Genomic DNA, 72,089 nt, shown 5'->3' on the forward strand with positions numbered 1-72,089 from the left:
TGTGTGTGCTTGCTTTATTATGCTTGTATTTGTTTGCTGATTGTGCTGTTTAGGCTAGCTTGCTTCCTGTGCAAGTTAGGATAGAGACCTCAACATAGGGATCATATGCATGACAACTTCTAGGCTCGATTCGTAGTCTCCCTAGTAGCTTGTTATCTCCCTTTGTCTCTGGTTAGGATAAAAGTTCGTTCCCTGTTTAGGGGAACTACGTCGCCCTGATCCTCATGCCAGATGAGGTACGTAGGCAGGAGATGAGCTGATCTCTCTGGGCGCCCTTTTTCTTTTTCAACCCCCTTTGTGTGTGTTGGAGTCTGACATAAGTCCAGCGATTGGCAGTTGGTTTCCTGTGTCTTGTTTGCTTGTTGGAGTCTGACGTAAGTCCAGCAATTGGCAGTCGGTTTCCTGTGTGTGTGTTTGTTGGTTCGGAGTCTGATGTAAGTCTAGCGATTGGCATTCGGTTTCCATGTTTGCCTGTTTGTGTGGAGTCTAACATAAGTCCAGCGATTGGCAGTCGGTTTCCTGTGTGGTCTTGTTTGGCGTGCGTTAGCCGAGCTACGAGTGCTCTGATTCTTCTCTGATTAGAGAAGATACGTATGCATAGGATGCGACATCCTAGCGAGCATGTTTCCCCCGTCCCCCGAACTACGTCGACTCTGATGTCTGTGTCTGACAGACTACGTAGGCCCAGGATGCGATATCCTGCCGAGTCCCGTTTCTTCCGTCTTTCTGTGTTTCCTTCCAGCCTTGTGCAGTGTTTGAGCAGTTTCTAGCAACCTTTCTTCTATCCTTTTTGAGCGTGGATCCCGTCGAGTACGACGGATGCGTAGGGGTGCTAATACCTTCCCTTCGCATAACCGACTCCCGATCCTTGCATCTCTGGTCGCGAGACCATGTCTTTTCCAGGTTTACTTCGAGCGTTTCCTTTCCCTCTTTTGGGATAAATAACGCACGGTGGCGGCTCTGTTGTTTCTTTTTCCCGCCGGTTTTTCGCGTAATGCGACAGCTGGCGACTCTGTTGGGGATCAAAGAGAAGTTGACCTCTTGCTGGTCCATCTTCCCTAAGCGAGTCACTCCTAGTGCTCTGTAGGATATTGTTGGTTGCTTTTACTGCTTTATTTATTGCATTTATGATTATGATTTATTTGTTTATGTTTGCATTTATGTTTGCATTTATGTTTGCATGCATCATACTTTCATTGTGCTGGCTGTCTGTTTCTCTGTGGGGTGGGAGTTACAAGAGGTAAAAGGCCCAATACCCAGGCTATGAGTGAACTCTAGGACACCTAGGAATAGAGTGATTCATGGGAAGCGGGTGGTATTGCGCCACTTAGCGGAACATGATATCACGAGCAGTTCAGACTCTAATGGGGTATTATCGGTGCATACATCGGGTGTGTACATGATGATATTCTTGAAAGGGTTGTTTATCCTGCGTGTCTCTTGACCTTACCCTGGCCTAGATGATACCCGTGAGTGGGGAGGGAATGAATCATTACAGGTACCGTTGGTGACTCTTGATCTGATGGTGACTATGGTTCAGTTGGACTTATGGATATCTATCTCTGACGCCGGAGTTCTGTCCGTGATATCTATCAGTGGGTTCCGTTTATTTCAGATCCCCGGGTTGAATTTGAAGATACTTGTTCAGAGGATCTGGTGGTCATCCGTTCAGTGGATCTTTTGTGATGATAGTGATATATTCCCCGGTTCCGTTTATTTCGGAACTTCCCAAGTTGGATTTATGGTTACTCGGGCCCTCAGATGATTGTGATCAGTTCAGAGACCGATCCAGTACAGTTGATCCTCAGATGACTTGGAAGATGGCACAGTGACCCTGCCTGCATGCATTTGCATCATTCCCATTTCGCATTCATCTGCATTTAACCCATGTCTATCCGTACTCAGGGTCCATTTTGATGGAGATTTCGGTTGAGAGACATCCAAATGTTAATGTTATTGTTGAAATATTATCCATCTCAATGAAACCAAAATCAAAGGACATAATATTCCTCATACGGATAGACATTGCATGTGTGAGTCATATTAACCTGTTTTCTGTTTTGTAGGTGTCAATATCTAACCAGTGCACATAGCTCTTCCGTTCAGATATCCAGCCAGACTCCACAAATCCAAGCTAATGGATCCACCCAACACCGACATTCTCGAATTGAAAGAGATGATAAGAGAGTTGTTCAAAGTCGTGCAAGGGCTCGCCTTGGGGCAGAAAGCAATTGCTGAGAGGTTGGAAAGGATTGAGAAATGGCTGATAACGGAGAAAGTTCAGGGGAAGGTTCCGTCATCCGTAGTAAAGAAACCCTCTGGCAATGGTCAGCTCAAGAAGGAGGTTGAATCAGGTGGTGTGCAGGCCAAAAAAGAACGCGGTAAGGATCGTTACCACCCTTATGCTGCCACTGTAACCACTCCTGTTGGTAATCCACCTGTACAACAGCAACAACCGCCACCTCAACAGAAAGCACAGAAAGCTAAGGGCCAAGTGAAGAAGGGGACGACGGATCGTCAGTTTGATAAGCCACCCGTGACTTATACCCTTCTGTTCAAGAGGTTGAGGGATCTTGGGTTAGTTCGGCCAAGGATATTGGTTCCTGTAGAACTGCATCGGAGGCCTGCAAACTACGATGAGAATGCCAGGTGCGAGTTCCATTCTGGGGCACCAGGACATAACATTGAGGGTTATAGAGCTTTTAAGCATGCCGTCCAAGATATGGTGGATTCTAAGGCCATCAGTTTGGCGTCAACACTGAAGGTTAACGCTAACCTTGTGCCAGGTCCCGTGGGGGTAAAGGTGATGTCAAAGGACAAGAGAGGAACAGAGGTGACTGAGGGGGATCAGTTAAAAACTTTAGTGTCTGTGGTCCCAAAACATCTGATGAAGAGAGGAGCTTTCCCTAGTGTTGATAACTGTTGTGCGGCTGTTGCCACAAATGGGTGTGTAGTGATGGGAGAAACGATCTAGAGAATGATGGAAGTAGAAATGGACGGTGAAAAATTTGAAACACCAAGTCAGGCAGTTGAAACCGTCAAGGTAGAGGATGCCATTCTAGCTGAGAAAGAGAAGAAACTGTCCATTTCTTCTTACAAACAGGCCATGGAAGTGGTGAAGAACGGAGAAGCCCTCGGCTAGGGAAGGATCATAGACATTGTGGTGAAAACAGATATGTTCGGGGTTGGCTATCAGCCAGACCAAGACTCGTCTAGACAAAACAGAGGACGTTGTCAACCGTTCACATTCGTCAGTGCCGGAATGCTGGATCCAGGTCACGCCTGTACAGTGGGTGAAGAGATTGACCGTGACCGCGAGCTTGAGTCGTGGATAAAGTCGTGCGTACCAGGGAACTGGAAGGCCTTAAAGATCATAACTGTCACTCATCATGAAGAGTAGTATTTCTGTTTTTCAATTTTGTTTGCATGAAAGCCATACGTTTTGCCCGAAACGTATTGGTCCATTGTAAGGGCCATCTCATGTGTTTCATTGTGCAACATTTTGCATCATTAATAAATGGATGTTTTTGTATTAAAAGCGATGTTCCCTGTTTTTCATTTATTTTTGTAGTTTAAAAATAAAAAATAAAAATGGCAATGTTTATTTTCATTTTTCTTTCCTTTTGATTTGTCTTGTTCCGACCTCAAAAGTGACTATCCTCCTGATCTCATTGATAACAATTCGGTTACACCTTTGTATGACTTTGACAATCCGATCTATCATGCCGAAGAAGAAGGCGAAGAAGATTGTGATCTGCTGGAATTAGCCAGGTTTTGAAATAAGAGGAGAAGGTGATTTAACCGCACGATGAGCGATTCAAGATTGTTATTCCAGGAACCGCCGAGGTCAGAAAGGAAGTGAAAGTTGGGGCCGCTTCAGGGGCTAATATAAAGAGCAGAATGGTAGCACTGTTAAAAGAGCATGTGGATACCTTCGCCTGGTCGTATCAGGATATGCCAGGGTCGGATACCGATGTCGTTGTGCACAAGCTACCATTGAGAGAAGACTGTTCTCTAGTGAAGCAGAACGTCGGTGCCACGTATCAGAGTGACTTTGTTTCATGATATGATTCATCATGAAATCGAATGCTATGTTGATGACATGATAAGCAAAGTCCCAAGCAGAAGAAGGGCATCCGGTAGACCGGGGCAAGTTGTTTGACTGGTTGAGACAACTCAGACTGAGGTTGAGTCCGAATCAGTGCACTTGTGGAGTGTTGTCCGGCAAACTACTGAGGCTTATTGTGAGCGGATAGGAGGAATCGAGGTTGATCCTGCTAAAAAAGGAAAAGAAAAAAGAAAGAAAAGTAAAAAGAGAAAGAAAAGAAAAAAGAAGGAAAAGCAAAAGGAAAAAACAATACCAGAAATGCCTGAACCGAAAAAAAGAGATCAAACGGTCAGGTGGATAATGGTTGCCAAGGGGCATTGAAAAATAACAAGAATAAGTTGCAGGAACCTCTGATTCTGATGCCTCCCGGTGGAGAGACGGTCATTAATTCTGTACTTGACAACCCTCGAGGGGTCTATGAGGTGTGTATTGAGACAGCATGACGAGTCTGGTCGAAAAGAGCATGCAATTTACCTTAGCAAAAAGTTTATCGACTGTGAAACAATACATTCACTGCTCAAGAAAACTTGTTGTACTTTGGCATAGGTTGCTCGCCGACTGAGACAGTATATGTTGGTTCATACCACTTTGTGGATTTCCAAGATGGACCTGATCAAGTAAACAAGTGAAAAGCTAGCATTAACCGGACGGGTTGCGAGAGGGAAAATGATTCTGACTGATTTGTGAATATTCATTATACCTCTCAGAAGGCAATCAAGGGGAGTGTATTGTCCGATTACCTCGCCCCGCAACCCATTGAGGATTATCAACCAAGGAAGTTTGAGTTCCCTGATGAGGACATCTCGAGGTGCTCAAATCGAAAGATTCTGAGGAACCGATCCCGGAGGAGGGGCCTGACCCTGAATCCGAACGGATTCTGATGTCTGATGGGGGGAGTTTAATGTGAATGAGTTAGTGCTGCTTTGGTTACGCCAAAGGGATCTCACGTTCCCTTCGTTGCCCGGTTAGCATTTGATTGCACCAACAATGGTGGCTGAGTACGAAGCTTGCATCCTGGGTATCGAACCTCGGTACGTGCATCTACTGGGGCAACGCCTTCCTCACAGGTGTATGAGAAGGAATCGGTGCTACCATTTGAGGTCCAGGTTTCATCATGGAGAGTCCTGGTGGATGTAAAATTGGAAAAGGCTGAGTGGATAAGGACTCAGTATGAAAGGAGCCCGATGGAGGAAAAGAGGCTGGCAGTTATTTGTCATGAGCAGTTGTACCCAGTGAATGAAGCGTGTTGTTGACCGAAAAGTGCGACCTCGTGCGTACCACGTGGGAGAGCTGGTATTGAAAAGGATCCCTCCTCCTCAAGATGATCGTGGGGCAAGTGGATATACGGTTATGAATGTCCATCCGCGGTCAAGAAGGTTTTCTCTGGCAGAGCTGTGTTGTCAATGACCACGGATGACGAAGATTTTCCATCCCTTGTGAATGCGGACGCAGTTAGAAGATACTTCGTAAAAGAGACCCGCTGGACGAAAAGAACAAAATAGTTCAGGCAAAAAAGGGCATCTCGGCGAACCAAAAAAAAGATGAATGAAAAAGTTTTGGGCAAAATTAGGGATAAAAGAAAAAAAAAACTGTACACCCGGCAAGTCGAAAACCCCACAAGGGCGACTTGGGCAAAAAAGGGTATCCCGGTGGACTGAAAACCTGAAAGGGCGGTCCAGGAAAAAGAGGGACTGAAACGAACAACTGCGTCCAGCATGATCGTTTGTGCTTGGGATATGACTTGGATAATCTCCGACAGAGATCGATCGGAAGCGTCTTGTTCAGAAGACAGAAAGTGCGGAAAGTCTTGAGGACATATGTGGTGTAACCGAGTTGAAACCCGATGAGATCACAGTTTCACATTGCCATTAGGATAGATTTTTCCTTTTGTGCGTGATCACCTCTTTTCAGGGATTGCTTCCTGTGTGTTGCTCGGTTCTGAGCCACCTTTTTTTTCAGTCAATAAATGCATGTTCAGTCAAATAATTTTGTTTTTGTCTTCATTACCGCTTTGATTGCGAAAACATCCGTTTATTTTTTATAAGAATATTTGCATTTTGAAACATAGAGGTCCCTTCCAATGCATGCTTATAAGATTGGAATCTGGAAATCTTATTCGGAAGTTTGAGTGACCTAGGTGTTGAAATGTTGGCACGCCTGGGGCACGCTTTTATCTAACGATCTCTTGTGCAGGTACTGTTAGATATCTTCATTCACTCGCAGTTTGTGATGGATAACCTTTTGACAAAAGATCCCTGCAGAGTCCAATCAGGGGCAAGGGATAGAAGAACGGTGAAAAGACGGCGAAAGAAGGACGACGATCCTAGAGGGTAATCAAGAAGACTCTTCAAAGTCTGAAGATTAAAGTAGCCCGGATCTGAGGAGAACAATTGTCTCGAAGCAAAGAAAAGACGAGAATACTAGGTGATGAATCAGAAAAGACCCGATTAATCGGGGAGTCCTCAAGAGAGGAAAGTTGACACGGTGGTTGGATGGTGAAGGCCAGTGTTCGTCGAATCGAAGGGTGTTCCGTGTCAAATAAGCCATATCTCCCCAGCGGATTTGGGAGTGTTATCTCCACAGCAGATTCGAGATCGGTGTCTCCCCAACAAGCCTGAAGGTTGCCATATCCCCAGTGGAAGTGTCGGTGGGTAGATTGTTCCTAAGGGTTGAGGGAGTTTCCCCAGCAGGCTTGAGAGTGGTCGTTTCCCCAAGCAAGTCTGAAAGCTATTAGAACTGTTTTCCCCGACAGAGGCGTCTTTGGATAGTGTGTCCCTCAGTAGCAGGTTCAAAGGCTATTCTATCCCCAACAGGTTTAAGGATTTTTAGTTCCCCAGCAGGCCTGAGAGTTGGTATGTCCCCAGCTAGTCTGAAGACTGTTGGTCCCCACTGAGACTGAAGGTTGTTGTATCCCAAGCGGGTGTCTATGAGTAGTCTGTTCCTCAGCAGTCGGGTCTGAAGTACTGTAATCCTCAGCATGGTCGTGAATGCCTTTCCCCGACAAGGTTGTGAATATTCTCCCCAGCAATTTGGAAGCGGGTAGTTCTCCCAGCAGAGGTTGGCATTGATGGTTTTCCCCAGCGAAGTCCCCGAGTGGATCAGGTTAGGTGAAAATTATCCCCAGTAGAGGTGAGCATTGGTTGTTTCCCCTAGCGGAGTCCCCGAGTTGATTGGATTCAGTGAGAGTTGTCCCCGGTGGGATTTACCCTTTCTCCAGCAGCAATGCTATTCACCAGCACGGTTGAGAAGTTGGTGTGTCCCCCAGACAGAGTTTCCCCAGAGTTGACTTGGTTTCCTCTGCCGTCCCCAGAGTATCAGATCAGCAAAGCACCCCCAGTAGTGCGTCTCCCCACAGAGTTGGAGAATCTAATCAGATTGTGTGCTCAGCAGGAGCGATCAGTCGCTCCCCAGCGGGAGTTTTCTTCATTTGCATCTTGCATGTAGTAAACATTGCACCCTCAAATCGCGTAGCATTTCCATTCAACATGGAGCATTACGCCATAGAAAAATTCAAACATATGCATTCATGTGTTAAACCTAATTGGACCATATCCCCAGCAGAGGCATATCATTGTTCAACATCTGTACGGCACATTTGCTACAGTTGCTCTTGACAGACAGCGTTCAGGATTGATATCCCCAGAGAGGTTTATTTCCTCATCCATCAGTGAAAGGAAGGTGTGACTCCCCAGTGTAGTCCCCAGCAAGTGATTGGCCTTGTCTCGACATATGTAGATGTCATCCTTGCGGTACCCGAGGTGTCGTGTTGATCCTCGTGTGGGTCTTGTTTTGGGGTCCGCAGACATCATCTTTCGATGTTCGTAACATCCTCTATCTCCTTTCTCCCATTCATCCGTCGATGTCTGGTCACCTCTCCGTTGGTGTCGGTAAACGTCGAGCTTCTGCCGTTCGTCCGTTGACGTCTGGTCGAGTCTTCCCATTCCTCCGTTGATGTCTGGTCACCTCTCTGTTGGTGTCGGTAAACGTCGAGCTTCTCCCGTTCGTCCGTTGGCGTCTGGTCGAGTCTTCCCATTCATCCGTTGATGTCTGGTCACCTCTCCGTTGGTATCGATAAACGTTGAGTTTTTCCTATTCGTCCGTTGAGTTTGGTTGTATCTTTTTCTTCCAATTCATCCGTTGATGTCTGGTCACCTCTCCGTTGGTATCGATAAACGTTGAGTTTTTCCTATTCGTCCATTGACGTCTAGTTGTATCCTTTCCCATTCATCCGTTGATGTCTGGTCACCTCTCCGTTGGTATGGATAAACGTTGAGTTTTTCCTATTCGTCCGTTGACGTCTAGTTGTATCCTTTCCCATTCATTTGTTGATGTTTGGTCACCTCTCCGTTGGTATCGATAAACGTTGAGTTTTCCTATTCGTCCGTTGACGTCTAGTTGTACCTTTCTCCCATTCATCTATTGATGTCTGGTCACCTCTCCGTTGGTATCGATAAATGTCGAGCTTCTCTCGTTCGTCCGTTGACGTCTGGTCGAGTCTTCCCATTCATCCGTTGATGTCTGGTCACCTCCCCGTTGGTGTCGATAAACGTCGAGCTTCTCCCGTTCGTCCATTGACGTATGGCTTGAGTCTTCCCAGTTCATCCGTTGATGTCTGGTCACCTCTCTGTTGGTGTCGATAAACGTCGAGCTTCTCCCGTTCGTCCGTTGACGTATGGTTTGAGTATTCCCAGTTCATTCGTTAATGTCTGGTCACCTCTCCGTTGGTGTCGATAAACGTCGAGCTTCTCCCGTTCGTCCGTTGACGTCTAGTTGTATACCTTTCTCCCAGTCATTCGTTGGTGTCTGGTCACCTCTCCGTTGGTATCGATAAACGTCGAGTTTTTCCCATTCGTCCGTTGACGTCTGGATGTATCCTTTTCCATTCATCTTTCGATGTCTGGACGTGGTTCCTTCCTTTGATAAAAATCAAAATCCCTAGTGGAGTCGTTGATAAACGCCTTGTCTGATCCATTGACAAATATCAGATCCCAGTGGAGGTTGCCGTTGGTGAACTTTCTTTTCTTGGATCCCCACAGAGTGCAAATTTCTACGGTTCTTTGGTATTCAATCCATGTGTACCTTGAAGGTCTGACAGTCGTTGCTCTTATCCGTTCAGGTTCCCAGTTGATTGAATAGGGGCAGCTGTAGAACCTCAAATTTGCACCTCCCATTTGTATATACATTTCATTTTTAGGTCATTAGCATTGCATAGCATGTTGCATTTCATCAGTCAAAACTGATCAGGAAGATCCATCTGTGCAAGAGAGCAAGGGTTTTTCCATGAGATAAAGGCCCTATGGTTGTTCCGTTGAGCTTATGTGAATCAAGGACCATTTTGAAGCAATTTGGTCAAGGTTTGAGGCTCCAAACTCATCAGTGCATGATCAAGTCATCTGAGGCCCATAAAAGTCAACTGCAAGTCAACTGCAGATCAATTGAGGGTTAGGAGATGGAGAAATGGATTGAGACACTTCATTCATGTCCCAAAGAAGGTTATTCGACATGTTCAACATCTACCTTGAAGATTTTTGAAGCCAGATCAAAAGTTTCCCAAAATGGAAAGTGACCTGTAATTTCAAGTTTCCAAAAATGGCAAGTTTTTAGACCAACTTCAACTCAACTTTCCAACATCAAAGAAGCTTCAAATGAAATTTTTTCCAACATGAAAGTTGAAGATCTTTCTCTCCCATTTCCAAAAAGTCCAAGATCATGAGCATCTGATGAATGGTTGAGGAGTTATGATCAAATCATTGCCAAGTGTGCATGGAACTTCAAAATGCCATATCTTTTGAACCAAAACTCCAAATTGAGTGGCTCTTTTTGCAAAATTCTTCTCATGACATAAACTTTCCAAAACATTCATCACATTGCATGAAAATTCATCATATGATCATATGCATATTCATGTCCATTTTGGAGGGAAAATCATGAATTCAAAATTGGTGCATCATATGGACTTTTTAACCATTCCAACATGTTCATAGCATGGTTTTAAGTGAAAATGCATGGCCATTGTTACTTTTCACGTGCATGTTGCATGCATGGGGTGAAAAAAACAAATTTTGCATAACACCTATTTTCTCATTAAAAAATAATTAGCCAAGCCTAAGCATGATTAGAAAATGGATTAACATGTCATATAAATAGTTAATTATAACAGAATTTTCAGAATTTGACATTTCTAGATCTAGATCCAAAATTTCCCTCCAAAAATTCTCTTCTTCCAAATTCAAAAATTCTTCAAAGAACACTTGATTTTTATTGCATATTTGTGTTCTTGGATCATTATTCAGTATAGATCAAGCCATTGATTGTGAAATTTGGTGAAGAATTGAGTATATGAAGATCATGAACATGATGATGGAGATTCAAATTTAATCAAGATCTAGTTCATCTCAAGCTTCAATTTCAACTTCAGAGGTCATTACAAGGTTGATAGAAGGGATTTGGATGCTTTTGGACACTTGAATCCACCACTGCCATTGTTGAAGCTTCAAGAAGGTGCAAAATTCGAACCTCTTAATTCATGATTTTATGCACATAATCTTGTAGAGTTTTTCATGGTGAGAATTCTGATATAAAGAACTTGAAAAACGGACAAATATTGAAGAAGATATGATGAATTAAAGTCTTGATGCATAAACATGTTTTCATTCGATCTGCATGATTTATGGTGAATTAGAGGAAAATAATTGTAGATTCGATTTTCTTAGATCAAGACGAGTCGATTGGTGTATCCACTTTCAAATTCTGGAAAAAAATATGAGTGGCACTGTTCATCACCACCGTCTCCACGAAAGAGACGGTTGTTTCCACCGCTTGGGACTGCCAGCCACCGTCTGTGAATAGTACGTTAGGGCTTCCTGTAATTATACTGTAGCGTGGCTTCCTTGGTCCAGCGGTTAGTGCAAGCGCCATTCACCATGAAGACCAGGGTTCGATACCTTGAGCGAGTGTTTCTTTTTTTTATTTTCACTTACTATTAGCCTAAAACGACGTAGTTTTGTAGCGCACCTGGAACATGCTTCGAATCTGGCCTGTGACAATTCCACATTTTATTAATTCATTTTCATTATTTCATGTTTTTTCAATTTTTATTTCATTTTTTCCATGATCTTTAAAAAATCATAACTAATTGAATAATGATTCAAATAATGCCAGGTTTTTTTCTACATGATCCTTAAGATGTCTAAAATTTTATAATGTTGATTTCATGATTTTATCATTTCTGGAAATTAAATGGTGCTAGACTCTTTGAACATGTGTGCTTTTGGACCTTGCTTCATTCATCCTATCATAAAATGCTCAAAAATGATCCAATTGCCATGAAATTTTGTGTGCTAATTCTCAACATGTGGTGTGATTTTTTAGGCTTGGTTGTGCATTTTTAGCCTTTTTCATTTCTGTTTTAGGCACATGCTAATATGGTGTGACAATGTGTGTCACATAATTTGATGTTGACTTTCTCCAATTTCATTGCCTAGCCAATTGAGCTTCTCTGTTTATGATTTTTGGCATGATGATTATGTTAGACATGTTGATTGCTCATGATTTTTTCCAGAATTGTTTGAGTCATTTCTGTTTTGATGTGGAATTTTTATTCATGATGATCACTTGTGAGCTTTTAATTTGCCGTTGCTTTCTCTTGCACATGAAATGAACATGCTTAATGATTTTGATTTGGTCCTTTTTAGGACATGTTCATGATTGAATAAACATGCTTTGTGTTGAGTTTTAGCTTCTGTTTTGAATTTTTTCCCCACTTTTGACCCTAGGCTTTGACCTAGGGGTTTGAACTCACATTTGAGTTGTGCATTTCAGGTTCAAACTTCTAGTCTTGATGGATGATGTTGATCTCATAAATTGAGATGCAAATTGATGTGTTCCACTAATATTTGTTGTTTTGTAGGTTCTTTCAATGATGAAGCAATTTGAGTTGCTTGCCTCTTAGGCCTTGTACTGCTGTTTGTTTGTCTGTGAATAGTTTGTCTGAATGCTATACTGATTGTTTGGTTGTTTACACAGGTAGTTTAGCCGCGTTAACTCATTATTTGAGTTGCTTTGCTTGCTTGTGGTTGGCATACCACTTAGGTAAATTCCTACTCTTCATGTAGTCTGGAAGACCTGTCATGTTACTTTGGCAGGCACCTGTCTGAAGCCCTCCTTAAGAGGCAATGCTTGTGGTTGTTTAATTTTGTGCCAAGCAGATAAAGTCCTCTCAAGAGGCAATTGGCAGATAAAAGGGATGTGCAATCCATCCCCTTCTATTTAGTTGTGTCGTTCACTTTGCTCACACACCATGTGTTGATGCATCTTGAATAAGAACCCAAGATCTTGTTGTGTCAGTCATGTGGAGAAGAGTTCCTACATTCTGAACTCCCACACTTTCTATTTTGATTCAAGCTCTCCCCAGGCCAGGGATAAGAGTTGTGAGGTCTTACCCTCACTTCCCATTTCATCTGCTTCACCCTAACTCTCAATGTTAGGGTTAAGAGTTAACCACACCCCATTCCAGTTGGCTTGTTTGTTGAGGTTGACATGACCCCTTGACTAAAGCCCAGCCTTGTGTGAGCCATTTGTTTGCATATAGTGTGTGTGCTTGCTTTATTGTGCTTGTATTTGTTTGTTGATTGTGCTGTTTAGGCTAGCTTGCTTCCTGTGCAAGTTAGGATAGAGACCTCAACATAGGGATCATATGCATGACAACTTCTAGGCTCGAGTCGTAGTCTCCCTAGTAGCTTGTTATCTCCCTTTGTCTCTGGTTAGGATAGAAGTTCGTTCCCTGTTTAGGGGAACTACGTCGCCCCGATCCTCATGCCAGATGAGGTACGTAGGCAGGAGATGAGCTGATCTCTCCGGGCGCCCTTTTTCTTTTTCAACCCCCTTTGTGTGTGTTGGAGTCTGACATAAGTCCAGCGATTGGCAGTTGGTTTCCTGTGTCTTGTTTGCTTGTTGGAGTCTGACATAAGTCCAGCGATTGGCAGTCGGTTTCCTGTGTGTGTGTTTGTCGGTTCGGAGTCTGATGTAAGTCCAGCGATTGGCATTCGGTTTCCATGTTTGCCTGTTTGTGTGGAGTCTGACGTAAGTCCAGCGATTGGCAGTCGGTTTCCTGTGTGGTCTTGTTTGGCGTGCGTTAGCCGAGCTACGAGTGCTCTGATTCTTCTCTGATTAGAGAAGATACGTATACATAGGATGCGACATCCTAGCGAGCACGTTTCCCCCGTCCCCCGAACTACGTCGACTCTGATGTCTGTGTCTGACAGACTACGTAGGCCCAGGATGCGATATCCTGCCGAGTCCCGTTTCTTCCGTCTTTCTGTGTTTCCTTCCAGCCTTGTGCAGTGTTTGAGCAGTTTTTAGCAACCTTTCTTCTATCCTTTTCGAGCGTGGATCCCGTCGAGTACGACGGATGCGTAGGGGTGCTAATACCTTCCCTTCGCATAACCGACTCCCGATCCTTGCATCTCTGGTCGCGAGACCATGTCTTTACCAAGTTTACTTCGAGCGTTTCCTTTCCCTCTTTTGGGATAAATAACGCACGGTGGCGGCTCTGTTGTTTCTTTTTCCCGCCGGTTTTTCGCGTAATGCGACACCTATAAGGCAAGACTGGTTGCAAAAGGATATAAACAAGTTCATGGGGTTGACTATGATGAAACCTTTTCACCAGTTGCAATGCTTAAATCTGTTCGGATTTTACTTGCTATCACTGCATATCATGATTATGAAATATGGCAGATGGATGTCAAAACTGCTTTCCTTAATGGGAATCTTCTTGAGGATGTGTACATGACACATCCTGAAGGATTTGACATACCAGAAGAAGCCCAAAAGATATGTAAGTTACAAAGATCAATCTATGGATTGAAGCAAGCTTCCAGAAGCTAGAATCTTCGTTTTGATGAAACAGTAAAACAATATAGATTCATCAAGAACAAAGATGAGCCTTTTGCCTACAAGAAGGTTAGTGGGAGCATAATCGTTTTCCTTGTATTATATGTAGATGACATATTACTCATTGGAAACGATGTCCCTACCCTACAACAAGTAAACTCTTGGTTGGGGAAATGCTTTTCTCTGAAGGACCTAGGTGAAGCAACCTATATATTCGAAATCAGAATCTATAGAGATAGATCACAAAAATTGCTTGGCCTAAGTCAAAGTACATACATAGACAAAGTGTTGAGACGCTTTAATATGCATGATTCCAAGAAAGGATTCATACCTATGCAACATGGTCTGTGTCTATCAAAAACACAATTCCCTTCAACTAAGGAAGAAAGGGATCGCATGAATAAGATTCCATATGCATCTGCAATAGGATCTATCATGTAGGCCATGTTATGTACTCGACCAGATATCTCGTATGCTTTAAGTGCAACGAGTAGGTACCAATATGATCCTGGTGATGCTCATTGGGTAGCTCTCAAGAATATCTTAAGTATTTGAGAAGGACTAAGGACTCATTCTTGATATATGGAGGTCAGGAAGAGTTGGCTGTAATTGGATACACCGATGCTAGCTTCAAGACAGATAAGGATGACTTTAGATCACAATCTGGTTATGTGTTTTGCTTAAACGGTGGCGCTATGAGCTGGAAAAGTTCAAAGCAAGATACAATTGCTGATTCTACAACCGAGGCCGAGTATATTGATACCTCAAGTGCAACAAAGGAAGTTTTTTGGATCAAAAAGTTCATTAGTGAACTTGGCATAGTTCCTAGCATTGTGGATCCCATTGGTCTCTATTGTGATAACAATGGTGCTATCGCACAAGCTAAGGAGCCTAGATCTCACCATCGATCCAAACACATACTTAGGCGTTATCACCTCATTCGAGAGATAATAGATAGAGGAGATGTGAAAATATGCAGAGTACCTACACTTGACAATATTGCGGACCCACTGACAAAGCCTCTTGCGCAGCAGAAGCATGATGGTCATACTAGATCTATGGGCAAAAACACAATCCCCTTCAACTAAGGAAGAAAGGGATCGCATGAATAAGATTCCATATGCATCTACAATAGGATCTATCATGTAGGCCATGTTATGTACTCGACCAGATATTTCGTATGCTTTAAGTGCAACGAGTAGGTACCAATCTGATCCTGGTGATGCTCATTGGGTAGCTGTCAAGAATATCTTAAGTATTTGAGAAGGACTAAGGACTCATTCTTGATATATGGAGGTCAGGAAGAGTTGGCTGTAATTGGATACACCGATGCTTGCTTCAAGACAGATAAGGATGACTTTAGATCATAATCTGGTTATGTGTTTTGCTTAAACGGTGGCGCTGTGAGCTGGAAAAGTTCAAAGCAAGATACAGTTGTTGATTCTACAACTGAGGCCGAGTATATTGATGCCTCAAGTGCAACAAAGGAAGTTTTTTGGATCAAAAAGTTCATTAGTGAACTTGGCATAGTTCCTAGCATTGTGGATCCCATTGGTCTCTATTGTGATAACAATGGTGCTATCGCAAAAGCTAAGGAGCCTAGATCTCACCAACGATCCAAACACATACTTAGGCGTTATCACCTCATTCGAGAGATAATAGATAGAGGAGATGTGAAAATATGCAGAGTACCTACACTTGACAATATTGCGGACCCACTGACAAAGCCTCTTGCGCAGCAGAAGCATGATGGTCATACTAGATCTATGGGCAAAAACACAATCCCCTTCAACTAAGGAAGAAAGGGATCGCATGAATAAGATTCCATATGCATCTACAATAGGATCTATCATGTAGGCCATGTTATGTACTCGACCAGATATCTCGTATGCTTTAAGTGCAACGAGTAGGTACCAATCTGATCCTGGTGATGCTCATTGGGTAGCTGTCAAGAATATCTTAAGTATTTGAGAAGGACTAAGGACTCATTCTTGATATATGGAGGTCAGGAAGAGTTGGCTGTAATTGGATACACCGATGCTTGCTTCAAGACAGATAAGGATGACTTTAGATCATAATCTGGTTATGTGTTTTGCTTAAACGGTGGCGCTGTGAGCTGGAAAAGTTCAAAGCAAGATACAGTTGTTGATTCTACAACTGAGGCCGAGTATATTGATGCCTCAAGTGCAACAAAGGAAGTTTTTTGGATCAAAAAGTTCATTAGTGAACTTGGCATAGTTCCTAGCATTGTGGATCCCATTGGTCTCTATTGTGATAACAATGGTGCTATCGCAAAAGCTAAGGAGCCTAGATCTCACCAACGATCCAAACACATACTTAGGCGTTATCACCTCATTCGAGAGATAATAGATAGAGGAGATGTGAAAATATGCAGAGTACCTACACTTGACAATATTGCGGACCCACTGACAAAGCCTCTTGCGCAGCAGAAGCATGATGGTCATACTAGATCTATGGGCAAAAACATAATCCCCTTCAACTAAGGAAGAAAGGGATCGCATGAATAAGATTCCATATGCATCTACAATAGGATCTATCATGTAGGCCATGTTATGTACTCGACCAGATATCTCGTATGCTTTAAGTGCAACGAGTAGGTACCAATCTGATCCTGGTGATGCTCATTGGGTAGCTGTCAAGAATATCTTAAGTATTTGAGAAGGACTAAGGACTCATTCTTGATATATGGAGGTCAGGAAGAGTTGGCTGTAATTGGATACACCGATGCTAGCTTCAAGACAGATAAGGATGACTTTAGATCACAATCTGGTTATGTGTTTTGCTTAAACGGTGGCGCTATGAGCTGGAAAAGTTCAAAGCAAGATACAATTGCTGATTCTACAACCGAGGCCGAGTATATTGATACCTCAAGTGCAACAAAGGAAGTTTTTTGGATCAAAAAGTTCAATAGTGAACTTGGCATAGTTCCTAGCATTGTGGATCCCATTGGTCTCTATTGTGATAACAATGGTGCTATCGCACAAGCTAAGGAGCCTAGATCTCACCATCGATCCAAACACATACTTAGGCGTTATCACCTCATTCGAGAGATAATAGATAGAGGAGATGTGAAAATATGCAGAGTACCTACACTTAACAATATTGCGGACCCACTGACAAATCCTCTTGCGCAGCAGAAGCATGATGGTCATACTAGATCTATGGGCAAAAACACAATCCCCTTCAACTAAGGAAGAAAGGGATCGCATGAATAAGATTCCATATGCATCTACAATAGGATCTATCATGTAGGCCATGTTATGTACTCGACCAGATATCTCGTATGCTTTAAGTGCAACGAGTAGGTACCAATCTGATCCTGGTGATGCTCATTGGGTAGCTGTCAAGAATATCTTAAGTATTTGAGAAGGACTAAGGACTCATTCTTGATATATGGAGGTCAGGAAGAGTTGGCTGTAATTGGATACACCGATGCTTGCTTCAAGACAGATAAGGATGACTTTAGATCATAATCTGGTTATGTGTTTTGCTTAAACGGTGGCGCTGTGAGCTGGAAAAGTTCAAAGCAAGATACAGTTGTTGATTCTACAACTGAGGCCGAGTATATTGATGCCTCAAGTGCAACAAAGGAAGTTTTTTGGATCAAAAAGTTCATTAGTGAACTTGGCATAGTTCCTAGCATTGTGGATCCCATTGGTCTCTATTGTGATAACAATGGTGCTATCGCAAAAGCTAAGGAGCCTAGATCTCACCAACGATCCAAACACATACTTAGCCGTTATCACCTCATTCGAGAGATAATAGATAGAGGAGATGTGAAAATATGCAGAGTACCTACACTTGACAATATTGCAGACCCACTGACAAAGCCTCTTGCGCAGCAGAAGCATGATGGTCATACTAGATCTATGGGCATTAGGGGTATGCCTGATTGCCTCTAGTGCTAGTGGGAGATTGTTGGTGTAAGCCCTAGAGGCCAATACTTTTGGTACTTGTATCGAATTATTTATTAATAATAAAAGGCTTTTTCTTTATTATGTTTGTCTAATAAAGTCCCTAGAATAGATAGTCCATTTAATGTATCAAGTGTGACTTTATCATGAGATCACATTAAACATAAGGACACTATTCCTAAAGTATCCATAATCGAGCTTTATTGTGAAGTGGGATAACATTAAAGCATTAAGACTATTATGTATATAGACTGATGATCACATCTCATAGATCATGGATAAGGAGTTATCAAGTCTTAAACATAGGTATGAATATTAAGAGTAATATTTATACTGGATTGACCCGCTATGAGAATAATATATAGAATGTTATGCAAAGTGTCATAAGTTATTTTCATGGTTAAATATTAAATTGGACAAGGATGACACGGTCTATGCCTTGTGCTCAATATAGACATAAGGGCAAAAGGGTAATTATACTGTTAAGTATTATCACATAAGGATTTGTCAGATCACATGACATTTTCGTGTCCTGGGTAGTAGTGATGTGTTGCTAGATACCGCTCACTGTTTATTATGTTAAATATGTGATTTAATATAATTGCCAATGCCGCGAAAACCTACAAGGTCACACACAAAGGACGAATTGATGAGAGATAGAGTAACTAAGGAACACCGTAAGGTACGGTGCACTTAAGTGAATTGTAGAACATCGTAAGGTACGGTGTACTTAAGTAGAATACGAAATATGGTAAGGTACCACGCGCTTAAGTGATATTGGCGTATTATAAGATATGGGCCACATACACTTGAATGGGCTTTTTAGCTTGTAGCCCACACAAGTGATTCTATAAATAGAACCCTTGTGTAGAAGCATTTGTGCAGTTGCAATTTCATTTCTCTCTCTCTCTCACTCAAAGCCTTCATTCGTAGCAGCTAGCACTGAGATTGAAGGAATCCGTTTGTGTAGACTGAGTAGAGACGTTGTCATCGTTCAATGTTCGTGATCGCTCCGTAGATCTGCATCAAAGGTTACAATCGCCATAAGAGGTAATGATTCTATCACTGATCATGCCCATTCGTAAGGATCATTAAAAGGAGAAATTTTAAATTCCGCTGCGTTTTAGATCGCTCTTCTCCTTTAGAAAGGAGGATTGTTTGGGTTGCCTTCTGATTTCCTCATCAAGGAAGCTACTGACTTTTCTCAATATGGTAGTGTGGACTCTTTTGAAGCTATCTTTGTGTTTCTCATCTATGGACTAACTTTGTTCCCTAACATCGACGGTTTTGTTGATGTTAATGCCATTAGAATTTTCTTGATTGGGAATCATGTGCCAACTCCGTTAGGTGATATGTACTTCTCTTTGCATCGAAGGAATTCTAAAGGTGGTGGAATGATTGTCTTTTTGTATTCCTCTTTTGTACAAGTGGTTTATTTCGCACTTGCCCAAACATCTGCTTTTATGGAGAACAAACAATGTCTACGATGGTCTTAGAGACTTATGTCTCTCACTAATGATGATATAGTTTGGTATGATCCTTCTTTGAGCAGTTTGGAGATTATTGATTGTTGTGGTGAATTCTCTAATGTGCCTCTCATTGGTACACAAGGAGGAATTAACTACAACCATGCTTTGGCTCATCGTCAACTTGGGTTTCCCTTGAGAGATAAACATAATAACACTTTGTTAGAAGGCATTTTCTATCAAGAGGGTAAAGATCCCCAACATTCAAAGAAAAATATTGTGCATGCTTGGCATAATGTGCATAAGAAAGGAAGATCTGAGCTTGGTCTGCGCAATTGTGTAGCTTTGGAAGCTTACACTCTTTGGTTGAAGAAAAGAGCTTTGGAGTTGAAGATGCCTTATCCTTGTGAAAGACCTATGTCTATGGTTGCGGTTGAGCCTTTAACTCTCCCTAACTAGGATGTAGAGGAGTTGGAAGACGCGCTCACCAAGATGAAACAAGAGAAGGATATGTGGGAAGAGCGTTTCTATGCTTTGAGAAGAACACATGAGAAGTTGCCTCTGGAGTCTAAGGACAAAGACGCACTTATTGAGTTACTTGAAGACTGAGTGACAAAGAGACAGAGAGAGTCGAAGGTTTCATCTTCCTCTAGTATGCCTCAGCATTTCGTTGCTTGGAAGAAGATTATTGATCAGCTTGTCCCCGAGAAGACTCAGATGAAGGATTCTTTTGAGACCGAGATCTGACGCATTCGAAAGAAGTACGTGCCTACAGCCAGATCTTTTGACATTGTTGTTAGGGATCCTTAGGATGACTAGTCTCCTTTTCTCTTGTATTTTTCATTTGGTTTCTGAAATTGTACTCAGTGTATTCCTTCCAATTATATAAATAAAAGAGATTTTTATGGTCATATCAAATTCTTGCAATTATATATATATATATATATATATATATATATATATATATATATATATATATATATATATATATATATATGCAAATAATATAGTAAGTTCGTTGAAAATAAAAACAATCAAGCATTGCATTTCATGCATCATTTGCATAAGCAGGTTTCTCTTTCGCCAGATGTCTCATTGGTGTTTCTTCTGTGCTTCAGCCAAGCTGACTCATCGATAAAATACTCGCGTCAATCACTCCAGAATCATGGAACATCTTGAGCAAGAGAATAGAGACTTGAAAGAGGAGATCGCCCGCCTAACTACCATGATGGAGTCAGTGTTAGCTGCTCAGAGCCAGTCTTCTCCAACGCCTGCAACTCCTCCTCCTCAAAGGAATGTCATCTCAGAGGTGGCTACCTCTACTGTTCCTGCAACTGCTGCTCATTTTGCACCTCACATGCCTGCCGGAATCCCGTGGGAAATGCCTCCGAACTTCGTGCCTGAAGGCTTTGCGCCTACGTTTGCTTCTATGCCGACATCTAGCCCGGTCATGTCTTCGTCGCCGCCTGTTGTGCATACCCTGCCTCGTGTAGAAGACATTATCTTTCATTCTGAGTCATCTGAGGGCCCGGATGTGTATGAGAAGATGGATGAGGTGGAGGATCAATTCCTTGAGCTACGTAAGGAGTTGAAAACTTTGAGGGGTAAAGACTTGTTTGGCAATAGTGCTGCAGGACTGTGTTTGGTCCCAAATGTGAAGATTGTGGTGAAATTCAAAGTGCCTGACTTTGAAAAATACAAAGGGAATACCTGTCCACTCAGTCATTTGGTGATGTATGCCCGAAAGATGTCTACTCAAACGGATAATGATCAGTTATTGATCCATTATTTTCAAGACAGTCTGACAGGTTCCGCTCTGAGGTGGTACATGGGATTGGATAGTGCGAGCATCCGCACATTCAACGATTTGGGCGAAGCATTTGTAAAGCAGTATAACTACAATGTTGATATGGCTCTCGATAGAGATCAGTTGAGATCATTGTCTCAGAAGGACAAGGAGACATTCAAGGAGTATGCACAGAGATGGAGAGAGCTTGCTGCTCAGATCACCCCTCCTTTAGAGGAAAAGGAGATGACTAAGATTTTTCTGAAGACCCTGAGCTCATTTTATTATGAGGGGATGATTGCCAGTTCCCCCAATGACTTTACTGAAATGGTAAACATGGGGATGAGGCTAGAAGAAGGTGTCAGAGAAGGACGGTTGTCTAAATAGGAGGTGTCATCCAGCAAGAGGTATGGCAACAGTTTCAGTAAGAAGAAGGAAAGTGAAGCTAATGCAGTTTCCAGTGAGAGGCGAAGGAGGCCTCAGTTTGGAAGAAATAAACCACCCCGTCAACATCATCATCAAGTATCTTCAGTCATTCTTGTATTTTCAGCAAATCAATCAACGCCAATTCAGCAACAACAACGTCAACAACAACAACCACGACAACAAACAAACACCTACAACAACAACAACAACAATACCAACAATCATCAGCAATAAAAATTTGAGAGGAAGAAGGTCTCTTTCGACCCAATTCCGATGTCATATGCAGAACTATATCCCTCTTTGGTTCTCAAGGACCTATTACAACCAAGAAATCCTCTTCAAATCCCTGATACACTTCCCTGGTGGTACAAACCAAAACTCCATTGTGCTTTCCATCAAGGAGCTCCCGGGCATGATATAGAGAACGGTTACCCCCTCAAGTATGAAGTTCAAAAGCTGGTTAAGAGTGGAATGGTGTCCTTTGAGGACCGTGCGCCGAATGTTAAATTTAACCCACTGCCTGCCCATGGAAATTCATATGTTAATATGGTAGACGATTGTCCAGGGGAGTTCAAGGTATTCGATGTACGCTTCATTAGGAGGTCCTTGGTGAGGATGCACAAGGACATTTGCTTGGTTAGTGATTGTGAGCATGATCATGATGGTTGTGTAATCTGCAGTGTCAACCCTAGGGGTGGCATGATTGTAAAGAGGGACATCCAGCGGTTGATGGATGAAGGCATAATTCAAATTATCCAATCCCGTCACTTAGGTGATGATGTGAATGTCATTGTTCCCGTGTTTAAGAATCCTGAGAGAGTGGTTATTCAGTATGACAGCAACAACAGTAACAACGTCAGAAACAGATTGATATTGTCGTTGGTTATACAGTTGGCATGTCCAGTCCCATACGCATCCGATAAAGTTGTTCCTTATCAGTATAATGCAACTATGGTGAAAGATGGTCAAGAGGTTCCTTTGCCGACGACCAATTTTGTTGTAAGCATTGCTGATGTTACTAAGGTGACCCGCAGTGGTCGTGTGTTTAGGTCGGTCTTCCCAAAGAATGTAGAAGATTTGACTATCGGTAAGAAGGTGGAAGTGCCTGTTGTAGAATCAGTCAGTGCTCCAAGGTGTTAGTCTGGTGAATCCAACGGCTTGTGGCCTAATGACAATGATGAGGTACTCAGGCTGATTAAGAAGAGCGAGTTCAATATGGTGGAGCAGTTGCTCTAAACCCCCTCTAAGATCTCAGTACTATCTTTGTTGACGAATTCCGAAGTGCACAGAGAAGCACTGCAGAAAGTTCTTGAGCAAGCCTATGTGGAACATGATGTTACGGTGGATCGGTTCGATCATATTGTGGCTAACATCACTTCCTGCAATAATCTCAATTTCTGCGATGAAGAACTCCCCGAGGAGGATAGGAATCATAACTTGGCTTTGCATATCTCCATGAACTGCAAAGATGACGCTTTGTCAAATGTGATAGTTGACACCGAATCTTCGTTGAATGTGCTTCCAAAGTCAACATTGTCCAAGCTGTCATATCAAGGAGCACCTATGAGATATAGTGGCGTGATCGTCAAAGCTTTTGACTGTTCGCGCAAAACTGTGATTGACGAAGTGGACCTTCCGGTGAAGATAGGTCCGAGTGACTTCCATATTACTTTTCAAGTAATGGATATCCACCCGACCTATAGCTGTTTGTTGGGAAGACCATGGATTCACGAGGCGGGAGCTGTTACCTCCGTGTTGCATCAGAAGCTCAAGTTTGTTAAGAATGGAAAGCTAGTTATTGTTGGCGGGGAGAAGGCACTGTTAGTCAGCCACCTGTCATATTTCTCTTATGTTGAAGATGAGGATGAGGTTGGAACTCCGTTCCAAGCCTTATCTATTGCTATTGAAAAGAGAGTTGGGGCACCTATGTCCTCATTCAAAGATGTAAGGAAGATTGTTGAAGACAGAAATGTTGATCTGTGGGGGAAGATGGTAGAGGTCTCCGATAACAAGAACATAACTGGTTTAGGTTTCCAACAAAGCTCGTCAGTTGTCAGATCTGAATATACGTAACTCAGCTTCGGTAGCGGAGGGTTCATACATGGAAATGAACAACACTTAGCTACTGTGCTAGAGGATGGCAAAGAGGAAGACAACACCAATTTTGTGACGCATGAAAAGCTTGCAACAATTGTGTAGCGGGGTATTCGTTACCATTAGAGATATTGACTAAATCCAAGGTAAATCATACAAGTCGAGTCGCCACCGCACTTCTATTTATCCAAAGGAATGGTTAGAAAGCGAACAAAAACCTAAAAGTTGTATCGAATCAAAAACTAGTAAAAATGTCAGAGATCTGGGTAAGGGGGTTGGTTATGCAATGGGAAGGTGTTAGGCACCCAAAGCATCCTAGGTACTCCTAGGGAGCCCTTTTCACATTTGTTGTAAGGTTGTTGTTTTTTTTTGTGTGAAAATTTATTTGTGCAAACATGATTAAAGGGATGAGAAAAGAATATACAAATTTATTTACATTTTGTGTTTGAATGGATGAACCCATTGCCTACGTACCATCTTAAAAAAAGATTAGGATCAAAACCTCGTAGTTTGGGGTAAAAAAATTCAAAAAAAACGTTGGTGAATTGAATTGTCCAAAAACCTTAAGGTCTTTTGTTATCAAAGGGAGAAAACTCAACCTAAAACCACAAATCCACCATGTGAGGATAGCTTCAACATGCTAGTGAGGGGTTAACCCTATAATAAGCATGGAAGACTCATTGTCCATCACTAAGGATAAAGGTGAGTATTATATCTACCTCAAGGATAATTCAGACCTAATAGCTAATGGTTATAAAAAAAGGGTTTGATTAAGAAGGTGGCCATTGAAACCACAAAAAGTATTTGAATGGGTTATATTTACCAATTAAAAGTATTTACAAAAATATGATTAAAGTGGATTAAAAGGTTCAATTCAAAATAAGTGTTATGAAAAATAAGTTTTGAAAATCAAAAGCATAAGGCTTAGGTTTCTAATGTTGAAAACAAAAGTTATAGTTTGCACAAAAAGTTTTGGCTTGGGTTAGAATGGGGAAAAAAAAGAAGGGTTAAATTCGTAAACATACAAGAGATAAGGGAAAAGAAAATAAAACCACATTAGGAGTCCCCCTCTTGAGATCATATTGATGATCCAAGTAGCTCCCATCCTTTGGAATAAGCAGTCACAAATAAATATCTCAAGCCATTAAGCACAGGTAATCGGAATAAACCTCCAGGGGGTATCCCACAAATAAAGTGGAACACCAGGCCATCTCTGCAAGAGTCATGTGAGCCCTCACAAAAAAACTCAACAAACAGGTTAGAGAAACAAGATAGGGTAATCAAGAGTTGCTCCCAAATCAAAATGTAACCATATGAATCATGCCATTAAAATTCACAAAACAGCTCACAAAAAGCAACCAAGGGCAGGAGGCCTAAACCTCTTGTCAAACACATACATTAAAAGGGTATCAAAAAATTTCAGGTTGAAAGTATAAAGTAGTGGAAATAGGGCATACCTGATTGGGGAGGATTGATTGAAATTGAGTTGCACTCGTGAGGTTTGCAGAGCAATCTGAGGGTTTATATGAGAGGGAATTAGTTCTTTGCCGATGAGTTCCCTTCAGCCTCTGGAGGTTGCTCTGAACTCTGTTAGCTCTTCTCTCACTTTCTTTTTCCTGCCAGGGTAATAGGAATAACATGTCCTTTTGTTTCACTGAAACTCTGAATTTATAAGCTGGTTTTTGTGGACCTGTGGGCTCAAATGAGAGAGGCCCAAGTCCAAAAAAAAAAATTGTTATATTTATTTATTTATTTTATTTATTTTTTGGTTTTTCTCTTCTTTTTTTTTATTATTATTTTCTTTTTTTAGTAAACAAAAGTAAGAGAAACAATGATGTATAATTCAAGCATGCTTGGTGATCTCAAACCAATCACAAGGAGTCCCACCCAAAGGCAAAGGGAACCAAGATGCTCATGATCCTTGAGGCTATGCAAATGCAATATTATGATGCCATGAGGGATCTTAGGGTCAAAACTGGGGTCTTACAGATGCCCCTATTTAAGGTCATTCTAGCCGGAGAAGTGAAGGTTAAAATCTTCGTCTCGACGAGGTAGAATGGGCTTAAATAATAATAAAGAGACAAATTTTGGTCCCTAAGAGACCTCATGATGCAGATGTATGTATGCAAATAGTACGAACTCTGTGGAGATATGTGTTCACAAAGAAGAAAAGACATCTGGAGAAACTGACAATCCATATGAGAAATACACTCAATGGGACAGAGACTCTGGGGACTCTTATGGGGATAGGAGAGGGAATAAAATGCGTGAGCAGGTCACGACTCATCGCTTGGGGAACAGAATTCCAAAGGGAAAATATCCAATGGAAAGACCCGAGCTGACTCAAAGGTGCATGTATTGGGGAATATGCCAATACACCAAAAAGTATCCACAACGGATACTTCGGATAAAAATCCGGATGAAAACAATCCACTAAGGGACTTCGCTGGGGATTCCTAAAAGGACACTCCTGGGGAAGCAGCGGGACGAGGTATTACCGGTTACTGGGTAAGAAGCTCAAGGAGACATGTGATCTGATCGCCGGTATGAGGGTGAGATACAACATGCTCGGGAAGAATGAATATCTAAGACCGGTATAAGGGTGAGAGATATCAATCAACCAAATCATCTGAGAAAGACCTAAAAAGGTATATCTCAACTCAGGAAAACCTGACTCCACAGAGGACAAAAAGTCATAATAGGGAGCAGAGAGGAGGGAACACCAGGGATACCGGTTACTGGGCATATAATAGGTGACCAACCAAGGCGTGAATTGGGGAATATTCCCAAAACACTCATCATCCAAAAGAGGGCTAAAAGCAAACTCGATGATAGGATGGATATTCGACTCCCTAAAGGGGGTACGAATCTTACTCGACTGGGGAAGAACAAAAGCTTCGACCAAAGAGTGCATGAGATATACTATCTATTACCGTCAGAACGTAGATAATATACTCGCATGGACGATTATCCACAACCGGTTGTAGCACCTCAAATTTGCACCTACCTTTTTGTATATACATTTTCATTTTAGGTCATTAACATTAGCATTGTCCACTGCATAGCATTGCATTGTCCATTGCCCAAGTGCAAGTCATCAGTCAAGACTGGTCAGGAGATCCAGTTGTGCAAGCAAGCAAGTGCAATTCCTATTGAAGCAAAGCCCTAGGGTTGGTTCAATGAGTTAATATGATCTAAGGGTCATTTTGAAGTGGTTTGGCCAAAGGTTGGATGTTCAAGGATCATCAGTCAAGATGCAATTCATCTGAAACCCTAGAAAGTCAACCAAAGTCAACTGTGCATTCAACCATGGATTTGAAGGTGGGAGATGGTTAGAGAGGCCTCATTCATGTCCATACAAGTCTCATTTGACATTTCAAACATCAACAATGAAGAATTTGAGGTCAGATGAAAAGTTTCCAAAAATAGTAAGTGACCTGTAATTTGAAATTGCCAAAAATGGAAAGGTCTTCTCCTCAAGATTACATCATCAAGAAAGCTCCATATGAAATTTTGTCCAACATGAAAGTTGAAGATCTTGCTCTCACCTTTCCAAAAAGTCCAAGAACACGAATTTCTCATGTATGGTTGAAAAGATATGGATCAATCATGGTCAATATAATTTGAACTTCACAAGTGCATAACTTTTGAACCAAAAGGCCAAATGAGATGGTTCTTTTTGGAACATTTCTTTCTTAACATGCACTATTCAAATCATGCATCACAAGTCATGCATTCTCATCACAAAATTATTTGATTTTTCACTTGATTTTTTGGATGGAATTTTCAAACTTAAAAATAATGCATTGTCTACACATTTAAACACTTCCATTGCTTGCAAACAGAATTTTGAGTGGATTCAGGCCCAAATTCGTGTACTGTTCCATTCATACCATGCATAGAGGTGGAAATATCAATTTGCATAAACACTTGGTTTCACTAATTCCACTTGCCAAATGCCTAAACATGATTAAGAACTTGATTAACAGATGATATATAAGTGAAACCCTAACAGATTTCAGCATTAACAGCTCATAATTTTCAGATCTAAAACTTTTTTCCACTTTGCTCTCAAACTTTTTCTTCATTTTTTCTGCAAATTTCTTCGAAGGCATTGCTTGGTTCTTGACTAATCTATGATCCATAAGCATTTCTGAAGAAGATTGAAGCTAGAGTCCACCATTTTCGTGCATATTTTGGAACTGTGGAAGCTTAGCATCATTCATGGCAGTCGCGGATTTGAGCTACATCAAGGACAACTGAGCAACATTCCTTCATCCATTCATCTACCTGAGCATTGGAGAGCAACTGTTTCAACATCACAAGGCCTGAAAACTGCAAATCCGATTCTGCATCTCTTTGAAGGTACCTTAGTTGCTATAGTTCCTTTGTGAACTTGCTTTTGCTTTGCTTGGTTGCATAAGCATTGAGGTATAACATCTCTTCTTCATGTAGTCTGGAAGACCTGGCCTGTTATGTGGTCAGGCACCTGTCTGAAGTCCTCCTTAAGAGGCAATGTTTGTGATTGTTTATCTTTGTCCCCTGTACATATCAAAGACCTCCTAAGTGAAGAGGCATTGGCAGATACAAGAGATGTGTAGTCCATCTCCTGCTAATCAGTGAGTCATCCACTTTGCTCACACACCTTGTGTTGATGCATTGTGGATAACAACCCAAGATCTTTCGTTGTGTCAGTCATGTGGATAGAAGAGTTCCAACTTTCTGAACTCCCACACTTTCATTTGTCTGAAGCTCTCCCAGGCCAGGGATAAGAGCCGTGAGGCACACCCCTCACTTCCTATTTCATCTGCTTCACCCTAACTCTCAATGTTAGGGTTAAGAGCTAACATTACCCTGTTACAGTGGTTTGTTTGTCGAGGTTGATATGACCCCTCGACTAAAACCTAACCTTGATTGAGCCAACTGATTGCATATAGTGTGTGCTATTTGTGCTTGTGTGTTTGTGTTTTTTTAGTTTAGCTTGCTTCCTGTGCAAGTTAGGGTTAGTTTGGCTTGCTTCCTGTGCAAGTCATGTTTAGGTTAGCTTGCTTCCCGTGCAAGTTAGATAGCAACCTTAACTTAGGGATGATATGCATGATAACATCTAGGCTCGAGTCGTAGTCTCCCTAGTTGTGTCTCCCTCTGTATCTGGTTAGGCTAGTCCTTTGTCCCTGCGTAGGGGAACTATGTCGCCTTGATCCTCATACCAGATGAGGTACGTAGGCAGGAGATGAGCTGATCTCTCCGGGCGCCCTTTTTGTTTTGTTTGTGTGAGTTGTTTCTCCTTTTCTGGTTGGAGTCCGATGTAAGTCCAACGATTGGCATTCGGTTTCCAGTTTCTTTGTTGGAGTCTGACATAAGTCCAGCGATTGGCAGTTGGTTTCCTGTGTGTGTGTCATGGTTCGGAGTCTGATGTAAGTCCAGCGATTGGCATTCGGTTTCCATGTTTGCCTGTTTGTGTGGAGTTTGACGTAAGTCCAGCGATTGGCAGTCGATTTCCTGTGTCGTTTTGTTTGGCGTGCGTTAGCCGAGCTACGAGTGCTCTGATTCTTCTTTAGTCCGAGAAGATACGTATGCATAGGATGCGACATCCTAGCGAGCATGTTTTCCCCCCGTCCGAACTACGTCGACTCTGATGTCTATGCCTGATAGACTACGTAGGCCCAGGATGCGATATCCTGCCGAGTTAGTTTCGTTTGTTTTCTTGTGTCTCTTTCAGCCAGTGTGTGTTTGTTTGTGAGCAGCGTTTAACAACCTTATTCCTTCCTTTTGTGCGTGGATCCCGTCGAGTACGACGGATGCGTAGGGGTGCTAATACCTTCCCTTCGCATAACCGACTCCCGATCCCATTCTCTTTGGTCGCGAGACCATGTCTTTTCCAGGTTTACTTTGAGCGTTTCCTTTCCCTCCTTTGGGATAAATAACGCACGGTGGCGGCTCTGTTGTTTTGTTTTCCCGCCGGTTTTTCGCGTAATGCGACAGCTGGCGACTCTGCTGGGGACATAGAGAAGTTGACCTCTTGCTGGTCCATCTTCCCTGAGCGAGTCTCTCCTAGCGCTCTCTAGGTTAGGGTTTGGTTGCTGTTTGCTGTTTTATTTATTGCATTCATTTATTTATTGCTTGCATTTATGTGTGCATTAATGTTTGCACTCATTCATATTCATCTGTTCATCTGGCTGGCTGGTTGTCTGTTTCTCTCTGTTGGGGTGGGAGTTACTCGAGGTAAAAGGCCCAATACCCAGGCCATGAGTGAAATCTAGGATACTTATGAATAGAGTGATTCATGGGAAGCGGGTGGTATTGCGCCACTTAGCGGAACATTGATATCACGAGCAGTTCAGACCCTGATGGGATATTATCGTTACATACTTCGGGTGTGTATATGATGATATTCTGTGAAAGGTTATTTATGTTGCGTTTCTCTCGACCTTACCCTGGCTTAGATGACACCCGTGAGTGGGGAGGGAATGATCATTATTACAGGTACAGTTGGTGACTTGTTGGTGACTTGTGGTCCTGTTGGTGACTATGGGTTCAGATGACAGTTTCTCAGATGACTTTGGGTTTCAGATGAATTGTGGTTCCGAGTTTAAACCGAAGCTTCGATCCTGTGTTCTGAGATGCACAGCCAGCCAGTCTTGTCTGCATCATTTGCATCATAGCATGTTTATTTTCAAAAAAATATGCAATCAAAAAAAAATTAAGAAAAAAAGAAAAAAAAGTTAATCTCTGCATGCATATCATTTCTCAGGTACATTCCAGAGTCTATTCACTGATAGAGATGGCAACAGTCCCGGAGTTGAAGCGGAAGACTTGCTCCTACAGCTTTCACCGTGAGCCTTTGACGTCTCTGATAGAGTTGAGCAACCTTGTAACCGATTGTAATCAGAAGGGGTTTGTGGATCAGTGTGGGGATATTCTGACACTGTTGAAGATGGTAGTTGATCCGGTGCCGTTGCAGACTCTTCTACAGTTCTATGACCCAGAGCTTCGCTGTTTCACCTTTCAGGATTATCAGTTGGCGCCTACTCTCGAGGAGTACTCTATTCTGCTGAATGTGCCTATCCGGTGTCAGGTTCTGTCATACGGTGAACTGGACTTTTTTGTGGTTTTAATCGCAATGTCGCGGTTAGCAAGAGTTGCCACCGACTTTTCTTTTATCCAATAAGGAAAGGTGGAAAAGAACAGGAAAAACCTTAATTTAGATTTTTGGTTCGGGAGGTACATTATACAAAGGGAAGGTGTTAGCACCCTTTGTATCCATGGTTATCCATGGGCTCTTAATTGCTCGATCACTTATATTATTTTTGTCTGAAAAAAAGTGTTTGTGAATTGTTTGGAAAATTGTTTTTGGAAAGAGAATTTAACTTTGTAATGATTCTTGTATGAATGTATACAAAGTGATTATCTCGTTTAGTTTTGAAAATTATTTAGAAAAATATAACTCGGTAATGATTCTAGTATGAATGTATACCAAGTGGTGATTTTCTAAAGGCATTTTGAAAGGTGTGAGGTGCAAAAAAAATGTTTTAAGTTGTGAGCCAGCAATTAAGAGTTATACCGACCCAAGGTCTTTACGGGCATTTCCTATCCTTATGAGGGTAAAACTGTCCTTATTATTGAGAAATAAGTAGTTTTATCCTTTGGATGTAAAAGGGTCATCGTAGGGTCATCGATTGGTCATTGAAGGCAACAGTTATGAGGATACCTTAGCATTCGAAGGGACTATCATCATTTAACCGTAGGCAACATCGGAGGGTCATCGAGGGACAAAGTTGTATATTCGAAGGCAACATCCGAGGGACTATAATTTATTTTATGATGATTTAACCGAAGGGTCTTTGCTAAGGGTATCCCCACGTTCGCGGGACATGACCGTAATATCGTAATCGTAAGGCAACAAAGAGAGGTCCAAGATCACTTATTCAAAGGCAAAGTTTTACAATTAATTATATAATTAGGATGAAACTCCACATTAAAATTATTAAAAATAATATATTAAAAAATTAATACATTAAAAAATTAATTTAGGGTGAAACTCCACAAGGGTATCCCACAAATAAAGTGGAATACCTAGCCAATAACCTTTTCCTGGGATATGTGAACCTTTACGAAACTCAAAAAAAAGAAACATGTCAGAACACCAAATCAGGGTGCAATCGAAGATTACACCGGAGAAATATCACAACAATAAATAGGATAGGATAAATAATGCATGGCTATGATAAAAACATAAAAAAAAAAACAGATTAGAAGAATCAGGTACTGTCTCGTTCGCCTCTGCCTCGCCTAGCGAAGGCCACGGATTTTGAATTTGAAAACAGCCCCATGTTAGGAACTGTTTGCCAATTCAAGGTTGAAGGGATTGACCACTTGTAGTATCGGAATAAGTTAGGCAGCGGGAATTGGACGGCGATGGCTTCGGTGCAGATGGGCTGCCTTCAGGGTTTCTTTACTCTGAATTCTCCGGGTAGGCAGGGTTCCTATGCCAAAGTTTCTATCCGTCCTTCTTTGTTCTCTCTCTTTCTTTTTCCTCAAGGTTTTGTTCCAAGGAAACCTCAGAGTGTTTTGCTTCTCTTCCTTCTTTCTCCAGTAAATCTCCCAGTGTAAACTCCAAGTGTAACTCCCCCTACTGAAACTTCAGTATTTATAGACTAATTTCGTGGGTAATGGGCTTGGAATGAGGGAGACCCAAGTCCAAAATAATTTGTTATATTTTATTTATTTATTTATTTTAATTATTTAATTAATTAATTAATTAATTAATTAATTAATTAATTAATTAATTAAAAAAAAAATTCTCTTTTTTTTTCTTTTTTTTTTTTTTTTTTTTTTTTCTTTTTTTTTTCGTTTTTTTTTTTCGTTTTTTTTTTTTAGGAAAAATGATGGGTAATTTTTGGGGTATGACAGCTGCCCCTGTTCAATATTCTTGAACCGAGAGAGTTAGGATGGCGTGTATGCCATTCGTGGTCTGGAGGTGGAAGATTATTGAACACTAGAATGCCCCAAAAATTTGCACTTGAGAATCGACAGTTGGTCTTGATGGAGATGGGCTTAAAGATGCCATCCGGGAGGTTTGATGACGAAAGCTTCAGATCGCGCCGTATATTAGGCCAATTTGAAGACATGGGTGCCACACTGGGTCGTACGTTAGACCGTATAATGAGTCATCCATTAGGCTGCCGACTTCGCTGGGGAGTCGGAGTGTGTCATATGCTGTTGGGGATAAAGGATCAGAATGGACCATACGCTAGATCGTATCTGAGTTGCAGAATGAGCCGTACGTTAGGCTGAATCTGATGACGAAAGGGGTAGTCGTACGTTAGACTACACTTCAGAAATGTACCGTATGTTAGGTAGGATCTGCTGATGAAAGGGGTAGTCGTACGTTAGACTACACTTCAGAAATGTACCGTATGTTAGGTAGCATCTGAGGGGATGGACATCCGAACGGGTCGTACGTTAGACCGTCGCAGAATGAGTCGTCTGTTAGGCCGCATCTGATGATGAAAGTGGTAGTCGTACGCCAGACTACACTTCAGAAATGTACCGTACGTTAGGTAGCATCTGAGGGTTGTAAGATCCAAACGGGTCGTACGTTAGACCGCGTTGGGGTTGTTGAAGTTCAGAATGGATCGTACGTTAGATCGTATCCGAGTTGTAGAATGAGCCGTCCGTTAGGCTGCATCTGAAAAAGAAAGTAGTCGTACGCTAGACTACACCCCTGAATGTACCGTACGCTAGGCAGCATCTGAGGATTTGAAGGTCCAAATGGGTCGTACGTTAGACCGCATTGGAGTTGCTGAAGAAGTCATATGTTGGGCTGAATCAGAATGAACCGTACGTTAGGCTGTATCTGATAACCTGTATATGTTGTACTTGCAATAAATGTCTGGGATGGGCTTAAAGATGCCATCGTTAGGAGGATATCGAAGTGTTGTCAGAATGAATGTTCCCATGAACTGTATTTGAAATATGTATCTGAATCTTGAATGTGATTGATAAAGGTGTCTGTCTGAATGAACCTTCTACTTTGACTATATCAGGAGGATAATTAACCTGCAAAGAAAAAGTTAGCTTCATGCTATGTCATGATGCATGAGATGTTTCGTGTTATGCTAAAATAAATGTGAATGTTGTATGCATGCGTATGCTGTGAAAGGATGTAATGAATGAGTTATGCGTATGAGAAGTTCTGCTTGGGGACTCTACTGGGGAAAATAAATCCCCATCTACTGATTTGAGACATTTGTGTCGATGACCCTTTCTCGGCTGGGGATGCTTGATTTCTGTCTGATGGTGGAAATATTCAACAGAGCCTGGCTGGGGATGGATGAGATGATCAATCTGTCTGGTGACGCCGACCTCTGTTGGGGAGTAACTGGCTGTGCCTGGGGATACTGCCATTTTCTGAGGAAAAAAAAACAGGCTTGCTGGGGAAGAGAATTGGTAGCGGATTCATTGGAAGCATGATTAGACCTTTTCCTTGATCCTGAAGTCGGGTAGTAATTGCTATTGCTATTCTATGCATGTATTTTTGGTAAACATCAGTCATATTCAAATGCACATATTAATTCAAATTAAATCAATGGACATTTACGCAACCAAAACAGAAAAAGAAAAAACAAAAGCATCTTTTGAAAGAAGGTTGTATTGATTTTGAAAGAAGGCCTATAAACAGGCAATTTGTGTACAAGGAGACAGAAATCCTAGTAAGAGGAAATTGTCGAAAACAAAGAGAAAGCTATGTGGAAGAAGTCCTATTGATTTTAAGTCTACTACTGTCATTATGTCTTCGAGCATCTCATCCCTTGCTGTCGGATAGAAGTGATTGGCTTGGTCAGTCCCTCGAACTTGGATGAAAGTTGACTGAGAACGGGACATAGTCATACGCTTTAATCCCTAATTTTTGCCTGGACCGCCTTTTCAGGTTTTCAGTCCACCAGGATACCCTTTTTTGCCCAAGCCGCCTTTTCAGGTTTTCGACTTGCCGGGTGTACATTTTTTTTTATATATCCCTAATTTTTGCCCGAACCCTTTTGGTTCGCCGGGATGCCCTTACTTTTGCCTAGATACGTCGATCTAGCGGGTCTCTTTTATGCGTAGTATTTTTTAACTATGTCCGTGTTCACGGGATGTGGGAAGTCTTCACCATCCATTGTAGCGAGTATCATGGCTCCACCTGAGAATACCTTCTTAACTACAAATGGCCCTTCGTATGTGGGAGTCCATTTGCCTCTGGGGTCAGTTTGTGGTAGGATGATGCGTTTGATTACCAAGTCGCCAATTTGATACACTTGTCTCTTGACCTTTTTGTTGAATGCCCTGGTCATGCGCTTCTGATATATCTGCCCGTGACATACAGCCGCAAGTCTCTTCTCATCCATCAAATTTATCTGATCGAGTCGAGTCTGAATCCATTCATCTTCATCTAAGCCCGCCTCTTTCATGATTCTTAGAGAGGGAATCTGAACTTCCACTAGTAAGATGGCTTCCATTCCATAGACTAAAGAGAACGGAGTTGCCCCTGTCGTAGTGCGCACTGAAGTGCGATAACCGTAAAGAGTAAAGGGTAACATCTCATGCCAGTCTTTGTATGTTACTGTCATTTCTTGCATGACCTTCTTGATATTGTTAGCAGTCCCCACGGCGCCGTTCATCTTTGGCCGGTACGGAGAAGAGTTATGGTGTTTTATTTTGAACTGCGTGCAGAGTTCAGTAATCATCTTGTTGTTCAAATTAGTACCATTGTCAGTGATAACTCTTTCAGGAGACAGCAGGTTTCTCAAATAGGTATTTGATAGAATCCATCTTAGAAGTCAATAAGGTGGTATGATTCAACATATACTGTCTTAGTCGGCGAGCAGCCCAGGCCAAAGCACAGCAAGCTTTCTCGGGCTGTGAGTATCTTGTTTCACAGTCGGTACCTTTTGCTAAGGCAGTATATGGCATGCTCTTTTCGACCAGACTCGTCATGTTGCCCCAACACACCTCATTGAATTTTCTAACACGGTCAAATACGTAATTAAAGGTCTTCCTTCAACTGGTGGCATCGGAACTGGAGGTTCTTGGCGATATTTCCTGATTTTGTCATAAGCTTCTTGGCATTCATCATTCCATACCATCTCTTGATTTTGTCTCAGTAATTTGAAGATGGGTTTGCAGGTAGCAGTCAAGTGTGGAATGAATCGGGCAATGTAATTCGAGTGCCCCAAGAAACCTCTGACTTCTTTCTTGTTTATTTCAGTACCCAGATTTACAATTTCAATTGATTCCTCATGCGACTGTATAGTCTTTTCTTCTTGCAGTAGTCGGGCAAGTTCTCCAGGGACTTCACAATCTTCCTCGCTTCCATCCTCGGCTTGGTAGATCGGATTTTCAAAGTCATAATGAACAGTAGCAGAGTCATTACCAACAGGATCCAGAGTGGATATGGATCGGCAAATTGTTACGTGAGTGTGTGCAAGAAACATAGCTTGTTTGAAAAATGACAGGAAAGATAAAGAGCGCAATATTTGAATGCAAAAAAGTCCATTGATCTATTGAATATGAATATGCTTATGAAAATGACAAACCCCTAACAAATTAGCCATTGTGCCTCGGGCATAGACACAATGCTTTAAGAAGTTTGATTGTAAAAGAAAATTAAAATTTGCAATTCTAGAATAAACAATAACAATTACTCCTGACTAAAGGAAATCGGGATAATGTCTTCAGTCTTCCAATTGTTGAGTCCATCACCAATTGTTGGGAAAATCCAGCTATCCAAGTCGCAATCACTATCAGCATCTTCCATAGCATTAATCTGATTTTTGACTATCTTTCCAGAGTTAAACCCCAGGCCAGCTTTATCAGACTTGTACGGTACATTGATCAGTTGACCCCAACCAGCACGATCACCATTTTCAATCGCGGCTTGAGCATCTTTCAGAGAGATCATGACAGGGGGAGCACGAACAACCTTGGGCACAAGGGGAGTTGGCTTAAGGACAGGACTGGGTGGAGGAACCACTTCAAATGACTGAGAAGGAGTCTCAAAGAATTCACCATCCATCTCGACGTATTTGAAGGCTTGCACACTACTGACAATATACTCTTCTTCTCCACATACAGTGACAACCATGCCTGCTATTGGATACTTCAGCTTTTGATGAAGCGACGAAGCTACCGCACCTGCCCCATGGATCCAAGGGCGCCCCAACAAGCAGGAGTAGGCGGGACGAATGTCCATCACGTGAAAGGTAGTGTTGAAGACTTGAGGTCCTATCTTGATAGGGAGAACCACTTCACCATAGACAACACTCTTCGCACCATCGTAAGCACGCACCACAACATCACTAGGTTTCAGTTCAATGCCTTTGTAGTCAAATTTATCGAGTACAGCTTTCGGGAGCACATTCAAGGAAGAGCCGTTGTCGATCAACACGTGAGCCAGGGTGATCCCCTCACACTCGATGGAGATATGCAGAGCTTTATTGTGATTCTTTCCTGCTGGCGTCAGGTCAGCATCGGAAAAGCCTAGGCCATTGTCAACAGTCAAATTAGCAACATAATGTTCGAATTGATCGACGGATGTTTCTTGAGGCACATGAGCGGTCTTCAAGAATTTCATCAATGCATTGGCATGGGATTCAGAGGATAATAACAAGGACAACATTGAGATTTTAGACGGAGTATGCCCCAATTGTTCCACTACATCAAAATCGCTCTTACGGATGATTTTCAGCATCTCTTCCATTTCCTGTTTGGCAACATCTTCAGAAGTAACTTCGACCGATGTCTCTGACTGAGGAGGATTGACTGGTCTTTTTCCTCGAATTTCGGGAGCGGGAGGTGAGATTTCTGGGGAGTAGATCCTTCCACTTCGAGTAACTTTACTAGTCCCCACAATATCATTAGGATTAGCAGAACTACCAACTTGCTTTATGCCATGGATGTAAACGTCGCCTCCATAGTTCCACGGAATAGCTTTGCTGGAGGAATATGGCACGGGGCCAGGTGCGGTAATAATCAGGGGAGCCACTTTGGGCTCAGCGGTAATCTTCACAGGCACTCTAGTAGCGGTAATCTTCACTGGAGCTTTGGACCTAGCAATCACAGATACCTCTTCAATAGAGTTGTCCACCTTAGGAACCCTTTCGAATAGAATTGTACGATCATCCATCAGCCGTTGAATGCCGTTCTTCAACTTCAAACAATCATTGGGTCGGAGTACACAGAGATCGCAATCTTCAGCACAACCTGGAAATAAACCAGCTTGCAATAAATTCTTCTTAACGATCAGGAGAGGAGATGCTAAATCAGCAACGTCAGTAACGTGAGAATTGTCGTCCACAACATTAACATTCTGGTCATGATTAGGCATAGGTGCTGTGATGACATTGGGGGTCGCCGGAGGATCAAATTCAATTTCTCCAGCGTCGATCATATCCTGAATCTTGTTCTTCAACAACCAGCAATCATTCGTATCATGCCCGGGGCTATCGGAGTGATAGGCACACCTGGCGTTGGGATTATAACGAGGAGAAGTAGTGTTGGGATTTGCAGGAGGGCCTCTGAGGGTAATCAAATTGGCCTTTAACATACTCTGCAGTGCTTGGGTTAAAGTCATATTGATCTTGGTAAACTGTCTTCTCGACCGGTCTTGTCTGTGTTGGAAGTTCTGAGATGGCGGTGCGGCAATTGTAACTGCCCCAACAGTATGGTCACGATTCTTCTTGTTATGCTTCCTCTCACTGTACACAGCATTTGATTCATTCTTTCCCTGATAGGACTTTTTGGTGCTTGCAGAAGTAGCTGCCTGTATCTTTCCACTTCGAATGCCGCTTTCAACCCGTTCACCTGTCAAGATAAGTTCAGTGAAACCTGACGAGGAACTTCCCAAAAGATGGCTGTAGAATGGGCCAGTCAGTGTACCCATGAACATGTCCACTAACTCTCGATCAGTCATAGGGGGTTTGACTCTGCCAGCCAAATCTCTCCACTTTTGAGCATATTCTTTGAAACTTTCTTTAGAGCCCATAGTCATATTTTGTAGCTGTAGCCGAGTAGGCGCTAACTCAGAATTATACTAGTAGTGCTTGTAGAAAGCTGTTGCTAAATCAGTCCATGTGCGGATGTTAGAGCTCTCAAGCTGATAATACCACTCTAACTGTGTGCCAGACAGACTCTCTTGGAAGAAATGGATCCACAGTTTCTTATCAGTAGTGTGCGGCTGAATCTTTCTCACATAAGCCCTTAGATGCATCTGAGGACAAGAGGCACCATCATACTTAGTGAAAATGGGAACCTTGAATTTGCGGGGAATGACCACATCAGAGACCAGACCCAAGTTTTCGAAATCCAGACCGGGCACTTTCTGCCCCTCCATAGCTAGCATACGTTCTTCCAGCAACTTGTACTTATCATCCTTCGGAGAGTACTGTTCATGTTCATAATCTTCATCGTCGTCCTCAGAATTGACGAGATTAGGATTCTCATCTTCCGAATCATTCTCGGTCTCTTCTTCTGAATCCTTCGGAATTCTAATCTTGACTCCTGTAACCTGTCCCTTAAGCCTTCTCCCCGGGTTGATGTAACCCACAGGTTTCTGGTCCTTCTTCTTCTCCATCAAAAGAGCTTTCAGTTCTTCCTGCCCCTTAGATAAGCTCAGCATCATTTCCTGGAATTGAGCATTCTGGGCCTGGAGATCTTTGACAGTTTGTTCGAGAGCCATTGTTCAATCTGTTTGAATCTGCTGGAATCTGTTTGATTGGAAAATCGTGAGAACACTGATCCTTTAGAATACCTGTTATGCGATGCAATGCAATATATGAAATGTTTTCAAGGACTTTCGGGATTTAACTTTGCATAAACTAACAAAAAGAGCTTTTTTTTTCTTTTCTCTTTTGTTTTTGCTTTTGTTTTTGTTTTTTCTGTTTTTTTTTTAGCAGAGTTAAATCCCTAAATCCTTGAAATGGTTAGTACAATGCCATGATGTTATGATGTTATGTTGTTATGATGTCATGTTGTTAGATAAATAACAAGCACAAGCAAGTCACACAACAATCATTCCTAGGTTTTAAGGCTTGCGTGAGTTCCATAGGTAAATACCCTCCCCACTGAAGTTTGGTTGGTTCAACCTGTCTTAGAATAGTAACCGGGTTCTAGAAGGATCTCAAATCATTGACCTTTCCTTAAGTCCACTTCAGTGCAACACCAAGTGGTTGACCGAAGCTTCCCTAAAGTCCAATCTCAAAGAGTGTAGTATCGAGTCTCAACCAACTCCAGTCGGAACCGAAGCCAGTTATCTCACTACTTTCTAATGGCCAGGATGAGTCAATTAGGGTTCTAAAGGTCTGGTTAATGCTTTTATGACACCACGCGAATGCCAAATATTTCCTCAACTAACATGAGGAACATCAGGACATCCAAAGTGCCACATTAACCGTAGCCATCATTTTGACCATTCCAGTATACGCCGGACAGTCGCGATGATCTCTTGCTACTTACCTAAGGTACACTAGATCCGGGTGTAGGATCTTTCACTCAAGCATAACATATCCAAGCAACCCCTTAAAAATAAATCAGACAAATTGAATAAGTGATCTTGTTTTTAAGGTAACCTCTCTTTTTAAATATTCCGAGTCCCCAGCAGAGTCGCCAGTTCTGTCATACGGTGAACTGGACTTTTTTGTGGTTTTAATCGCAATGTCGCGGTTAGCAAGAGTTGCCACCGACTTTTCTTTTATCCAATAAGGAAAGGTGGAAAAGAACAGGAAAAACCTTAATTTAGATTTTTGGTTCGGGAGGTACATTATACAAAGGGAAGGTGTTAGCACCCTTTGTATCCATGGTTATCCATGGGCTCTTAATTGCTCGATCACTTATATTATTTTTGTCTGAAAAAAAGTGTTTGTGAATTGTTTGGAAAATTGTTTTTGGAAAGAGAATTTAACTTTGTAATGATTCTTGTATGAATGTATACAAAGTGATTATCTCGTTTAGTTTTGAAAATTATTTAGAAAAATATAACTCGGTAATGATTCTAGTATGAATGTATACCAAGTGGTGATTTTCTAAAGGCATTTTGAAAGGTGTGAGGTGCAAGAAAAATGTTTTAAGTTGTGAGCCAGCAATTAAGAGTTATACCGACCCAAGGTCTTTACGGGCATTTCCTATCCTTATGAGGGTAAAACTGTCCTTATTATTGAGAAATAAGTAGTTTTATCCTTTGGATGTAAAAGGGTCATCGTAGGGTCATCGATTGGTCATTGAAGGCAACAGTTATGAGGATACCTTAGCATTCGAAGGGACTATCATCATTTAACCGTAGGCAACATCGGAGGGTCATCGAGGGACAAAGTTGTATATTCGAAGGCAACATCCGAGGGACTATAATTTATTTTATGATGATTTAACCGAAGGGTCTTTGCTAAGGGTATCCCCACGTTCGCGGGACATGACCGTAATATCGTAATCGTAAGGCAACAAAGAGAGGTCCAAGATCACTTATTCAAAGGCAAAGTTTTACAATTAATTATATAATTAGGATGAAACTCCACATTAAAATTATTAAAAATAATATATTAAAAAATTAATACATTAGAAATTAATACATTAAAAAATTAATTTAGGGTGAAACTCCACAAGGGTATCCCACAAATAAAGTGGAATACCTAGCCAATAACCTTTTCCTGGGATATGTGAACCTTTACGAAACTCAAAAAAAAGAAACATGTCAGAACACCAAATCAGGGTGCAATCGAAGATTACACCGGAGAAATATCACAACAATAAATAGGATAGGATAAATAATGCATGGCTATGATAAAAACATAAAAAAAAAACAGATTAGAAGAATCAGGTACTGTCTCGTTCGCCTCTGCCTCGCCTAGCGAAGGCCACGGATTTTGAATTTGAAAACAGCCCCATGTTAGGAACTGTTTGCCAATTCAAGGTTGAAGGGATTGACCACTTGTAGTATCGGAATAAGTTAGGCAGCGGGAATTGGACGGCGATGGCTTCGGTGCAGATGGGCTGCCTTCAGGGTTTCTTTACTCTGAATTCTCCGGGTAGGCAGGGTTCCTATGCCAAAGTTTCTATCCGTCCTTCTCTGTTCTCTCTCTTTCTTTTTCCTCAAGGTTTTGTTCCAAGGAAACCTCAGAGTGTTTTGCTTCTCTTCCTTCTTTCTCCAGTAAATCTCCCAGTGTAAACTCCAAGTGTAACTCCCCCTACTGAAACTTCAGTATTTATAGACTAATTTCGTGGGTAATGGGCTTGGAATGAGGGAGACCCAAGTCCAAAATAATTTGTTATATTTTATTTATTTATTTATTTTAATTATTTAATTAATTAATTAATTAATTAATTAATTAATTAATTAAAAAAAAAAATCTCTTTTTTTTTTCTTTTTTTTTTTTTTTTTTTTTTTTTTTTTTTTTTTTTTTTTTTTTTTTTTTTTTTTTTTTAGGAAAAATGATGGGTAATTTTTGGGGTATGACAGGTTCCTTTCTTGGACGTGCTTAAGGAGGTTGATTTCAGAATGATTGCCAGAGCTCTCCATTTGGGTATCAAAGAAGTCAGTGATAGTTGGAAGTCCAGTGGGGATGTTGAGGGTTTGCCTTTGAAGTTTCTGTTGAGGGTAGCTAGAGAAGAAGCAGAGAAGGGGAATTGGGAAGCCTTTCATGCTAAGGTGGCTGTCATGATCTATGGGATTGTATTGTTCCCGAGTATGCCCAACTTTGTGGACTATGCTGCAGTCACTATCTTTCTCGGAGGAAACCCGGTTCCTACTCTGTTAGCTGACACTTACTATGCTATTCACAGTAGGCATGGTAAGGGTGGAGCTATCAGATGATGTCTCCCACTTTTGCTCAAATGGTTCATGTCTCTCCTGCCAGTCAGTGGACCTTTTGTGGATGCTCAGAGCACGCATAAGTGGACTCAGAGGGTCATGTCTCTTGCCTCCTATGATATCAGATGGCAGTCATACCGGATGGATGTGCGGAACGTCATTATGAGTTGTGGAGAATTCCGGAATGTGCCACTCATAGGGACTAAGGGTTGCATCAATTACAACCCGGTTCTTTCTCTCCGCCAGTTAGGGTTTGTGATGAAAGGAAGACCACTTGATGCTGAGATAGCTGAAAGTGTGTATTTTGAGAAGCAGAGTGACCCGGCTAGATTGGAGCAGATAGGAAGAGCTTGGAAGACTATTGGTGTGAAGGATGGATCTGTCTTAGGGAAGAAGTTTGCCATTGCTATGCCTGATTACACTGAGTGGGTCAAGGAGAGAGTGGAGACTTTGCTGTTACCCTACGATAGGATGGAGCCGTTGCAGGAGCAACCACCTTTGATCCTTGCTGAGAGCGTGCCTGCTGAGCACTACAAGCAAGCCCTGATGGAAAATCGCCGTTTGAGAGAGGAGGAGCAAGATACCCAGATGGAGCTTTACAAAGCCAAAGCTGATAGGTTGAACTTGGCTCATCAACTCAGAGGAGTGCAGGGAGAAGATGCTAGCAGATTGAGAAGCAAGAAGAGATCCTACGAGGAGATGGAAGCCATGTTAGATGCAGAACACCGGGAGTGCTTGAGGCTGCAGAGAGCTGAAGCCAGTTATCAGAAGAAGATCAGAGACTTGGAGAAGCAACTCAGAGACAAAGGCATCCAGTTGAAGAAGGAAGTAGACTTGAGACAGGCATCAGAGAACCATCTTGGAGGAGAAGTGGTAGAGCTCAAAAGACAACTGAAGGAGAAGATCACTCCTCTACCAGAATGTTCAGAATGCACCTTGTTGATAGACCAGTGTCAGTACCTGAAGACTCTCATTCCGGGAGACCGTTTGTCTTAGCTTGTATCTTTATGTTGAGAATCACCTCCAGGCTTGTTGGATGGGATTCATCGTTGTACTCCGATTATTTGGATCTTTGTTGACTTTGTTGTATGAGCCTGTTGCTCTTATCTATAGATAAGGTTGTTGGTGTCTCATTTTGTTCTCCTTTATCTCGTATATGTTGTTCCCTTGTTGCTACAGGTTGCCATCTTTTGAGAATGAACCAGGCTCTTTGAATGCCTGAGAAATGAACATATCATGTGCATCATATGCATCATTAGCACCATACTCATATCATTTTGCATAACAGGTGTTCTTGTTCGTGACTTCTCACTTTGGTTCCTGTGTTCAGGCAGGATAGCTGATCAGAGACCACATCGCTACTCAACCAGACTGAATCATCAAAGGAACATGGATCAAGTGCAAGTTGAGTTGGCTGAGATGAGGGCGAACATGGCCCAGTTCATGCACATGATGCAAGGGGTTGCACAAGGTCAAGAGGAGCTTCGAGCCTTAGTTCAGAGACAAGAAGCTGCAATTCCACCGGTCAACCATGCTCTGCCAGAGGGAGGCCCGATCAATGACCCTACTGCGGCTGTGCCCATCAACAACTATGCTGTAGGGGATGAATTGAGGGGTATTCGAATCAACGGTCAACCTATTGCTCCAGATACCGCTAATGCCAGAGTAGTCCGTGCTCCGGCCCGTAATCCGGCTCCGATTGTTGACAGACAAGAGGATATGTTCACTCTGCTTAGTGAAGACGAAGACGTTGTGGGAAGGGTTGATGAGAGGGATCGTAAAGTTGATGCCCTTGCTGAGAAAATCAGAGCTATGGAATGTCAGAACTCCCTTGGTTTTTATGTGACAAATATGGGGTTGGTAGAAGGGTTGAGGATTCCCTACAAGTTCAAAGCACCCTCATTTGACAAATACAACGATACTTCTTGCCCTCGCACCCATGTGCAGGCGTACTACAGGAAGATCTCTGCTTACACAGATGATGAGAAGATGTGGATGTATTTTTTCCAAGATAGCTTATCTGGAGCTTCCTTGGATTGGTACATGGAGCTGAAGAGAGATTCTATCCGCTGTTGGAGGGATCTGGGTGAGGCCTTCTTGAGGCAATACAAACATAATATGGACATGGCGCCGAGCCGGACTCAGTTACAGAGTCTTTGTCAAAAATCAGGTGAAAGCTTCAAGGAGTACGCCCAGAGATGGCGTGAGTTGGCTGCAAGAGTACAACCCCCTATGCTGGAGAGGGAGTTGACTGATACGTTCATCGGGACCCTTCAGGCTGTATTCATGGATCGGATGGGAAGTTGCCCATTCGGTAGTTTCTCAGACGATGTGATATGTGGGGAGAGGACTGAAAGCCTGATCAAAGCTGGAAAGATTCAAGATGTAGGTTCTTCATCGTCTAAGAAACCATTTGCTGGGGCACCTCGCCGGAGAGAGGATGAAACCAATGTTGTACAACACCGAGGGAATGTGTACAGAGGAAGTGTGAATAGAAATCAGTATCGCCCGGTTGCTGCTGTAACCATCCCAGCGCCTCCACCTCGTCAACAACAGCAACAACAAAGAGTTCAACAACCTCAACAACAACAACAGCAACGTCCGTATCAGCCCAGACAAAGGATGCCTGATCGACATTTTGATCCACTACCAATGTCGTACGCCGAGCTGCTGCCCGAACTACTCAGGTTGGGGTTTGTTGAGTTGCGTACCATGGCTCCGCCAACAATATTGCCTCCTGGGTACGATGCCAATGTCTGTTGTGACTTTCACTCTGGGGCACCAGGACACCATAGCGAGAAATGTCGGGCTTTCCAGCACAAAGTCCAGGATTTGATTGATGCCAAGACAATCAACTTCGCTCCAGTGCCTAACGTCGTGAACAATCCTATGCCTCAGCATGGTGGGCATAGGGTGAAAAATTTGGAAGGGGAGGAAGCTGAAGACTTGGTGGTCAGTGTTGAGGAGATCCAGACTCCGTTGATGGTTGTGAAGGGTCGTCTGTTGGAAGGTGGAGTATTCCCGGGCTGTTGTGAGGGCTGTGTAGACTGTGCAGAGTCAGAAAATGGTTGTGGTCAGTTGAAGACTGGTATTCAGAATCTAATAGATGAGGGTTGTCTACAGTTTGTTCGGGCTGTTAAAGATAATGGGATGGTGTCGACCGTCACCATTTATTTCAAACCGTCCGAGGGACGTGGCCAGAGAAGTGCCTCTACAACTGTTGGTACCCCAGTTACCATTTCCGCTCCTGTGACCATCAGTGCTCCAGCTACTATCGTTGTGTCTGGAAGAAGACCGGTTGAGAATAGTAGGGTTGTGCCATGGAAATATGATAATGCCTACCGCAGCAACAGAAGGGCTGAGAATCAGATTAGGCCAGTAAGTCAAGCGCCTGTGACAATCAGTGCACCAGTAAGAACTCTTGTGGTTGTGAGTCCCGTTGTGGATAATGTTGGTGGACCAGGAGGGTTTACTAGAAGTGGACGTCTGTTTGCTCCACAACCGTTGAGAGATGCTAATGCTGAGGCTTCTGCCAAGTCAAAGGGCAAACAGGCTGTCGTTGATGAGGAACCGACTCAGAGGGAGATGCCTGAGGGTTCATTTGAGAAGGATGTGGAGGAGTTCATGAAGATAATTAAGAAAAGTGACTACAAGATTGTAGATCAACTTAATCAGACTCCGTCCAAGATTTCAATTCTCTCTTTGTTGTTGTGCTCTGAGGCACATCGTACCGCCTTGTTGAAGATGCTGAATATGGCGTATGTACCTCAAGAGATTTCCGTCAACCAGTTAGAAGGAGTGATTGCCAATGTGAGCACCAGGCATGGTTTGGGGTTCACTGACCTGGATTTGACACCTGAAGGGCGAAACCATAACAAGGCCTTGCATATCACGATGGAGTGCAAGGGGCCTGTTTTGTCGCACGTTCTGGTAGATACTGGCTCGTCGTTGAATGTGTTACCTAAGAAGATTCTGGGAAAGATTGATGTCGAGGGAGTTGTGCTCACTCCGAGTGACCTGATAGTTCGTGCATTTGACGGATCCAAACGGTCTGTTTTTGGTGAAGTCACTTTGCCGGTGAAGATAGGTCTGGAGGTTTTCGATATCATCTTCTATGTTATGGACATTCAGCCCGCGTACAGTTGTTTGTTGGGACGTCCATGGATTCATACAGCAGGGGCAGTTTCGTCGACTCTCCACCAAAAGCTCAAATATGTCTGGAACGGTCAGATTGTGACCGTGTGCGGTGAAGAAGATATTCTGGTGAGTCATCTATCCTCTTTCAAGTATGTAGAGGTGGATGGCGAGATCCATGAAACTTTATGCCAGGCGTTCGAGACTGTTGCTATTGAGAGAGTGGCTTTTGCTGAGCAGAAGAAGCCAAGTGCCTCGATTGCATCCTATAAGCAGGCCAAGGAGGTTGTTGACTCTGGAAAGTCTGAGGGTTGGGGCAAGATGGTGGACTTGCCTGTCAAAGAAGACAAATTTGGCATTGGTTTTGAGCCTCTCTAAGCAGAGCAGAGTGTGCAGACAGGTCCGAGTACCTTTACCAGCGCTGGGCTGATGAACCACGGTGACGTCTTTGCAACCGGTAGTGGAGACCGTGACAGTGACTGCGATCTAGACAACTGGGTTCGCCCGTGTGCACCAGGGGAGTCTATCAACAATTGGACGGCTGAAGAAATGGTCCAAGTTACTCTTCAGACAGAGTAATTTTCTTTTGTTTTTCATTTTGCATGAAAACCCTACGTCCTGCCCAAGGCGTAGTGGTTCATTGTAGGGCCTCATCATGTTTTTAATGATTATCATTAATAAAGGACGTTTTGCAATCAAATTTTGTGATCCCTGTCTTTCTATTTTTGTTTTTTCTTTCGTTTTTCAAAACAATAAAAATGGCAATGTTTTTGTTTTTTGTGACTTTCTTGAACTCTTTTTCTAAAATAAAGCATTAAACATGTAGAAGTGATATCACGGAATCCACTACGAACAGTTCTGTTATGGCTCAGTATGATTTTGATAATCCCATCTACCAAGCCGAAGAGGAGAGTGAGGAAGACTGTGAACTTCCCGCAGAATTGGTCAGATTGCTGAAGCGAGAGGAAAGGGTCATCCAACCTCATCAGGAGGAGTTGGAGACTGTTAATCTGGGTACCGAGGACGCCAGAAGAGAGATCAAGATTGGGGCTGCTTCAGAAGACTCTGTCAAGAGGAGGCTGATTGAGATGCTGAGAGAATATGTGGAGATATTCGCCTGGTCATATCAAGATATGCCTGGGTTGGATACAGACATTGTGGTGCATCGACTACCCCTTAGAGAAGAGTGTCCTTCGGTCAAGCAGAAGCTTCGCAGAACTAGTCTTGATATGGCCGTCAAGATCAAGGAAGAGGTTCAGAAGCAATGGGATGCGGGTTTTCTGGCTGTTACAAGTTATCCCCCGTGGGTGGCCAACATCGTTCCAGTGCCGAAGAAGGATGGCAAAGTCAGAATGTGTGTCGATTACCGGGATTTGAATAGAGCGAGTCCGAAAGATGATTTCCCATTACCTCACGTTGATGTATTGGTTGATAATACGGCTCAATCCTCGGTTTTCTCTTTCATGGATGGTTTCTCTAGATATAATCAGATCAAGATGGCGCCAGAGGATATGGAAAAGACGACATTCATTACACCTTGGGGCACGTTCTGCTATAAGGTGATGCCATTTGGGCTGAAGAATGCCGGTGCTACCTATCAGAGGGCTATGACGACTCTCTTTCATGACATGATGCACAAAGAGATTGAAGTGTACGTGGATGATATGATTGCGAAGTCGCAGACAGAAGAGGAGCACCTGGTTAATTTGCAGAAGCTGTTTGACCGATTGAGAAAGTTCAAACTGAGGCTGAATCCAAACAAGTGTACGTTCGGAGTGAGATCTGGGAAGCTGTTGGGTTTCATTGTCAGTGAGAAAGGGATTGAGGTTGATCCAGCGAAAGTCAAAGCTATTCAAGAGATGCCTGAACCAAAAACGAAAAAGCAAGTCCGTGGGTTTTTAGGGAGGTTGAACTACATCGCAAGGTTCATATCTCACCTAACTGCCACGTGTGAATCAATTTTCAAACTGCTAAGAAAAGATCAAGCAATCAGGTGGAATGATGACTGTCAGAAAGCTTTTGACAAGATAAAAGAGTATTTACAGAAACCTCCAATCCTTATACCTCCAGTTCCAGGGAGACCTCTGATAATGTACCTATCAGTAACTGAGAACTCGATGGGGTGTGTATTGGGACAGCATGACGAGTCTGGTCGAAAAGAGCATGCCATATACTACCTTAGCAAAAAGTTTACCGACTTTGAAACAAGATATTCACTGCTCGAGAAAACTTGTTGTGCTTTGGCCTGGGCTGCTCGCCGACTGAGGCAGTATATGTTGAACCATACTACCTTATTGATCTCTAAGATGGATCCAGTAAAATACATCTTTGAGAAGCCGACTCTCACCGGACGTGTTGCCCGTTGGCAGATGATCTTAACAGAATATGATATTCAGTACACGTCGCAGAAGGCTATCAAGGGTAGTATTCTGTCGGACTACCTTGCCGAGCAACCGCTTGAGGATTATCAGCCTATGATGTTTGAATTCCCTGATGAAGACATCATGTATCTTAAGATGAAAGATTGCGAAGAGCCTCTTGTCGAGGAAGGACCGGATCCTGATGACAAGTGGACACTGATGTTTGATGGGGCTGTGAATATGAATGGCAACGGTGTTGGTGCAGTGCTGATCAATCCTAAAGGGGCTCATATACCTTTTTCTGCCAGATTGACTTTTGATGTCACCAACAATGAAGCTGAATATGAGGCTTGTATCATGGGGATAGAAGAAGCCATTGATCTGAGGATTAAAACGCTTGACATTTTTGGAGATTCCGCTCTAGTGATTAATCAGGTCAATGGAGATTGGAATACAAATCAGCCGCATTTGATTCCTTATAGAGATTACACCAGAAGAATACTGACGTTCTTCAAGAAGGTGAAGTTGTACCATGTCCCCCGGGATGAGAATCAGATGGCTGATGCCTTGGCTACTTTGTCTTCTATGATCAAAGTTCATTGGTGGAATCATGTGCCACATGTTGCGGTGAATCGACTCGAGAGGCCTGCGTATGTGTTTGCAGCCGAGTCTGTCGTTGATGAGAAGCCGTGGTATTATGATATCAAGAACTTCCTCAAGAGCCAGGAGTATCATGAAGGTGCGTCAAAGAATGACAAGAAAACCCTGAGAAGGCTAGCTGAAAGCTTTTACTTGAATCAGGATGATGTGTTGTATAAGAGGAACTTCGACATGGTCTTGCTCAGATGCGTGGATAAACACGAAGCAGACATGTTGATGCAGGAAGTGCATGAAGGTTCGTTTGGTACCCATACTGGTGGTCATGCAATGTCGAAGAAATTGTTGAGAGCCGGTTATTACTGGATGACCATGGAATCCGATTGTTTCAAGTACGCTCGGAAGTGCCATAAATGTCAAATTTATGCTGATAAGGTGCATGTACCACCAAGCCCTCTGAATGTCATGAACTCGCCTTGGCCGTTCGCCATGTGGGGCATTGATATGATTGGGAAGATTGAGCCTACTGCTTCGAATGGACATCGCTTCATCCTGGTTGCGATTGATTACTTCACCAAGTGGGTGGAAGCAGCTTCATATGCTAATGTTACCAAACAAGTGGTTGCCCGGTTCATCAAGAAGGAAATCATTTGTCGTTATAGGGTTCCCGAGAGAATCATCACTGATAATGGTTCGAATCTCAATAACAAGATGATGAAAGAGCTTTGCAAAGATTTCAAGATTGAACATCACAATTCTTCTCCATACAGACCAAAGATGAATGGTGTTGTTGAGGCGGCAAACAAGAATATCAAGAAGATTGTGCATAAAATGGTCGTGACGTACAAGGATTGGCATGAGATGCTACCTTTCGCTTTGCATGGGTACCGTACCTCAATGCGTACGTCGACCGGGGCAACCCCGTACTCCCTTGTGTATGGTATGGAAGCAGTCCTACCAGTTGAAGTGGAAATTCCTTCTCTGAGAGTTTTGTTAGATGTCAAGTTGGACGAAGCCGAGTGGATTCGAACAAGGTTTAACGAGTTGAACCTTATCGAAGAGAGACGGCTAGCAGCTGTGTGCCATGGGCAGTTGTATCAGAGATGGATGAAGAGAGCCTTTGATCAGAAAGTGCATCCTCGGAGCTATCAAACTGGTGATCTAGTTTTGAAGAGGATCCTTCCTCCCGGTACAGATAACAGGGGCAAGTGGACTCCTAATTATGAAGGTCCATATGTTGTGAAGAAGGTTTTCTCCGGTGGAGGCTTGATGCGTACAACTATGGATGGTGAAGATTTTCCGTCCCCTGTTAACTCAGATGTAGTCAAAAAATACTTCGCGTAAATTTTCCCGCTGGACAAAAAGAATAAAAGAGTCCAGGCAAAAAAGGGCATCCCGGCGAACCAAAAAACAGAAAGAAAAGGTTCGGGCAAAAATTAGGGATAAAAATGAAAAGAATTTGTACACCCGGTAAGTCGAAAACCCGCAAGGGCGGCTTAGGCAAAAATGGGTATCCCGGTGGATTGAAACCCGAAAGGGCGATCCAGGCAAAAGAGGGATTAGAGCGAAGACTACAGTCTGAGTTATCTGTACTTCATATCGCTTCATCGTCTGCCATCTCGAAAGATGTGATCGGTCCTGTCGTTCTCCTCAGAAAACAAGGAGTTGGGAAGAAAGCTGATGATCTGTGGGTTATAACAGAATTGGGAAACAGTGGATGCCGTGTTCACATTGCCGTTAGGATAGATTTTTTTCCTTTTGTGCGTAATTACCTCTTTCTAGGAATTGCTTCCCAATGTATTCGCCGTTTCAGGCACATTTTCAATCAATAAAAGTCGTTATTCAGATAAATTACTCTCTTGTTTTTATTTTACTGTTTTGTTTGCAAAAACGTCCGAATTTTTGATAAACATTGCATATAAGAACATGAAGGCTAAACAATAACGTGCAGAAAGATAAAACATTTGAAAATCATTTTGAATGTTGAGGACACTTGAGCGTATCTTGTCCATGTATCCCCTGGGGGCATTTTGTTGTGCTGTTTTGCAGGTTGGCATCTGTGAGGACGTTTCCGCAGCAGATATTTCCCCAAGCAAGTATGGAAGCTATCAGAGCTATGTTCCCCTGCATAGACGTCTGTGGATAGTGCCTTCTATTCCCCAACAGATCTAAGGATTACCTATCCCTAGCAGGCATGTATTTGCCGATTTCCCCAGTTGTTGAGTTCCCAGCTGAGTTTGGAAGTTGGGTTATCCCCACTGAGTTGGAGGGATGTTATATCCCCAGCGGAGGTGTCAGTAGTTTATCCCCCAGCAGTCGGGTTGAAGTACCACCATCCCCAGCATGTTCGTGAGCGCCTGTCCCCATCAGGGTTGTGGATGTCTATCTCCAGCGTGGTCTGGTATACTACTTTCCCCACCAGAGTCATGCTCGTCCTCAGCAGAGTAGTGGATGCCTGTCCCCGTCAGGATTGTAAAGCTTTTCCTAGCAGATCTCCCGGGCAGAGATTTGTGTTGATGATTTTCCTCAGCAAGTCCCTGAATGGAGCGGGTTCAGTGAAATCTATTTCCAGAAGAGTTTCTCCTTCTTGCGGATTGGCAACTTTCCCCAGTGAAGTCGCCTTGTTTATTCCCCAGCAGAGTTGTATTGATTGTCCCCAAGCGGAGTCCCCCGAGTGGATTGGGATCTTTCCCCTAGCAACAGTGTCATTTCTCCAGCACGAGTGAGAAGTCGGTGCTCTCCCCGCAGAGTATTCCTCAGACAGAGTCTCCCCACAAAGTTGGAGTATCTAATCAGTTTGCTCCCCGGCAAGAGTTCATCATTTGCATTTCGCATGTAGTAATCATTGCATCCTCAAAATCGCGTAGCATTTCCATTCAATATGGAGCATTACGCCACGGAAAAATTCAAACATATGCATTCATGTGTTAAACCTAACCAGATCGTATCCCCGGCAGAGGCGAATCATTTGTTCAACATCTGTACAGCACGTTTGCTACAGTTGCTCCTGACGGAATTCAGGATTGATATTCCCCAGAGAGGTTTATTTCCTCACCCGTCCGCGAACGGAGAGCTTGTTTCTCCCCAGTGAGATCCCCAGCAAGTGGTTAGCCTTGCCTTGACGTATTGAAGATGTCATTCTTGTGATACCGGTAAGTGTCGTGTCAGCACCCGCGTGTGTTCTTTCTTTGGTGTCGGTAAACACCATTGTTTCGGTGTCAGTAAACATCAAGTCTCATCCTAGTCATCGGTAAATGTCTGGTCGCTTTTGTTTGATGTCGGTAAACATCATCTTTTGATGTCAGTAAACGTCGAGTATTTTCCCAGTCATCGGTAAATGTCTGGTAATTCCCCAGCTAGAGATCCCCAGTAGAGTCGTCGGTAAACGTCTTATCTGGTTTCTGGTTGCAAGTATTTGTTTTCCTTCCCCAGTGAAGTGTTCACCTCTCCGTTGGTGTTGATAAACATCGAGTCTTTTGCCCAGTCATCGGTAAATGTCTGGTCGTCTTTTCTTTGATATCGGTAAACATCATCTTTCGATGTCGGTAAACATCGAGTCTTGTTCCCAGTCATCGGTAAATGTCTGGTCGTGCATATTTCCTTTGATAAAAATAAAAAATCCCCAGGAGTCGTCGGTAGTCGGTAAACGCCTTGTCTGATTCCAGTTGCAAATATCTTGTTCCTCCCCAGGTGGAGATGCCATCGGTAAATGGCCCCGTTTGCTTCGATATCGGTAAATATCGAATCCTCAGTCCCAGCAGACATCGGTAAATGGTCTCGCTGAAGTTGATATCGGTAAATATCAAGTTGCTTTGAAGCCACCATCGGTAAATGGTCTTGCTTCCTTTTAATATCAAATTCTCAGTTGAAGCCACCATCGGTAAATGGTCTTGCTTCTTTTGAAGGTTTCCCAGCAGCCATCGGTAAATGGTCTCGCTGAAGTTGATATCGGTAAATATCAAGTTTTCAGTATTTAGCCATCGGTAAATGGTTTCGCTTTCCTGAAGTTATCGTGCAGCCGTCATCGGTAAATGGCGTGGCTTTTCTTTATATCATATCCCGCAGAGTGCAAATTTCTACGGTTCTTTGGTATTCAATCCCTATGTACCCTGAAAGTCTGACAGCCGTTACTCTCATCCGTTCGGGTTCCCAGTTGATTGAATAGGGGCAACTGTAGCACCTCAAATTTTCACCTAACTTTTTGTAAATACATTTTCATTTTAGGTCATTAACATTAGCATTGTCCACTGCATAGCATTGCATTGTCCATTGCCCAAGTGCAAGTCATCAGTCAAGACTGGTCAGGAGATCCAGTTGTGCAAGCAAGCAAGTGCAATTCCTATTGAAGCAAAGCCCTAGGGTTGGTTCAATGAGTTCATATGATCTAAGGGTCATTTTGAAGTGGTTTGGCCAAAGGTTGGATGTTCAAGGATCATCAGTCAATATGCAATTCATCTGAAACCCTAGAAAGTCAACCAAAGTCAACTGTGCATTCAACCATGGATTTGAAGGTGGGAGATGGTTAGAGAGGCCTCATTCATGTCCATACAAGTCTCATTTGACATTTCAAACATCAACAATGAAGAATTTGAGGTCAGATGAAAAGTTTCCAAAAATAGTAAGTGACTTGTAATTTGAAATTGCCAAAAATGGAAAGGTCTTCTCCTCAAGATTACATCATCAAGCAAGCTCCAAATGAAATTTTGTCCAACATGAAAGTTGAAGATCTTGCTCTCACCTTTCTAAAAAGTCCAAGAACGTGAATTTATCATGTATGGTTGAAAAGATATGGATCAATCATGGTCAATGTAATTTGAACTTCACAAGTGCATAACTTTTGAACCAAAAGGCCAAATGAGATGGTTCTTTTTGGAACATTTCTTTCTTAACATGCACTATTCAAATCATGCATCACAAGTAATGCATTCTCATCACAAAATTATTTGATTTTTCACTTGATTTTTTGGATGGAATTTTCAAACTTAAAAATAATGCATTGTCTACACATTTAAACACTTCCATTGGCTTGCAAACAGAATTTTGAGTGGATTCAGGCCCAAATTCGTGTACTGTTCCATTCATACCATGCATAGAGGTGGAAATATCAATTTGCATAAACACTTGTTTTTACTAATTCCACTTGCCAAATGCCTAAACATGATTAAGAACTTGATTAACAGATGATATATAAGTGAAACCCTAACAGATTTCAGCATTAACAGCTCATAATTTTCAGATCTAAAACTTTTTTCCACTTTGCTCTCAAACTTTTTCTTCATTTTTTCTGCAAATTTCTTCGAAGGCATTGCTTGGTTCTTGACTAATCTATGATCCATAAGCATTTCTGAAGAAGATTGAAGCTAGAGTCCACCATTTTCATGCATATTTTGGAACTGTGGAAGCTTAGCATCATTCATGGCAGTCGTGGATTTGAGCTACATCAAGGACAACTGAGCAACATTCCTTCATCCATTCATCTACCTGAGCATTGGAGAGCAACTGTTTCAACATCACAAGGCCTGAAAACTGCAAATCCGATTCTGCATCTCTTTGAAGGTACCTTAGTTGCTATAGTTCCTTTGTGAACTTGCTTTTGCTTTGCTTGGTTGCATAAGCATTGAGGTATAACATCTCTTCTTCATGTAGTCTGGAAGACCTGGCCTGTTATGTGGTCAGGCACCTGTCTAAAGTCCTCCTTAAGAGGCAATGTTTGTGATTGTTTATCTTTGTCCCCTGTACATATCAAAGACCTCCTAAGTGAAGAGGCATTGGCAGATACAAGAGATGTGTAGTCCATCTCCTGCTAATCAGTGAGTCATCCACTTTTCTCACACACCTTGTGTTGAAGCATTGTGGATAACAACCCAAGATCTTTCGTTGTGTCAGTCATGTGGATAGAAGAGTTCCAACTTTCTGAACTCCCACACTTTCATTTGTCTGAAGCTCTCCCAGGCCAGGGATAAGAGCCGTGAGGCACACCCCTCACTTCCTATTTCATCTGCTTCACCCTAACTCTCAATGTTAGGGTTAAGAGCTAACATTACCCTGTTACAGTGGTTTGTTTGTCGAGGTTAATATGACCCCTCGACTAAAACCTAACCTTGATTGAGCCAACTGATTGCATATAGTGTGTGCTATTTGTGCTTGTGTGTTTGTGTTTTTTTAGTTTAGCTTGCTTCCTGTGCATGTTAGGGTTAGTTTGGCTTGCTTCCTGTGCAAGTCATGTTTAGGTTAGCTTGCTTCCTGTGCAAGTTAGATAGAAACCTTAACTTAGGGATGATATGCATGATAACATCTAGGCTCGAGTCGTAGTCTCCCTAGTTGTGTCTCCCTCTGTATCTGGTTAGGCTAGTCCTTTGTCCCTGCGTAGGGGAACTACGTCGCCCTGATCCTCATACCAGATGAGGTACGTAGGCAGGAGATGAGCTGATCTCTCCGGGCGCCCTTTTTGTTTTGTTTGTGTGAGTTGTTTCTCCTTTTCTGGTTGGAGTCCGATGTAAGTCCAGCGATTGGCATTCGGTTTCCAGTTTCTTTGTTGGAGTCTGACATAAGTCCAGTGATTGGTAGTTGGTTTCCTGTGTGTGTGTCTTGGTTCGGAGTCTGATGTAAGTCCAGCGATTGGCATTCGGTTTCCATGTTTGCCTGTTTGTGTGGAGTTTGACGTAAGTCCAGCAATTGGCAGTCGATTTCCTGTGTCGTTTTGTTTGGCGTGCGTTAGCCGAGCTACGAGTGCTCTGATTCTTCTTTAGTCCGAGAAGATACGTATGCATAGGATGCGACATCTTAGCGAGCACGTTTTCCCCCCGTCCGAACTACGTCGACTCTGATGTCTATGCCTGATAGACTACGTAGGCCCAGGATGCGATATCCTGCCGAGTTAGTTTCGTTTGTTTTCTTGTGTCTCTTTCAGCCAGTGTGTGTTTGTTTGTGAGCAGCGTTTAGCAACCTTATTCCTTCCTTTTGTGCGTGGATCCCGTCGAGTACAACGGATGCGTAGAGGTGCTAATACCTTCCTTTCGCATAACCGACTCCCGATCCAATTCTCTTTGGTCGCGAGACCATATCTTTTCCAGGTTTACTTCGAGCGTTTCCTTTCCCTCCTTTGGGATAAATAACGCACGGTGGCGGCTTTGTTGTTTTTTTTTCCCGCCGGTTTTTCGCGTAATGCGACACTGGTTACTGGGTTAATAAAGGATAAATCGACCGAAAAGAAAAGGCATCGGGATACCGACACTAGGTATATAATGATGACCAATCAAGGTGTGAATTGGGGAATATTCCCAAAACACTCATCATCCAAAAAGAGGGCAAAAAGCAAACTCGATTATGGGATGGACATTCGACTCCGAAAAGGGGGTACGAATCTTACTCAACTGGGGAAGAACAAAAGGCTTCGACCAAAGAGTGCATGAGATATGTTATCTATTACCGTCAGAACGTAGATAATATACTCACATGGACGATTATCCACAACCGGTTACTGGGTTAATAAAGGATAAATCGACCGAAAAGAAAAGGCATCGGGATACCGAAACTAGGTATATAATGATGACCAATTCAGGGGAGGAACAATCGTTACTAACAATAACAAGATAGACGAGAGATGACCCGCTGGGGATAAATTGCGTAATTAGAGCAATTATCCAAGAGATATATCACCGGTTACTGGGTGGTATACTAAAAAATTAAGGAATGTCAATATCGAATTTTGTATAAAGATAACCAACAAGGAAGGAATTACATCTACCGGTATGAGGGTAGAGAACCACAAAAGAGAGTACCCGTCATCGGTTAGGATGAACAACAATCAAGGTTTAACTCTGCACGGGGACTAAATGGGGTTTACAACTACCGGTTACTGGGTAGTAGACCACATAAATATGACTTACAACTACCGGTATGAGGGTAGAGAACCACAGACTCCGCCGGGATAATAATTACTAATTATTGAGCGATTATTCATTTACCACGGGGAAACAGGAAAAGAGTCTCAAGAGACCGATCTAGGATCAAACTAGATAGGCACACCAAATCAAGACTTGTCCCGGTGAGGATATAACTTAATGGGGAAAACCATCCCAGTATATGTGTTGGGAAGGAACAAAAACAATCAACATCCACGAGGATATAACCCGTGGGGAATATGGAAGAAAGGATAGACGCTTTATGCTTATGGAGCTGACTCTATATGGAGAGATCAGACACACACGTCTGCTTGGGGAAGTATATCACCAAATAGCAGGAGACAACAAACAACGATATATGGCAAAGAATGCAACATGAATACCTGAATGTTATAATTATGCATGAATATGCGTGGTTTATGTATGATGTATACTGACAGACAGACATATCTAACACAACCAGGTCCAGGAATTAACCACCCGGTACTACATCTCAAGAGAGAAAGCCAAGTTCACCGGAGAGTATCCAATCTGCTGAGGATCAGAGATACCAGGAAGCAAAGAACTCTGCAAGGGATGAATCATCAATCATTCCAGCTGGGGACGAGAGTTATCACAAACAAGGTCCACCACACCAGCAACTCTACTGGGGAATCTATCCGAGGAGATAAAGGATTTATCGGGATCAACCACCAAATACCGCTCTTGCCCAAAGAGATCCAAGTTGTTGAGGAAGAAAGATTTCTACTCTGCTGAAGGGAAGAGAGGTGACTCTCAACAAGCAATCCACTTGGTAGGATAAACCACAAGGGGTTCCGGAGGGAGGAGATACAATCATGCCAGGAATATGGACAAAAATCTTACCCTGTTGGGGATCGTAACACCCTTGGGAGAGCACTGAGGATCTCCTAAGTATCCTTTCGTCATTGTGAATGTTCACTTTGTTTAAAAACAAATTATAAAAAATTTGATCGTTTAAAACAATGATATTTTCTTAATCAAAACATGCAAAACATTTGTTGAATAGAAACAGATAAGAGTGCCAATAATTGGATAAAAGGCTCAAATTTATTTGATAGAATGGTAGTCTGCGAATGGCAAGACTCCATAGATCTTTACAAATTTGAAATTGGTGATATATATTGGAAAAGGGCTACATTGAACATAATGACCATGTCTCCACCAATTCTAAATCCGATGTATTTGAAGCTTTGGCTGATAATGAGCAAGGATCTCTTACGGACGACAGTTGTAGAACAAAGTCTTGTCAGGATGCAGTTACTTGCCAAATCCCTAATTTTTGCCTAGATTGCCCCAGGATGAGGTACTCAATCTAGTGGGATACATATATCATTATTATATATTTTTTGTGTCTCTAACTTTTGCCTGGATCGCCCTTTCGGGTTTTCAATCCACCGAGACGCTTATTTTTGCCTAAGCCGCCCTTTCGGGTTTTCAACTTAGCGAGCTATTTAGTTTTTAATTTTTTAGGCGAAGTATTTCTTGACTACATCTGAATTCACAGGACGAGTGAAATCCTCCCCATCCATAGTTGTAAGTATCAAAGCACTGCCTGAAAAGGCTCTCTTAACAACATATGGACCTTCATAGTTTGGAGTCCACTTGCCTCTGGAATCGGGCGCGAAAGACAAAACTTTCTTGAGCACAAGGTCACCTTCTCGGAACACACGAGGCTTGACCTTCTTATCAAAAGCTTTCTTCATTCTCTGCTGATATAACTGACCATGGCACATAGCCGTCAATCTCTTCTCTTCAATCAAATTCAGCTGGTCATAACGACTCTGAACCCATTCAGCATCAGTCAACTTGGCCTCCATCAAGACTCTCATTGATGGGATATCCACCTCTACTGGGAGTACATCCTCCGATCTTGACTTAGCGATCATATCGTCAACGTACACCTCAATCTCCTTATGCATCATGTCATGAAACAAGGTAGTCATAGCTCGTTGATACGTGGCTCCGGCGTTCTTCAAACCAAAGGGCATCACTCGATAACAGAATGTTCCCCAAGGTGTGATGAATGTTGTCTTCTCCATATCCTCGGGTGCCATCTTAATCTGATTATATCCGGAAAATCCGTCCATAAACGAGAAGACATTGAATTTAGCTGTATTGTCTACCAACATATCAATGTGTGGTAGAGGGAAATCATCTTTCGGACTAGCTTTATTCAAGTCTCTATAGTCCACACACATCCGGACTTTTCCATCTTTCTTAGGCACGGGCACAATATTGGCCACCCATTGAGGATATGTAGAAGTCACCAGGAACCCCGTATCAATTTGCTTCTGAACTTCTTCTTTGATCTTCACTTCCATATCAGGATGAGTTCTTCTGAGCTTCTGCTTTACAGGCATGCACTCAGGCTTTAGAGGTAGGAAATGTTGCACAATATCAGTATCTAAACCAGGCATGTCTTCATATGACCAGGCAAAGACGTCAACATATTCTCGTAGCAACTTAATCAACCCCTTCTTAACAGATTCTTCCAGAAGTGCCCCAATCTTTATCTCTCGCACACAATCTTCAGACCCCAAGTTGTCTGTTTCCAGATTCTCAAGATGCGGCTGAATGATCTTCTCTTCATGCTCAAGTAGCTGGGTGATCTCATCAGGAATCTCTTCAACATCATCTTCCTCTGCCTCAAATACAGGGAATTCAAAATTGGGAGATGGTGTTGGGTCATTATGTTCAATGGGTCTAGAAATCAACCTGCATAATGATTTTTGGATATGAAAAGCTTTTAGAATTCAAACAAGGCAAATCATTATGCAGATGAAAAGATTGATTTTATTCTTATTTAGGGTTTTATGTGATCACCAATTTCATGCAAAAAGCGAAAAGGGAAAATAAATGGAAAAACAAACATTTAACATGAATTTATTGAATGAAAATATCATTGTGTTTATGCTCCAACAATGTCATCACTCCTCCTTTTGGCATGGGAGAAGGGTTTTTAAACAAAGTGATCATTACGTTGACTTATGGACAATTGTTGGAATATCCACAGCGACCCAATCGTTGCAGACCCCTCCAGGGATGATGAAATTGCCAGAATCCTTTGTATCTTCTTCTAAGATGGCAGCAGCCTCCTCATCTAGACCAGTGTGGATAAAACCTCCACTCTTGAATAAACCTTGCTTGTTGAAAGTACCAGAAGAAAAACCTATGCCAGCCCGGGACTCGTTGTCTTCTAACTCAATAATTTTTCCTAAACCAGTAGTTGCACCATGCTCAATGGCCAACTTTGCATCTTTGTAGGAAGCAAATGAAGGAGTTCTCTTCTCAATAGGCTCAGCTATAGATAAAGCTTGGAAAGGAGTTCCAATTTCAACCTCAGCATCTATATAAGAGAAGGAAGACAAATGGCTAACCAGGAGAGCCTTTTCTCCCCCTACCACCACCAGCTTCTTGTTCTTCACAAATTTCAGTTTCTGGTGTAGGGTGGACGTCACAGCGCCTGCCTCGTGAATCCATGGTCTGCCTAAGAGACAACTATACGATGGGTGAATGTCCATAACCTGGAAGGTAATCTGAAAATCACTTGGTCCGATCTTGATTGAGAGATCAACTTCCCCAATCACAGTTTTGCGAGACCCATCGAAAGCCTTCACAACTACTCCACTCTGCCTCATGGGAGATCCTTAATATGATAGCTTTGAGAGAGTGGACTTTGGCAATACGTTCAATGATGACCTAGTGTCCACCAGTACATTGGACATGGCGTCGTCTCTATAATTCATAGATATGTGTAAAGCCAAGTTGTGGTCTCTTCCCTCCTCAGGGAGATCAGAGTCACAAAAGCTCAGGTTGTTACAAGCAGTAATATTTGCAACAATGCTATCGAATTACTCCAAAGTGACATCGTGATCCACATATGCCACATCCAACACCTTCTGCAGAGCCTCTCGGTGTGGTTCTGAATTTAAGAGTAAGGATAACACAGATATTTTGGATGGTGTTTGTAGAAGTTGGTCTACGACATTGTACTCACTTTTCTTGATGAGCCTCAGCATCTCGTCACAGTCTTCTTTCACATTGCCACTCGGGCCAACAGAAGTAGGAGTTTTCAGTACGGAGGAGGGCTTAACAGCAAGTGCCGGATTCGGAGAATTCACAGCGTTCCCAATCGGGCGTTCAACAAAATCAACATTAATTTGAGGCTTCAGCGGCGCTGAAAACACACGGCCACTACAGGTCAAACCGCTAACATCGGTAATATTCACAACAGAAGAAGAGGGCAAGGACACATCTTTCCCATTCTCTACTGCTACGACGTTGTAGCGATAGGGAACTGCTTTTTCAGAAGAGTAAGGCATAGGACCAGCAGGCTTAATAATCAGAGCGGGAGAAGCCTTCTGCTTGCTACCATTGTACTTGATGATAACAGGCTCAGGTATCCGGAACACTGGGGAGATCACATTGACCTCAGGCTCATTTTCATCAACACTCCTATTTTGAAGGATCTCAATGACTCCTTCGTCCAGCATTTCCTGAACATCCTTGCGCACCTGGCAACAACCCAATCGGTTAACAGAGCAGACTCGGCATCTATCATGGTCATGCTCGTAATGACTGTAGTCACATAGCAAACGATGCATCTGGACCAGAGATTGTCAGATATGACTGACATACTTGACTTTGTATTTGCCAGGGCACCCCTGGACCATGTTAACAGATTTCCCATGCTCGGGCAATGGGTTCTTCTTCACATTAGGACCTACGTCCTCAAAACACAGAATTCCACACCTCATAAGGTCCTGAACCTTGGTCTTCAAAGGGTAAAAATTCTCCACGTCGTGGCCGGGAGCACTAGAATGGTAAACACAATGTAACTCGGGCTTATACCACCATTGGGGGTTAGCAGGTATAGCCGGTGGGTCTCTCGGAGTAATCAGCTTCCTTTCTATCAAAGAGGGATATAACTCTGCGTACGTCATAGGAATAGGATCGAAGGTGACCCTTTTCCTCTTGTAACTCGTGCTGGTTTGATTACTATTTCGAGGCTGGTAGGCCTGCTGCTGCGGTCGGTGCTGTTGTTGCTGATGTTGCGGATGTGGTTGCTGATTGTTACTATGTTGCTGATACTGTTGATTGTCTCTGAAAACAGGTGCTATATGAGCCACCTGGTGCTGGTTACTGGCGGGACGCACAGTCTTCCTCCTCACAGAGGGTCTTCTTGGTTTCTCATGGGAGATCACAACATGTGCCTCTCCATCTTTCTTCTTTGCAAACGCCCCATAACGTTTGGCAGAAGAGCCTTCTTCTCTGGTTAACCGTCCTTCACGGACCCCTTCTTCTAGACGCGTCCCTATATTTATCATCTCGGTGAAGTCAGAAGGAGCGCTAGCAATCGTCCGCTCATAATAAAAAGAACTTAAAGTCTTCAAAAAGATCTTAGTCATCTCTTTCTCTTCTAGCGGAGGCACGATATGTGCTGCCACCTCTTGCCACCTCTGGGCATACTCCTTAAATGTTTCTTTATCCTTTTGGGACATGGCTCTCAATTGATCTCTATCGGGGGCCATATCCACGTTGTACTTGTACTGCTTGACGAAGGCCTCGCCAAGATCATTGAAGGATCGAATGTTCGCGCTGTTTAAACCCATGTACCAACGCAAAGCGGCACCGGACAGACTGTCCTGAAAGTAGTGGATGCGTAGTTGGTCATTATCGGTTTGAGTTGACATCTTCCTAGCATACATGACCAGGTGGCTGAGAGGACAAGTATTTCCTTTGTACTTTTCAAAGTCAGGGACCTTGAATTTCACATGGATCTTCACATTTGGAACCAAGTAGAGTTCGGCAGCAGACTTGCCGAAAAGATCCTTCCCTCTGAGAGTTTTCAATTCCTTGCGAAGCTCAAGAAACTGATCGTTCATAGCATCCATCTTCTCATAAACATCTGGACCCTCAGACGGCTCAGAATGATAGATGGTGTCGTCTACCCTGGGCAAAGTATGCACGACAGGAGGAGGAACAACAAGGACCGGGCTAGATGCCGACATAGAAGCAAAGGCTGGAACAAGACCCTCAGGCATGAAATTTGGAGGCATCCCCCACGGCAACCCTGTTGGCATGGATGTTGGAACAAAGTGCGTACTGGCAGCGGGCACAATTGAGGAGACAATCTCGGAGATAACCGTCCTCTGGGGAGGAGTTGAAGGTGTCGGAGAAGACTGGCTCTGGGCAGCCATGAGTGACTCCATTAGGGCAGTCAATCTGGCCACTTCCTCTTTCAGCTCGCGGTTCTCTTGCTCTAAGTGATCCATCAGTCTTGAAATATTGGCTCTAGTGTAGTACCGGTGAGTCAGCTTGTCTTCAAAATAAATGAAGGACACAGAGTTAGACCACAAGGCAAGGGACTGGAAACAAAACTTGCTTATGCATATGATGCATGCAATGCTTGTGCATATGATTTGTTTTTTATTTCAAAGGAACTTTAGAGTTTTATTTGCAAATCCTGGAAATATTAAGCATTTTATCACATATGGAAATATCTCATCAAATAATATCAGGGAAAAGAAGTGCAGCATCGTCAATCATATACAAGAGAAAAGGAAAATAATCATCCTATGGATCCCTAGAAACAATCATCTAAAGCTCGGGACACAAGAAGATAAGATGCGCGAAGCCTCTTCACCTCCCTCTCGTAGGCTGCCTCCATATCGACCTTCTCTTTGGCGAGTCGATCATACCTCCTCTTCCAGAACTTAGAAGACTGAGGAAGTAGAGAAGTCCATACATCATCAGGGTCATCAATAACCTAATGCTCAAGAAACTCAATCAACACATCCTTCTCCTTAATCTGCTGAAGCAACTCTTCACGTTCACGGATCCAGGCACGTGAACGGTCTTCGTCTCTCAACTCCACTGCTCCTTGATTAGGGAGGGTTGAAGGCCCAACCATAATCATAGGTGTAGGTCTCGGATACTCGTAATGCATGAGATACTCAGACACCCTCTTCCTAACCCAAACAGTGTAAGGCTCCAAAGCGATGCAATTCTTAGGACCCAACTCTTTCCTTCCTTTCCTATGAATCTTGCGCCAAGCGTGAACCATCCTAGCTTTCAAGCCTTAGGGATCTTTACCATCCTGAAAGAATACACCCTCTAACAGAATGTTATTGGGTTTATCCTTTAGGGGGAACCCAAGCTGTCGACGTGCCAAAACAGGATTGTAGTTAATCCCACCACATGTACCAAGAAGAGGTACATTGGAGAATTCGCCACAAGAGTCAATAATCTGCACACCATCATACACACGGTTATACCAAGAGGTATCATCATTAATGAGAGACATGAGTCTCGTGGACCACCGTAGACATCCCTTATTCTCCTTGAAGGCGACCGTCTGCGATAAGTGAGAAATAAACCACTTATACAACAGAGGCAAACAACACACAATAGCGCCACCACCCTTTGCATTCCTCATATGCAAAGAGAAATAGGTATCGCCCAACAGAGTCGGAACGGGATTAAGAGTAGAGAAAATCCTAATAGCGTTCACATCCACAAACTTGTCGATGTTGGGGAATAATACTAGCCCATAGATGAGAAGTACAAATATGGCCTCAAAGGCGTCCTCACTCATGGCCTTCCCATACATAGTAGCTTGAGCAATGAGGAACTCAGAAGGGAGACCTTGAATTCCACCTTTGGTAGTCATATGAGCACCAACCAGAGATTCATCTATGTGCAACATGTCTGCTATCTCTTGTGAAGTAGGAATACTCTCCAAGCCACTGAACGACACCTGATCCAGAATAGGTATACCCACAAGATAAGCATACTCCTCAAGGGTAGGCAAGAGCTGGAAATCCGGAAACGTGAAGCAACGGTACAAGGGATCATAAAACTGCACCAATACACTCATCAATCCTTCATCCACCTGAGTGGTAAGAAGAGGAAGAAGCTTCCCGAAACGAGCCTTGAAACCCAAGGGATCTAATACATAAGATATCAAATTCCTTAACTCTTTCAAGTCTGGTTGTCTGAAACTGTACTTCTTTGTATTCCTTCTTTGTCTTTCCATGTCTGAAAATTTTGCAAATAAACCCCCTTAAGTTCCTTGAAAATTTACTTATTATTTTGATGATATGAATGCAAATGGGTGCATGAATGCATGAATGCAACAATCACACTCAAGGATCAAGCAAAGCACACCAAACAAAGGTCATGGGATGGATCATGTTATCCTTAATATCAATCATCCATTTTGGTGGATTATGGTTTACACCTTATCAACACCCAAGTTCCATTGATATTAAGGATACCTGAACGGATCAACCATGAATCAAGGGTTTGTTGCAAGTCACGAGCATGGAGTTTAGGTTAAGAACCACCCAAAAGGGAGTGTACTAAGGTTTAAACCTGCCAAACATGTTCTACAAGAGGTTCCCATAGTCATCATCCCATCTTTTGGATATTATCGGAGAAACGACTACTCGTATTCCAAAAATATTCTCAAGAGAGACTCTTATGAGTGTAGTATCACGTAACAATCGTATCAAATCTTACACTTGAACGACCTTCGCACTACATCCTAAGCATAGGTCAAGATGGGTTTGGTAAACTAAGGTCCTTGGCTTCTAAGGTCTATATTGGAAAAGTAATGTCTAACCACAACTTACTTGTGTGACATTATTGATCCCAACATAACCTCCACTAAGTGAATGGACTTGCAAGTCAACTTGCTAAGGAATAACTCCACACAAATCGACAAGACTATGACATTCTCCTATCCTAAGTGCACTCGAGTTCGGGTATAGAACTCATCTCACGAAGATCACCAAGCATACAAGGAATTAATATTCAAACAATTCAATCATTACATACAATACAGTAATCCCAAATTGCACAAAAATATGTCACAACAAATATACAATACAATACAACAAATATGAAAAGTAGGCAAGACCCACTAGGCAAATTATTTGTCCCCAGCAGAGTCGCCATTTTTCTGTAGCGGGGTATTCGTTACCATTAGAGATATTGACTAAATCCAAGGTAAATCATACAAGTCGAGTCGCCACCGCACTTCTATTTATCCAAAGGAATGGTTAGAAAGCGAACAAAAACCTAAAAGTTTTATCGAATCAAAAACTAGTAAAAATGTCAGAGATCTGGGTAAGGGGGTTGGTTATGCAATGGGAAGGTGTTAGGCACCCAAAGCATCCTAAGTACTCCTAGGGAGCCCTTTTCGCATTTGTTGTAAGGTTGTTGGTTTTTTTTTGTGAAAATTTATTTGTGCAAACATGATTGAAGGGATGAGAAAAGAATATACAAATTTATTTACATTTTGTGTTTGAATGGATGAACCCATTGCCTACGTACCATCTTAAAAAAAGATTAGGATCAAAACCTCGTAGTTCGGGGTAAAAAAATTCAAAAAAAAGTTGGTGAATTGATTGGTCCAAAAACCTTAAGGTCTTTTGTTATCAAAGGGAGAAAACTCAACCTAAAACCACAAATCCACCATGTGAGGATAGCTTCAACATGCTAGTGAGGGGTTAACCCTATAATAAGCATGGAAGACTCATTGTCCATCACTAAGGATAAAGGTGAGTATTATATCTACCTCAAGGATAATTCAAACCTAATAGCTAATGGTTATAAAAAAGGGTTTGATTAAGAAGGTGGTCATTGAAACCACAAAAAGTATTTGAATGGGTTATATTTACCAATTAAAAGTATTTACAAAAATATGGTTAAAGTGGATTAAAAGGTTCAATTCAAAATAAGTGTTATGAAAAATAAGTTTTGAAAATCAAAAGCATAAGGCTTAGGTTTCTAATGTTGAAAACAAAAGTTATTGTTTGCACAAAAAGTTTTGGCTTGGGTTAGAATGGGAAAAAAAGGGGTTAAATTCCTAAATATACAAGAGATAAGGGAAAAGAAAATAAAACCACATTAGGAGTTCCTCTCTTGAGATCATATTGATGATCCAAGTAGCTCCTATCCTTTGGAATAAGTAGTCACAAACAGATATCTCAAGCCATTAAGCACAGGTAATCGGAATAAACCTCCAGGGCGTATCCCACAAATAAAGTGGAACACCAGGCCATCTCTGCAAGAGTCATGTGAGCTCTCACAAAAAAACTCAACAAACAGGTTAGAGAAACAAGATAGGGTAATCAAGAGTTGCCCCTAAATCAAAATGTAACCACATGAATCATGCCATTAAAATTCACAAAAAAGCTCACAAAAAGCAACCAAGGGCAGGAGGTCTAAACCTCTTGTCAAACACATACATTAAAAGGGTATCAAAAAATTTCAGGTTGAAAGTATAAAGTAGTGGAAATAGGGCATACCTGATTGGGGAGGATTGATTGAAATTGAGTTGCACCCGTGAGGTTTGCAGAGCAATCTGAGGGTTTATATGAGAGAGAATTGGTTCTTTGCCGATGAGTTCCCTTCAGCCTCTGGAGGTTGCTCTGAACTCTGTTAGCTCTTCTCTCACTTTCTTTTTCCTGTCAGGGTAATAGGAATAGCATGTCCTTTTGTTTCACTGAAACTCTGAATTTATAACCTGGTTTTTGTGGACCTGTGGGCTCAAATGAGAGAGGCCCAAGTCCAATTTTTTTTTTTTCGTTTTTTTTTTTTCGTTTTTCTCTTCTTCTTTTTTTTTGTAGTAAACAAAAGTAAGAGAAACAATGATGTATAATTCAAGCATGTTTGGTGATCTCAAACCAATCACAAGGAGTCCCACCCAAAGGCAAAGGGAACCAAGATGCTCATGATCCTTGAGGCTATGCAAATGCAATGTTATGATGCCATGAGGGATCTTAGGGTCAAAATTGGGGTCTTACAAATTGGACTGCTGTTGATATTCCTGTTATTATGCATCGATCTAAGTAATTACTTTTATTTGTTTTTGAAAATCCTTCTCTTATGCCTAAGGGAGAAGCGAACATTGTCTGGGCATTTTCAATTTGATCATTAATAAAATATAATTCTATTCATCCACATCTATGATGTTTTGTTTTTACTTTTTTCTTTATTCTAAAAATGGTAATCACAAAAAATATAAATAAATAATATAATTGTCCATCTACATAATATTTGGTCACAATTTCATTTCTCGAAAATCAAAATATCAAATCATTATGCAAGTTGGTTTCTAAACCATTGAATACAATGATCCTTCTCCTTCTCCAAATTTTGAATTCCCTGTGTTTGAGGCTGAGGAGGAAAGTGATAAAGAAGTGAGTGATGAATTGTCTCGTCTTCTTGAGCATGAAGGAAAAGTCATTCAGCCATTCGAAGAGCAGATTGAGCTAGTCAACTTGGGTTCCGAAGATGATGTGAAGGAAGTCAAGATGGGGTCTCGACTGTGTCCTGAAGTGAAGAAGGGGTTGATTGATCTTCTCCGAGAATATTTAGATGTGTTTGCTTGGTCTTATCAAGACATGTCTGGTTTGGATTCTGAGATAGTGGAACATAGATTTCTGTTGAAGCCAGAATGCCCGCCAGTCAAGCAGAAGTTGGGAAGAACTCATCCTGATATGGTTGTGAAGATCAAAGAAGAAGTACAAAAGAAGATTGGTGTCAGTTTCCTTGTTACCGCTGAATATCCGTAATGGGTGGCCAATATTGTGTCTGTTCTGAAGAAGGATGGAAAATTTTGTATGTGTGTTAATTACCGAGATTTGAATAAAGCCAGTCCGAAAGATGATTTCCCTTTGCCACACATTGATATATTGGTAGACAATACTGCTAAATTCAAAGTCTTTTCGTTTATGGACGGATTTTCCGGATATAATCAGATCAAGATGGCACCCGAAGATATGGACAATACCAAATTCATTACACTTTGGGGAACATTCTGTTATAGAGTGATGCCTTTCGGTTTAAAGAATGCTGGTGCAACGTACCAGAGAGTAATGACTACTCTTTTTCATGATATGATGCATAAAGAGATTGAAGTTTATGTCGATGATATGATTGCTAAATCCATTGATGACGAGGAACATGTTGAGCATTTGTTGAAGTTATTCCAGCATTTGAGGAAGTATAAACTCCACTTAAATCCCAATAAATGTACTTTTGGTGTTCGTTCTGGTAAGTTGTTGGGCTTTATTGTCAGCGAGAAAGGTATTGAAGTCGATCCTGCCAAGGTCAAAGCAATACAAGAGATGCTTGCGCCCAAAACTGAGAAGCAAGTCAGACGTTTTCTTGGCCGCTTGAATTATATCTCAAGATTCATTTCACACATGACTGCCACATGTGCATCTATATTCAAACTTCTTCGTAAAGATCAGTCTTATAATTGGTCTGAAGACTTACAGAAAGCTTTTGATAGTATCAAACAATATCTGCTTGAGCCTCCGATTTTGTCTCCACCTGTTGAAGGAAGACCATTGATCATGTATTTGACTATGCTTGAAGAGAGTATGGGCTGTGTTCTTGTTCAGCAAGATGAAACTGGAAAGAAAGAATTTGCAATTTACTACCTTAGTAATAAGTTCGCCGACTGTGAGACTCGGTATTCTATGCTAGAGAAGACTTGTTGCGCATTGGCTTGGGCTGCTAAGCGTCTGCGTCAATACATGTTGAGTCATACCACCTGATTAATATCCAAAATGGATCCAATCAAGTATATATTTGAGAAGCCTTCTTTAACTAGGAGGATTGCCCGTTGGCAGATGTTGTTATCAGAGTATGATATTGAAGACCGATCTCAGAAAGAGATCAAAGGTAGTGTCTTGGCTGACCATTTTGCTCACCAACCGATTGAAGATTACTAGTCATTGCAGTATGATTTTCTCGATGAAGAGGTCTTGTACTTGAAAATGAAGGACTGTGATGAACCATTGCTTGAAGAAAGGCCAGAACCTGGTTCCCCATTGGGGCATGGTATTTGATGGAGCAGTTAATCAGTATGGTAATGGCACGCATTTTCCATTTACAACTAGATTGACCTTTAAGTGTACAAACAATATGGTAGAATATGAAGCTTGCATTATGGGGCTTGAAGAGGCCATTGATCTCAGAATCAAGTATTTGGATGTCTATGGAGATTCAACTTTGGTTATAAATCAAATCAAAGGTGAATGGGAGACGAATCAACCCGGTTTGATACCATATAGAGATTATGCGAGGAGGATTTCAACTTTCTTTACAAAGGTTGAATTTCATCATATCCCTCAAGATGAAAACCGGATGGCAGATGCTCTTGCAACATTGGCGTCAATGATTGTAGTGATGTATTAGAACGAAGTTCCCAATTTGACTGTGGTGCGGCTTGATAGGCTAGTTCATGTGTTTGTTGTTGAAGAGACCAAAGACGAAAAGTTGTGGTATTATGATATCAAGTGTTTCCTCCAAAGTCAGATTTACCCGTCTGGGGCATCGTTGAAAGATAAGAAGACCTTGAGAAGATTAGCCCACAATTTCTACCTGAATGGTGATGTGTTATATAAGAGAAACTTTGATATAGTTCTGCTCAGATGTATGGATAGACACAAAGCATACTTATTGATGACCGAAGTCCATGAAGGTTCCTTTGGTGCTCATTCCAATGGACATGCAATGGAGAAGAAGATGTTGCGAGCAGGTTACTATTGGCTGACAATGGAATCTGACTCTTACAAGTTTGTGAAGAAATGCCACAAGTGTCAAATTTATGCAGATAAGATTCATGTTCCTCCGACACTGTTGAACGTCATTTCGTCCCCATGGCCCTTCTCCATGTGAGGAATCAATACGATTGGCATGATTGAGCCCAAAGCATCGAATGGACATCGTTTCATTTTGGTGGCTATTGACTACTTCATAAAATGGGTTGAAGCGGAATCGTATGCGAATGTAACCAAGCAAGTTGTTATAAGGTTTATCAAGATTCAGATCGTATGTCGTTATGGTGTGCCAAGTAAAATCATTACTAATAATGGATTAAACTTGAATAATAATATGTTGGAAGCTCTTTGCAAAGACTTCAAAATTTCACATCATAATTCTTCTCCCTACAGATCCAAGAGGAATGGGGCTGTTGAAGCTGCAAACAAGAACATCAAAAAGATTATTCAAAAGAAGGTTGTAACCTATAAAGATTGGCATGAGATGCTTCCATTTTCTTTGCACGGGTATCGTACATCCATCCGCATTTCAACAGGGGCAACCCTTTTCTATCTTGTATATGGTATGGAAGTTGTGCTCCCAGTAGAAGTTGAGATCCCATCACTGTGTGTCTCGATGGAAGCCAAGTTGATTGAGGCTGAATGGTGTCAGACCAGGTTCGATCAGTTGAATTTAATTGAAGAGAAGAGATTGACTTCCACTCGCTTTACTTTTATTTATTTCCTCGCACTCGCTTTAAATTATTTATTTTCCGCACTCGCACTACTTTTATTTATTTCTCGCACTCGCACTACTTTTATTTAATTTAATGCACTTTTACTTTACCATGTCTAACTAAATCTATAAGGTTAGAATGTAAGAATCGTAATTGAACCGATAATCCGTACAATTGTTCGTAGAAGCACTTAAGGGCTATTTTAACTTTCAACTTAAGTTTTCCCGCACTTC

This window comes from Lathyrus oleraceus, chromosome 5, assembly GCF_024323335.1.
Source record: "Lathyrus oleraceus cultivar Zhongwan6 chromosome 5, CAAS_Psat_ZW6_1.0, whole genome shotgun sequence".
Lineage (NCBI taxonomy): Eukaryota > Viridiplantae > Streptophyta > Magnoliopsida > Fabales > Fabaceae > Lathyrus > Lathyrus oleraceus.